This window comes from Alosa sapidissima, chromosome 15, assembly GCF_018492685.1.
Source record: "Alosa sapidissima isolate fAloSap1 chromosome 15, fAloSap1.pri, whole genome shotgun sequence".
In the NCBI taxonomy this organism is placed as follows: domain Eukaryota; kingdom Metazoa; phylum Chordata; class Actinopteri; order Clupeiformes; family Clupeidae; genus Alosa; species Alosa sapidissima.
Genome location: NC_055971.1, coordinates 25,685,366 through 25,750,765, shown reverse-complemented (window position 1 = coordinate 25,750,765; position 65,400 = coordinate 25,685,366). Strand labels below are relative to the sequence as shown.

The window sequence follows — 65,400 nt, the reverse complement described above, 5'->3', positions numbered from 1 at the left end:
CAGTACATCACATCATCACCTGCCCAAGCAGATTACTCAGATTACAAAGGCTTACTTCATTCCCCATTTACCAGTGCGGACTGCAGCACACAGCGGAACATCAGCTTTCAACACTTTCTCTTCCTTTCTCTCTCACTCCTACTCTCTCTTCCTTTGTTCCGGTCTCTCTTCATCCTCCTTTCTCATCCTCACCCTCTCTATCAGTTTTCTTCTCTACACTGTCATGTAGTTTTTGGCTGTCTCATCCTCTCTGTACCCCCCCCCCCCCCCCAACACCCCTCGTCTGTCTGCCTGCCTTCTATCTAGCCCAACAGGTCCCTCCCCCTCTCTTTCTTCTCTCCTCTCTCCATCTCCCTCTCTTTTTATCTTGATTGCTCCATCCTCTCTCTCTCTCTCTCTCTCTTTCTCTCTCTCTCTCTCTGACCACCCCCCAGCAGACTCATGGTCTCACTCAAGCTGTTTAGATCATCAATGTCTCTTTCACACTGTTTGGCTGTCAATCGATTTGGCTAATCAATAAATATTCACACACACACTAGCAATTAGAATTATGCAAATATCATTTTAAATTCATTCTAAATATAATAAACATTATATTAATGTTATTTGTGTGAGTGTGTGTGTGTGTGTGGGGGGGGGGGGGGGGGGGGAATCATATAGGCGTGTGTGAATGTGTGTCTGGTCAGAGTGAGATAGAGAAATTACCGCAGTTACCTCAGTGAAAAGGTGCTGTGTCCATTTGTTTACTGTACGTGTGTGTGTGTGTAAAGGTGTATGTGTGTAAATGTTTGTGAGTGAATTTGGGAGAGTTAGTGTGTGAGTATACATGTGTGTCAGTTAGTGTGTATACGGGTCATTGACAAATAAGGCTTTTAAAAATGTGTTTTTAAAAATTGACAGAAAGGCATTTTTTGAAGTTGGAAGATTTAAACAAGTCTTACTGTAATGGCAGTGTTAACATTTACAGGGGTTTTTTAATACATTTTAGACTGTATTTGCAATTTCACCACCCAAAAAATGTCAAGTTCTCGCAACTGGCTGGGGCACCGTACGCCGGCAACCCGGGTTTGATTTGGTCCTTTCCGGATCCCACCCCGACTCTCTCTCCCACTCACTTCCTGTCATTCTCCACTATCCTGTCATTAAAGGCACAAAAAGCCCAAAAAAATATACTTTATAAAATGTAAATGAATACTTACAAATTAAACAAATATTGTTTAATAGAATAATTAGGTACAACACATTTTTCAATATTTTCTTCACTTTAATCTACTATTTCTTGGTTTAGTGAGTGAGTGTTTATGTGTGTGTGTGGATGTGTCTGAGAATGGGAGATGGCTGCAGGCTCTTGCCGATGGGGGCCTACACTGGATTAGGGTCTGGAGCAACAGGTGTCAGGTGTGTGTGTGTGTGCATGTGTGTGTGCAAGTGAGTGAGTGTGCGTGTGTGGATGTGCGTGAGAATGGGAGAAAGTCAGTCTGCAGATTCTTGCTGATGGGGGCCTTCCCTGGATTAGAGTCTGAGAGGTTTCAGGTGTGTGTGTGTGTGTGTGGCCTAGACACTAATCTGTTGGCTCTCTGTTCTGCACCTCTCTGTACTCTGGACGCGACGAGTCACAACTGGGTCAGTGGTCTCAACCTGTTTGTAAACAATGTGGGGAAATGGACACAGTTTAAAAGACAAAGCCTTTAAGGACATCCTTTAAGGACATCCTCTGGTTTACTGCAATATACCTGCCGCATTCACTGAGTTAATTTATAATCAACTAACTACTATAATTATATTCAGGTCAATTCATAATATACAGTATGCAGTATAATTGTTTCATTTAAAATATTCATAATAATACAAATAAGCAGCACAGTTCATTCTAAATAGTTAGTTTCCAACATTTTATAGAACAGGTTTCACACAATCTTAAGCTTTCCTCCATTTCCCTCATAATGAAAGTAACACATAACAAGCAGTAAGCGCAAAGATCCTTGATTATTCCGCTCTAACCCTCTCTGGTAAGCGTTTGTGACCATTTCCCGGTGAGTATCATGTCATTACATCATAGCCGATGTTGCCATGGATGCACTAACATCGTCAGTCTGTTGTGGGCCTGTTCTACTGGCTGCAGCAGCTCTGGGTTAGATATGAGGCAAAAAAACATATCACAATTATGATGAAAAGTAAAATGGCCAGCATGAGCCATTTATGTGATGATGATGATAATGATCAATCTAGGTAAGTTTCACACCTGCAGCGAGTCTGCCACTCCTGTCGGCCCTCCCCAACAGAAGTGCTTATGGTAATGAGTTATGTAGGTCTGCCATAACTAGCACATAACAGAATGTAACAGAGTTGAGGCCACCTTACGTAAAGACTATATTAGGGTCAGTGTGGTATCAGGCACCCGGGGGGGCTAACTGAGAGGAGAGTGTGTCGGAAAGTGCTAAATATCTGGGTGATCCAGATGATCTCATCAGAGAGAGAGAGAGAAAGAGAGAGAGGGAGAGATGGCTCAGCATGCCAAGTGTCGGGTGACTGGATTGGATCACAGGTGGCACACTTCCCGCCTCTTTTGTGCCGCACCCAAAAGTGTCGCCTCAGCAGATCCTGGAGCCTGGGCTGGCACACACACACACACACCTTGGGCACAATCTCATGCCCCCTGTCCGCTCACAAGGTAATTAACCTGCCCCTCCAGCACAACTGACCTACTGACTGCCAGCTACCCTCTCTCCTCCCTCCTCACCTTCTCTCTTTCTTTTCTCCTTCTCTCTCACTCTATCCTGTGCACTATGTCTCTATCTAACGCTCAGCATCACACCATTTCTCACTCCATCCTCTTATGTCTCTTCATCCCTTTGTCTCCTTGACAACTGTTACACTCTGTCCATCTTCCCCTCTCAACAGCAGCTTCTCCATCATCATCTTCATCCAACACCGCGGGTGTGAGTTTGACACACGTATCTTGCCGACAGTGCATGTACACTCTTGCCAGAGCTTGCCAAGTCAGACACACAAAGTGGACAGAGTCAAGCCGAAGTTAATTAATAAAAGATACGTAGATAGATAGTATCAGAATTTAACACTGGTTGCAGGTGATTGGTTTATTCAAATTCACTTGGAGAGGTCTCACTCAGGGAAGTCCCCACCTTGATGTAGTTTCCCGCTATACCGCTGCCTTGATGTAGCTTCCCGCTACCTACAGTATATCGCTGCCTTGATGTAGCTTCCCACTACCTACAGTATATCGCTGCCTTGATGTAGCTTCCCACTACCTACAGTATATCGCTGCCAAGCTCGGGCCTTCTATCTCTCTCTGGGCTTCCCTCACATTCTGTCTGCGTTTCTTTTTATCATTCACTCATGGGCTCCATGGCTCTAGACTTACATTTTTACACTGCAAGCAAGACATAAGCAAGAGTGGAACGTAAATTAAAGGAAAATTCCGGTATTTAGCACTTTGAGTCCCTTTTCTGGTTTGTTTTGGATGAACTAGAGTGGTGGACACCGAAATTTTGACGATTGGTCCTGTCTCGACTTTTCTGACTCGTTTTGAATCGCCTTTGACTACTTCAGAGTGGCTGCCTACAGGCATGCTCAAACATGTCCTAAAACAACCCTTAACGTTCATTTTCAAAACAAAATTGAATTAATAGATTGACATTAATTATTCTCAAATAAACATGCATTACATTTAACATACAAAAAATATTAATAATTCATGTTTTTATTAATATATGGTAATAATATTTGGATTAGAAATAGCCATGGTGATAGTTCCCACTTCCAAATTCTGTAGAGATGAGAACAAAATCATTGATTAGTTTGGATTTGTTTTAGTTGCCTGAACAGTTCTCAACTCATCATAAGCTGAGATCCCATCTGAACTGCACCATGTGTTAATGATCTAGTTTACAGCAGGAATAACAAGCATCAGTGCAGTCCTTATCTGGATTCTGAGAATCAGCCTTGCATTTGACACACACACACACACACACAGAGAAAACAGAAACACACCTTAAACAAGTGACCTCACACACCTTTTGTTTAGAGGGCCAATTCAGTGTCAGCGATACATCTGAATTCCCTTGTAGCCGTATCATCAGTAGCTCTGGTCATGTTTATTGTTTTGTTTACAGGGTAAACAAACATGGAGGGCCAACAAACCAGCCGGTCCACACAGAATACCCCCACACCTGACCAACTACAAGGCAAAACACAACAAAGATGGCCAGACCTATCCCAAAGTATACACACACTCAGTGAAACACACAGATGTGTACTTACTTACACATATTAAAGTCCACAAAACACACATACAAAAACATACATTTTAAATATACATAAATATCAGTGGTGTTAAACACATGCACGCATCAGGTATAATGAGAGATTTGCACACAGACACATATTCACACACACACACACACAGACAGATACACACACACATCACATCCAGCTGATAACATGACACAGATATCCGCCACTCACTCTCAATTAGACAGATGAAGTGGACAGCGCAGCATAATTTACTGAGCTGGGCTGTTTGGGGGCTAATTAGATTACTCAGCTCATCCTCTTGACACACACACACACACACACACACACACATACACACTCATAACCAGGCCACCTATATTCACACACACACACACACACACACACAAATTCATAACCAGGCCAGCCATATTTGCATACACACACAACTGGGCCACTCATGTTAACTCTCAAGACATAGACATACAAGAATAAGTTGCATTGCGCAACTTCAACCCAGTGCATCATGCGTCTTTTGCTAAGTTACAGGGCTTTTTGTTGCTATAGTTTTCCTGTAATGATTTGTGCACACACACATACACACACACACACAAAACCCTCATGCAGGCCAGTCCCACCACAGACATACACACATACAGTACATACATGCAGAAACATACGAACAATACTGTGTTCCTGTAATGTTTTGTGGAGTTCTTGTTGTGACTGTGGAAGATGATGATGCCCCACATCCACCCACCCTTCCCTCCCTTCCCAGCCCCTCCCTTCTCTTCGACAGCCATCGCTTAAATAAACCAGCTCACCCCCGCCGAAGCTCATATTCGTGTGTCAGCATTCTCCCCGCCACACCTCTCCTTCTCTCCTCCTCTCTCTCTCTTTCTCAGCCATATCTCTCCATCTCGACTCTCTTCCGTGTTTGGAGTAAAGAGACACACAGGTGTGGCGTTACCGGCAGGTGTGTTGCTTCAGAATGGACCTCAAAGGCTTCTGTCTGACAGAGAACTTCCACTTTCTCAGCCAGCACAACCAGTGAGTTGCTTCTAAGAACTAAACATTTTACAACACAAAAATACAGACATGCATTTTATATGAAGGATAGATTGCGACACTATAAATAGGCCTAATCAGATACTTGTGTTTGTTTGGGATGTCTTGTTAGGGTTCAGTGTAGTGTGAACATCTTCCTCTGTTTCTTGGTTGCTGGTTTTTGTCAACCTCTGTGGCATTAGTATAACCATGACCTGATTTTTAGGTTTTGAATATGAAAAATGTCATATAAAAATGTAATTGACTCTAGACATTGAAAAGTCTCACTGAAAAACAAAGCCTATAGGGAACATGTTTTCAATGCCAAGTTCCAAAGCAAACCAGCAAATCAACTTAAAGTCAATAGCCTAGACCTACTTAACAAATCCAGGAATGGTTATCAATAGTCTTTAATTGCCACAGGATAACAGAAAGAGTAGACTGGGGGCCCGGTTCCAAAGTGAAAGCAACAAAACTGTAGGCAGGCTAGTTTGAAGATAGATCTGCGTAGCCTACCATCTGCCTGTTGATCGTCCCGTTTGTGTAAGAGTCAGGTGTAATTTAAACGTAGGCTAGCCTATCTGCACAGCAACTTGAGAACCGTGTGTCCCATCTTGACCACCTTCTAGTTTCTTGGATTCCACGACGACCGACGGGCCTCCGTCGCCGCTCGAACCTTGCATCAAACCGGACCCATCGAGCCCGGCTTTCCCCCCGGACAGTAACTCCCCCTTCAGCCCTGCCGGTACATCGGAAAGCAGCGGTTACAGCTTCTTCTCGCAGACCCAGTCCCTCAACCCCGACTCGCCCGGCTCTAGTAGCAGCAGCAGCAGCAGCCGAGGCAGCTGCACGCCGCCCGGATCCAGCTCCCATCACTACCATACGGAGCGCAGTGGCGGGCTGTCGGTTGGCGGAGATGTGGTTCGCCTCGCTGGGGAATACGCGTCCACGCTTGGCTCTGCACACAAGCGGCTCTGTCTAGTCTGCGGAGACTTTGCATCTGGATATCACTATGGGGTCGCGTCCTGCGAAGCGTGCAAGGCGTTCTTCAAGAGAACCATTCAAGGTAGGCTATCAAAAAGTTTGTAGCCTATTAACATTGTGTGTGTGTGTGTGTGTGTGTGTGTGAGAGAGAGAGAACCGGAGAAAGAGAGTGAATGTAGGGCATGTGACAACTATGCCGATTTTAATTAATTAAATAATCAATAATCTAGTAAGGGGGGTTCCTAAGCCAAATCAGACATTCGATATTTTTATGTCAGTTCATCTTGTTATGTGATTGATTTTCGTGTGAAGACTCAATATGCTCCTTAACGGCCTGTAATTGTATGGTTGTTGCCCCGATTTGGATGTTACTAGACTGTCTGTGTTCACTTTTGGTCTGATGTAGCCTAGCTATTGTAGTCCTTAACATTTGCCACAAGTTTGTTGGATGGGTTCTTGACCAGGGCGCTTGAATGGTGATTATGAAAGGAATACAGAGAGATTACTGTCATATTCATTGGACTAATTAGATGCCAATTAGCTCCTATTCAGTTACTTGCAGCATTGGAGCCTAAAGTGTTCCAGTTCATTTGGGTAACCGTTTGTATTTCGCAATGGAACACATTTAGGCTACTAACCTTGCTAGAAACACACAGCTTAGTGCCTTTACGGCTTTTAAAAAATGGTCATTCTGCTTAACACATTAAGGAGAGCTGTGAAGCATGACCAGATTTGATCTAATTCACCAACACACAGCACTGTCTGAACAACTATCAATATATTGATGAAGAGTCACTGCCGGGTAATGGATTCCCTAATCCTAGTGTGTGTATGTGTGTGTTGTTTTTAGGGGGAGGCTCATTGATTGAGGTACTTACGCTCTTAGAAAAGAATCAAGGGGAGCCTAGTGTCGCCTCTCTCTCTGTGTGTGTTATGTGGAGTGGAGTGGAGCAGTCAATAGTCTATTAGAGGCTTTTTGTCTTGCCAGCCTCAAACTTGTAGCCTCTGTCCTGTCCAGTGTCTCGTTAAGCCAGCATGGGCCAGTGCCAATCAATAGGCCGACTCATAGTCTGGAGCTGCTATGGATTGCTGTGTGAAGGCCCAGGGTGTCAGGCGAGGAAAGCGGCATAGAAGCACAACATGATTATAACAGCAGATGACAAAAAAGGGGAAAAAGACATAAAAAGGGAACACGCCTGGGAGCACAGATGTTATGGAGTGGTCCAAAACCTTTTCTCATGTTTAGGTATCAGACCTTATATGTGGACCTCAGTGTGGTCATTTTAGTGAACTGTGTGTGAACTGTGTGTGTGTGTGTGTGTGTGTGTATTTTCCCAGGTAACATTGAGTACACCTGCCCTGTGACAAACGAGTGTGAGATCACCAAGCGCCGGCGGAAGTCCTGCCAGGCGTGTCGCTTCCAGAAGTGTCTGCGTGCAGGCATGATGAAGGAGGGTATGTGACATCTCTCAACACACTCCCCACAACTGCATACCTACAGTACACACATGACATAGGGCCTACATCTCCCAACACACTCCCCACAACTGCACACCTACACACATGACATAGGGCCTACATCTCCAAACACACTCCCCACAACTGCACACCATACAGACATGACATAGGGCCTACATCTCCTAACACACTCACCACAACTGCACACCTACCGACATGACATAGGGCGTACATCACCCAACACCCTCACCACAACTGCACAGTCTACCGACATGACTTAGGGCCTCAGTGTTTCCCACAGAATTGAATTCCATTTGTGGTGATTGGTTTGCAGAATTAACTTTTAACAATTAGCACAGTGTGGTTATGATGCTAACCAGATTTAAGCACATTTTAGTACAACCTGGAAAATCATTGTGTGGTGGTCAATGTTGATATTGTGATGGGCCGCCACAAATAAGTCAATGTATGGGAAACACTGGGCCTAGTACATATGTACAGGAGACTGGCCAGGGCAGGGGACTTTGGTGCTGGTCACTGATAACTCAAATGTGGCTCAGAAGTGTCTGTGATGAGGTATGGAGGGTATATCTTCTCTGAGGAGTCCATGAACCCACAGTTCAGAGACTCAGCTTCCCTTAAGTTAAAGTAACAGTGTTAGATTTCTACTTCTCCCAAACTTTTCTGTCCTCTGACAATGATGTGACCTCTGACAATGATGGTGTAAAAAACTCTCAACACGATGTGTTTGCACCTTATACTTATATTTCACTAATGATAAATCTGTTTTGACTTGAAGTGAGTGTGACTTGTGGTGTTTGCTCTGTGTCAGGTGTCCGTATGGACCGAGTGAGGGGAGGCCGACAGAAGTACAAGCGCAGAGTGGACTGTGGCCTGACGCTCTATACCAAAACCCCTTTCTTACATCCGGCCAAACCCATCGGTAAGAGACCAGACCTCAGATATCAACTTTCCCAAACTAATGGAATAACTTATTAATTTCTATAGTTATTAGTAAAATGTTTTTTTAATGGTGGTTAGTAGTAGAAAATGTGTTTACTCTTTTATTTGGGATGCTGATTTTTATCCACCATCTCAAAGAAAAAATTCTCCGTCCTGTCCTAGGCAACAAAGTGATCTCCCAGCTGCTGGTGTCTGAGCCGGCGCCTCTGTGTGCTATCCCCGACTCATCCTCCGGGGGCAGTGCTGAGCTCAAGACCCTGCTCACCCTCTGTGACCTCCTCAACAGAGAGCTGCTCGTCATGATCGGCTGGGCCAAGAACATCCCAGGTACACCACCTCTGCTCAAGACTGGGCTCAAAACCAAAACCAAATTCCCTTTAGAAGAATAAAATATCTATCGATCTATCTATCTATCTATCTATGTATATATCTGTTAATCAAACCCAGACCCAACCCCAAGCCTCACCTTATGTTTGTTTATCATGTAAACACCTTCTGATTGGCTACCAACCCTTCCCTCGACAGGCTTCTCTGCACTCTCATTGGTGGACCAGATGGCGCTGCTGCAAGGCGGCTGGATGGAGGCGCTGGTGCTGTCGGTGGTGTCGCGTTCGCTCGGCTCCGCCGACGAGCTGGTGTTTGCCGATAACCTGCGTCTAGCCGAGGGCCAGTGCCGGGCGGCCGGGCTGGCTGACCTCTACACCACGCTGCGTCACCTGACGCGCAAGTACCAGCAGATGGGCCTGAGCCCTGAGGAGCTGGTCACCCTCAAAGCCATGACCCTCGCCAACGCAGGTGAGACACACACACACACACACACACACACACACACACACACATGCAGGTACTTATACACACACACAGACAGACAGACATATAGACAAACACACACCCATATGCACATACACACATGCATGTGCTGTTAGACAAACAGACACACACACAAATATGCATTTATGCACACACACACACACACACACTGATAGCAATAATTTTACGGTTAAAATTAATAATAATTTAATTTCTAGACTAGTTTCAGTTAGCCATGTGGCCCTTCTTGGCATTAAACAAAGACATCCTCCCCTCCCCCAATGAAATGCTAATGTACTGGTTCCAAGGACTATCAGATCCACAAGACAAAGGATGTTTCCTGGCTATACTGAATCCATGTGTCATGAAATGTAAATATATTCATGTTTGGTATCATTGTAATAGTCTCAGTACAAGGATTGTAATGATTTGATTGTGAGAATGTTTGGAACATTCTATAAGTGATATTTCTGATATATAAGATATCTCTCCTCATGTTCTTCAGATAGGTGTGAAGTAGGTGTGAGTAGGTGTGTCTGATGCCAAGTGGAGAACCGACCATGTTGGCTTGTTTTGGCGCCAAATTTCTTCCTTTGTTTAACCCGTACAAAAGTGATTAACTTGCATTGTAAGACTAAGGATTAGAAGGATGGAGAACTGGGGAAGAGAGAGAGAGAGGGAGAGAGAGAGGGAGAGAGAGAGGGAGAGAGAGAGAGGGAGAGAGAGAGAGGGTGATCCAACAGAGTCCATGGCCTTTGTGCCATGGCCTAGGCTACGTAGACCATAGACCATTTTTTGTACCCTCTCTGCTTGTAACAGAATAAACCTGATTCCTGAGTTTTCCTGAAGTTTGCCAGTCTAAGATTAATATTAAGTAATTATTCACCACAATTACTTTCAACACACACACACACACACACCATCTACCTTTACACATTCACACACGCACGCACGCACACGCACACGCACACGCACACACACACGCACACACACACACACACACACACACACACATACACACACACAAATACACACCCATAATTTTACACATTATGCTTTTGTCGCGTGTAGATGCATCACAAGGTCATAGACACATGGCTAGCAAACACACTGTTGCAAAGTGTTGCAGGTGCATTGCAGAGCCATTCAGTAATGACTGGGAAGTTGGTGCAGAGTAGGATCACAACAGCAGTATCGTGCCTACAGTAGAATCAGAACAGCCTGAAAGATCTAGCCTGCTCTTACGGGTCTAAAGGACACAGATGCCTCACACCCCCTTAGTTTAAACTGGGTTGCCGTCCGTGGCATGTAGGGGGCAGAGGGCAGACACTTGCTCGAAGCAGACTTAGCACCCGTGTTGTGGCCAAGGACAACTTAAGGGCAAGCAGTCCCATCCAAAAGAAAACAGAATGAGCGCCAAAAATGGCCCAATTAAGTCCCAGCCTCAGGGCTGTCCATCAGAGCCTGTTGAAAGGCTTTCTCAGAGCACAAGGAAGGCAAAATGGTTTTGATTGACCGTAGTGAAGTGCATTGTTCTTGTGATCGCTAGTCATCAGGACAGGGGGAGATGGGCCTCTCCGGTCAAGCCCTCTTTGAGTCACTCCCTGTATCTCTCTCTCTCTCTCTCTCTTCCCCCTCTCTCTCATCATGGGACGGGCCGAGAGAGTAGCGATCAATACATGAGCTGTGAGGAGGCCTCTCTGCTCTAGGGCACAGCAGAGATCAATAAATCATTTCTGCCCGTCTTTCCCAAGCCCCTGTCTCTCTCTCACAAGCCCATTTCTCCTGGAGGTTACGCACAGTGTGTCCCACTACTACACACACACACACACACACACGCACACACACACACACACACACACACACACAGGCCACATGCTTACCAGGGTGGAATGACCATAATAGAAAACAAAAAGCAGAATGTTTTGACTGGAGGTGCCCTTGCAGTGCCTATTAACGCATGTTTGGGGAACAAATGGGGTGGACAATGGGACTTGACACTGAGAGCAACAAGAGGGAGGGGACCTGCATATGCCTGAGTGTGTGTGTGTGTGTGTGTGTGTGTATGCCTGAGTGTGTGTGTGTGTGTGTGTGTGCAGTGGAGTGGGTGAGAATCACACCCACCCTAGCTTGCCTAGAGGCCCCTCTTGACCTTGGTAACTAATGTGGAGTATGCATGTGTGTGTGTTTGTGTGTGTGTGGGTACAGTCAGTGGCTCTTTCCTTCTTCAGCCATACCTTAGTATGTATGTTCTGTGTTTTGATTTTACTCAGTGTGTGTGCCTATATGAATAGATAATTAAATGTGTGTGTGTGTGTGTGTGTCCGACAGACGCGGCGAACCTGGAGGGTGCGGAGGCGGTGCAGCGTTTCCGTGACGCTCTCCACGAGGCCTTGCAGGAGCACGAGAGCGGTCAGCACCCCGTGGAGCCTCACCGCGCCGGCCGGCTGCTCATGACGCTGCCTTTGCTCCGGCAGACAGCGGCGCGCGCCGTCGACACCTTCTCCCGGCTGCACCGCGAGCGCCGCGTGCCCATGCACAAGCTCTTCCTGGAGATGCTCGACAACAAGATATGAGACGATAACACGAAGCCACAGCTGCTGACGCCGACGCCATGTGATGGCGCGGATCAAGCGGATTGTTGAGATGTGGCTAAAGATGAGAGCCCCAGCTTGCCATGAACTGTGCTGTAGGGTTGCCCAGAGTGACGCAATCAGCAATCTTTTTCTAGGGGAAGGGGGGGGGGGTTGGACTTTGGGTGACTAAGAAGGAGTATTATGTTTTTCTAATTTTATTTAAGTAAAAAAATCAAAGTGAAACATCAACCAAAAAAAAAACTTTAAACATGCACTAACCTGACATTTTTAAGGTGAATCTATAAAGCATTTAATACTGAAGAGCTATTTTTCTATCACTGAATAATTTATTCAGAGTATTTATATCAGTGTTCCCATGGGCACTTGGAGCAGGAAGTGAACACATCGACACACTGCACTGTTTACGTTCAGACAGCCAGCACTGGCTAACGAGAGTCAGATCCAATACTGACCACATCCCACATCACTCAAACACAACTCCACTTAGTGACCACATAATAGGTATGGCCTAACTGTTGAGACATGGTTTTGGTTTGGTTTCAATGGTTTGAGACTCAACTCCTGAAGGACTTTAATGAGGGTTGACAGATTCACACACACAGTATGCTGTAGCTGCAGATAGCAACTGTTTCTAGACTCAGCTCCTAGAACAGTACCAATGGGGGTTCTCAAATTACCACACACTCTGCTGTAGATGTTGAAATATCATTTGTATCACTTGTTAACCATAGACTGTATAAATAACTACTTTGAAGAATGAGTTTTTTCTGCAAGTCATTTCAGAATTATAGATCTAGAATATATCTACAGATCTAGAATTTACATGAACTAGCCATTCAGTTCATTATTACATCACCAAATGGAACCTTCAGAACATTCTAATGACATGTTTGTGATGATGTGTACTGATGACCTGCCTGACACAAATAAACTACTGTCCAGGAGCAGTTCTAACAGAACTTGTCTGTTTCGGGTGACCCTGGCCAGATCCATGTCTGGCCTAGCTGCTGTTTAGATAATTATTCATATTCTGACTCACTGTGCTGTTAGCTGCCATTTGTTTTTGTCAGATAAGTATTATTCAGACATGCAGACCATAGGTGGCTATTTTAGGGGTCTTAACTAACTGTTGCCTACAGGGGTTTTCAAGAGGCATAACTAGGCTACAGCCTATAAAAAATAGCTAAAAAAAACTGCAACCTTCTGTGTCATCACACAACTTACCCTTTACGAGTTAAATATAACTAATTCAATTATAGAATAAACTAGCAATAACAACATGCAAATAATGAGCCAATATGATTAGACCAAATGAAATTGCTAGACTATTAGAAAGCACCTGATATGACCTGGACATTGAGGTCAGTGATTTAATGTTAGGCCTATCTCTTGTGCATCAATCTAGCTGTATAACTAATTTTATACCTGTTATACCACAATTGCTGATGACAGTAACTCAGACGCTATTTACTGGGGGATATATTTTGGTGATAACACCTACATAACTACAATGTTTAGTGGTGTCCCGAACACCATTCAAAATAATTAATAAAATAAATAAATAGGCTACAGTTCAAACAATCGTTTTTTGTTTGTTCATGTAGGCCTATTCTAACATATCTTTAAACTGGACTGAACTGCCCACTTCTTGGTACGAGATCCACTGTCAGCTGCTCATTAGGGGCCAGAATCTTTTTACGTGACCCAGTATTGAACTGCTGTGTCCCAGACTGTCCTGAAAAAGGAATGTGGCCGGGACAACTAGCTTTTATTAGATCAACTAGCTGAACTTACACAGGTGACCACTACTGCATCATTTCATGGAGTGCTGAAATGTACATTTGACTTGTGTATGTATTTTTGACCATTTCCGAACTGTGAAATATGTTTTGTGGTTGTAAACTTATTGCAGTATTATCATAACTATTCCACCTGTGTGCGCATGGTTAAACTCCTGAAGTGCAAAATAGTTTAGGCTACAGCACCAATGTTTCTATCCATATAAAAAGAATCAATTCTAACCACTGAATTTAAAGTGTAGATTGATACATTGACACAACGTTAAAATATACACATTTTTGTTACAGAGGAGCTTGCCCCCATAATCCCCTAGGGGGTCTTCTGCCCCAGTGCAGCTAAGGACCCCTAAAGGTCTGATCCTAGAATCGGCCCTGGCACGGACACAGATACTGTAGTTCAGCTCGGAGGTGTCTGTTTGTGGAACAAATCAGTATCACACTGTTCTCCTGTCTGGGTCGCCAATGACGAAGATGATTGACACATTGACACAGTGTTCTGTATCCATGACTGGATGTTCTCAAGAGGTGTTTGGTTGAGGCAAGCAAAGCTGTGATCATCTTCCTTTAAGCGGATCAGGCAGAGCTACAGGCCGTCACTCGCAGTAGTTTGCTTACGGCCACAGGCTTTTGACTTCTAATAAACACACATTCTGTATGTACAAAGCTCCTGCATCTCTGGCTGGACTTCACTGCCAGCTATCTCAACTTCTTTGAGTAAAATGCTTTTATAAAATGACATTGTGTGTTGTGTACTGTGATTGCTGGAAGAGTGTAGAGAGTGTTCTAAATGCAAAACCTCTGACACAAACAAACCTTTATAGTTTTTATTACTAAATTCTTTAGGAAGACGTTAGACCAGTAACATTGTACAATTTAAAACAACATTCTGCATACACACACACTGAACAGACCTGTTTCCATGTCTTCATGATATTCTTTCTGCAGGTTTTTCTGATGTGTCCAGTAGTCTTGACTGAAGAGTTCAGTTTTCTATGATGAACTGATTCTCTTTAAAACCAGCAGGACAACACATGAGGGAGCACACAACAACAATGAACAAGGTGTCTCTCTCTCTCTCTCTCTCTCACACAGTGCTTGAGGGACCCTGTCTATCTTAGTCTGTCAAAATACTGACAGCATAACATGAAAAAAAAAAGCAACACAGTGTTTCTAAATAACAATGATGACATTACACATCTGTCCCATACTTTGCGATTGAAATGAGCACTCAAGTTCATCCAGGGGTTGCATAAAAATCAGTCAGATCGTAAAGCATTCAGTGAAGTGAACAACTTCCGACTCTGAGGGCTATGAGGAATGCACTTGAAAGAACAATAACAATATGCCCATCCCATAAATCAACAACACCAACACAAACAAGAGACAAGAGATGCCAGTGTGAGACCAACACAGCTGTGTGTGAACAGCGCCAGTGCTCTGAGTAGTAACAGTGCCACGGACACCCTGAAGCACAGTGTGGGGTTAGAGCAGGAGCAGACCAGTTGGATGAGAAAACTGTGTAGAGAACCTTCTGAAGCACTTAGATATAAAGGGAGAACACACACACACACACACACACACACACACACACACACACACACACACACACTTCTGTTGGCCATCTGATCTTGATTGGCAGTGTTAGTATCCCATCCTCAGCAAGGCACTCAAACACACAGCAAAGGCAACTCAACCTACACCACCCTCCCACCCCCAAACACAAACACACACACACACACACACACACACACACACACACACACACACACACACACACACACACACACACACACACACACACACACACACAGACTTGAAATGGCCCTTTTCTGCCATAGCTATGGTATCTAGCCTGGACATACAGTACAATCTGGACCCTGGCTGTACTCTGAACACGTCAAAACTGGCTCTGGACATATGCAGCCAATAAGTGGATTCTGTTCTGCAGAGGAAGAACAGAAGAATATGATCATATGTTAGCATAGCCAAGCGGGGCACACTTACAATCAAGTCTAACGGAGCTTCCTGTAGTGAATATCACAAAATGGCCAAAGCAAAACTCGTCAACCTGGAAGTCTGGACTGACAGTTAAATTCTGGTCCAATCGTGTAAGACTGTTCCCTCTCAACACTGATATGTCCCACCCACTCTGGAACTGGGTTTCAAAAGGGGCATGAACCACTTCTGTGGTCAACTCTAATCTGGGCCCAATTATGGTTCTGGACTCTGGTACTCTACAGGGTAGGAGGAGTTCCCTGGTGCCCCCCCCCCCCCCCGAGCCAAATCGGCCCGGTTCTGCGAGAGCCACTGACAACCGTAACCCTCGGCTTAAGTCCATCTGTTTCTACTTGACCCGAGCCCCATACCCTAGCCGTCAGCCATCTGAAGCGGTGGAATGAATTTCTTTCAGTTTCTCTTTGCGCAAACACATCACTTCTCATGGAAATCGAGTCCACTCTGTACGAGACGGGCCGACGGAGTCGAGATGGAGGAATGCTTGCGTTACGTCTGGAGCTCAACAGTGCAGCACTGAGGGCCAGGGTGAAACAGGGTGAATTAGTCGTATAAAATATCTGATTCAACGTGGTTCAATTCATACATTATACGTTAGAAAAAAATAAACAAAACCAATATCACTTATAATAGAAACAGTAACTCATAAAACTCCCCCCCACACCCCCATGGTAAAGCTATGGTTGGGAAGCCCTTGACACAACTGCAAACACTTCATGGAAGACATTTAGAGATTGCAGTCATTAAAAAAGATCCTGTAATCTTAAAGATTTACTTCAGCTACATTTTTGTTTGCAAACACACGCACACACACACATACACACACATACACACACACACGCTCAAAGCATGCATCCAGCCAATCAAAAGCTTGTCTCGTTCATGTGTGGTTTGGGGCTGGTTGCTGGGGGCGACGCTAGGCTGTCGGAGGAGGGGCTGGTGCTGTCGGTGGGTGTGGCCTCTGCACTGGGGCCGGCGGCAGTGGCGGATGGTCGACGCGGGGGAGAGACGGGCGTCTGGGAGCGCGTCGGGCTGAGGGCCGGGCCAGCTCCCGCTCCAGACGACACGGCAGACGGAGACCTCCTCATGGAGGAAGAGGAGGACGAGGAGGACGACGAAAGGCCTGCTGCTGCCGCCGGGGCAGCCTGAGACGGAGAGGAGGGGTGGGGGTGAGGAGGATGAGAGGGGGACGAAGAGGGGAAGCCGGGCGGCGAGCGGAGCCCCAGCCGCGCCTCTAGCTCGCTGGACACGGCCAGGCTGCGTCTCCCAGCGGCCGCCGCCGCGTCCGCGCCCGCCCCCATGCCCATGCCCATGCCCTCGGCGCCCTTGGCTCTCTCCTGGCAGCGCTCGGCGAAGCTGCCGCGGCGCAGGGCCTCGGGGGGGCCGCGGGGAGGAAGGGGGCTGCCCCCACCCACGCTACTGCCCCCACCCACGCTACTGCCCCCACCCACGCTACTGCCCCCACCCACGCCGCCGCCGCCGCTCAGGGACGCCTGCGCCTGCCCAGGGGGGGGGCGGGAGAAGGGCACCAGGGGCGCCTGGCGGGGCAGGCTGCCGGTCAGACCAGCCGCCGCACCGCGGAGGACGACTCCACGATCACTGGACGTCTGGGACACCAGGCTGAAGGACAGGACAGAGAGAGGAGGGGGGAGAAAGAGAGGGAGGAGGGGGGAGAAAGAGAGAGAGGAGGGGAGAGAAAAAGTGTGGAAGAGAGAGAGAGCGTGGGAGAGAGAGAGAGTGTGTGGGAGAGTGTGAGAGGAAAAGAGAGAGAGAGAGAGAGAGTGTGGGAGAGAGAGAGAAAGAGAGAGGAAGAGAGAGAGAGTGGGAGGGAGAGAGAGGGAGTTAAAGGAGTTAGATGATAGAAGAAACAAGATAAGCAGATTATCCTTCTGCTAAGACAGGATAGACATAGATATATGATGAGTGTATGCGCCAGAGAGGTTTCTGGATTCATGTCAGTGAGATGGGTCAATGAGTTTGTGAGAGTGAGTGTGTGTGTGATTGTGAGAGTGTGTGAGTGTGAGTGTGAGTGTGAGTGACAGCTGTACCTGCAGGTGGATGAGCGTGGCGTGCTGGAGTGTGTGAGTGAGGCAGCTGGACTCATGTCTGGCGTCCGGGTCAATGCCAGATCACACTGATCCAGCAGCTCCAGCAGCTCCTCCTCTGTAGGCCCGCCCAGCGCTGCCAATCAATACACAACACCAATCAGATTCCAGCAACCAACCAATCACATTCCAGAAACTAACCAATCACATTCCAGAAACTATCATATCCGTTAAACTACTTCCTAATTGTCCTTTATTCTTATACAGCTTTTATACTTCAGACAGATGCACAGTCGCTATCATGCCCCATTTGTTGTGGACACTGGGCCACTTACAATACGAGTTAAAGAAATATAGCATGAACTACTAACATACATGTACACAAAGCGTATGATTTTAGCCAGTGTTTTGGGTCTTGAGGTGTATGAAACGTACAAGAAAAGTAACAAGTGACTGGTATTTCACAGACACTTTTATCCAAAGGAACACAACCTCGTAGCGGTGGGTTTGGGAATGGGCCGACAGTTGATGCTACCGCTGCTATCACCGGTGACACTACAGCCCATTACTGCCCATTACTGTCACTAGTGCAAACTAGGGGTGAAAGCCTCAGTGTTTTTGGTTCACACCGGCGCTGCCCGTCAGGCTCCTGACCTTTGATGTCGACCTTCCCGGCGATCTCCATGGCGGTGGTCAGGTCCCACATCTGGATGCTGCCGTTGCCGTGGCCACTGAAGAGGTAGCGGCGAGGCCGCGAGCCGATGCGGCTGGAGCCCTCGCACTCGTGCACCATGAAGGCTGTGATGGACGTGCCGTCCACCGAGCGCACCTCACACACCCTGACGGGACACAGACCAGGAGCAAAGGTCACGCAGGAAATGATATCAGACGAACATTCAGCTTGGCCTACTGCAAATAAAGGCTATATGCTGAAAAAGGTAGTTCCACCGCGCCAGAGACTTTCTAATGAGGAGACACTCAAAAAATCCTCCATAGAAATGCATGGCCAATATGGCCGTTGTCTACACATATGTATACATTGAGCCAATTATGTGCTGTGTTGTGCAGACATCGTGCCAATCATGTGTTGTGAACTCGCCGCTGGAGCACGGTTGGTGTCGTGAAGCCTTGCGCACGCGCATTTCTGCCGAATAGGATGCCCGATGAGTACCCAAAAAGCGTTGCATTATGGCCGCTGAGTGGAGGGACTTGCCTAAAAGGACTTTGACGCTTCTGAATTACAGTCTGGTGCTTCACGGGAGAGGACCAATCACATAGAGAGGGAGAAGTACCGGAACACACAGAGTTGGGTTTTAGCTGGGTTTTTGTTTTTATTATTATTATTATTATTATTGTGCACCACAATAAAAAAACCCAACTCTGTGTGCTCTGGTGATGCGTCTCCTTCTCTAAATGCTATACATATGCTCTCTGGAAGACATATTCATATTCAGACGCCTATGAGATCTCTAGTGATTTATTGCTTAGCTCTACATATGCTATAGGCTATATGTTCACTGGCAAAGACACACACATATCCATAAGTCAATGCAAGAGCTTGTGCTTTATTGCCTAAATTTAACCCATTTATTGCTTAAATTTAACCCATAATTTAACCCAAACAGATTCCATTTGATTGAACCTGTGGAACTGACCTCTTCCCGTTGGAGGAGAGTCGGACGTAGAGCTTGTCGGTGTCGGGGACCACTCTCTGGATGAACACTTGCTGGTCGTCTCTCTCGCCGTATGGACCTGCAGGGGGAGGAAGGAACATCTTCACTAAAAGCACTGCAGGACTACTCAGCAGACTGCAATCTATGCAGCGCGCTAATGCTAGGCAATGGGTACTACTTCACAGGAATGGATGAATCTTCCGATGAGTATTAGGCTATGGGTACTACTTCACAGGAATGGATGAATCTTCCGACAGCTGAGACTTCCAATAGCTACCCACCATGCTCCTTTAGGCTCTTCACAGCATCCTAGACTGTCTGCACCCAGTGACTTTAAGCATCTGACAGAGTAGAGATCCCCCGCCCAACGGCAATGCGAGTAGAGGGTCTGACCTCTGACCTTAGCAGCTACCATCACAACAGAGTGACGACAATTTCGTACAATTCACATTCTAAACAAAATCTGAATCCAACATGGAATTTTAGGACCGTCAGTAGTTGCGGAGCAGAATCTTGTTAGAATGTCTAAAGCTCCCCTGATGAAAGGTTGACCTTTAACCTTTAACATTTAACCCAGCCCTGCACCCCACTCCCTTTCTGTGACTGACCGATCTCAGTGCCGGCACCACAGCCGGCGTGTCCGTCGATGTCGTCCAGCGAGAGGATCTTAAAGGAGGAGAGGGGCGTGGAGCCCGGCTGTGTGGAGATCATCCCGCGGAAACGTGTCACCGTCCAGGTGCGCACGTGGTTGTTGTCCGCGCACACTGCAAATACGAATTTAGAGGACTTTAAAACACGTACTATAAAACACCACAACACAACAAACACAAATAGAAACATGGAGCATGCTGGGAAACACACTGCAAAACACACTCAGGGACTGAGCAGCTGCAGCACCAGCCAAATACCAGGAGCAGTGCCCTTCAAGGAGGTAGTAACACAAATGAAGCGTGTTATCTGGGGCATAAACACTCTCCAACTGGGAAGCACAACTCACACCACATCTCTTACTTTGCTTGCTTGGGAAAAACTACAACTTCCTTGTGTAGCCTGGTGTGAAAAAAATAGCTCCAAAAGAAGAGGATTCCCCAACCTTGGTCAAAAAGGGAACTGTCGGTACGGTAGGCTATTAAGGTGTGTGTTTATCTGTTTATCACATTCGTTTTGGTAATAACTTAGGGTAAAACGACTCTTTAAAGGGACACCAGGCAAGCCTGATGCTTTTTCTCTACGAAACCCCTCGCTCGGTCTGAAGCTCATTTCCTTTTCTTTGCGTCTTCCGTCAAGGGTTTTCACTGCTTCTTCGCCGGCTCTGCCATTATACACACTTTGGCAACAATCTCTAGCGTTTCGTTAGCCTGCCTCTGTGCTGTAAACTGATTCTGCTTCGGTCGGCGGGTAGGATACACCGAACTTGCAAGTGGGATATTCTTCCTACAGGCAGTAGGGGCGGGCGAGAGAGCCTTCATTCGCCCCGTAATGAGTCATTTAACCATATACCGACTTACGAAGATGATTAATTAACACAAAAACGTTGCCTGGTGTCCCTTTAAGGGCGGGTGAACCTGAGATGAGGTGTGTAAGGGCTGAGGTGTGTTCAAATTCGGCAAACAGTGGCAAACATTGGTGGTGAATATATTTTCTAGTCTCTCAATTTTAATCATTTGGTGTAAACATTCCAGCTCATGTCCAGGTCCACTGTATGTTCGTGGAGAAATACCTCCTCAAACTCTTTGCAAACGTTCGTCTAGAGTATGTTTGCGAATTTGAATGTACCTCAGGTGTGAACCTGAGTTGACTCATTTCTCAGAGATCTTAATGTTAATGACCAGGTGTCCCAACCTGGCTCACTCAATCTGGCCCCCTAATCATCCCCCATTGGTGAGCATTCTGGCACATAATGGCTGCCATGCATGCTACACATTGCCGGTGGTTAGTGAGGTTCCTCCTTCAGTGAGAAGCGATTTGAGTGTCTAAAAAAAGCGCTAAATAAATGTAACGTGTTGTTGATGCCCAGGTGTGTGTGTGACGTACCTGAGATGAGGTGTTTCTCGGAGAGCATGATCTTGGTGACAGGGCTGCGGTGGACGGAGAAGGTCTGGAAGAGCTGGGGGCCCGAGCCCACCGTCTCGGGGTGCTGGACGATCACTCGCACCGTGCCAGAGCTGGTGCCGTACGCTATCTCAATCCAGTTACCACTGTCACCTGAGTTACACACACACACACACACCATATACACACGCACGTGCGCCCCCACACATACAAATACATACACACGCACACGTTAGGATTTGTTTTGTTAGGATTCTGCTGAGCAGAACAGTCAAGGTGTGTCTCAAAATAGGAACAATAAAACATTATGGGCTGACAGTTTGATATCATTAATTTCAAAGACCACTCATAAAAAGAAAAAAAAAACATTAAAGAGCATTAATAAATTATTAATAGAGAAGGAATTCACTTAAAGTGTGTGTGTGTGTGTGTGTGTGTGTGTAAAGTAACGTAAGGAGTGAATCACATTTCATGATGCTTGTTTTAGGTGTGAGGTAAACACTAAGGGCGGTGATGGCGTCTTCACTCGGGTCTCGGTACAGCTCAGTCACCAGCAGGTCATTATCCTTCATCCGCAGGGGGAACTTCTGCACATCTGAGCGCGCACACACACACACACACAATATAGGACAGGCAAAACACACACACACACAGAAAATATATACATAAATACACATGCACACGCAGAGATGGTGATCGTGATAAGAGAGGAAGCGAGAGAGACACAGACACAAATATAATGTATATAGAGATACATACTTGCACAACCTATTTGCACACTGACATGTGCACTCATAGAATTCTCCTCCACCCACACTATGGCTGCAACGATTAATTGATTAGTTGTTGAATATTAAATTAATCGCCAACTATTTGGATAATTGACAAATTGGTGTCATTTTTAAAGGAAAATACATCAAAATTCTCTGATTGTAGCTTCTTAAACTTGAATATTTGCAGCTTTTAAGTGCAGAATAAGTGCACTAAATATCTTTGGTGTGTGGACGGAACAAGGCATTTGAAAACATAATCTTGGGCTTCGGGAAACAATGATGGACATTTTTTCGCCATTTTCTGCCTTTTTATCGATCAAGCAACTAACTGACTAATTGAAATAATCAGCAGATTACTTGAATATGAAAATAATCGTTAGTTGCAGCCCTAACCCACACACTTGGGATGGCTGTGTCAATTATACGGCCCAAATGTATACCGGACGGTCAGTGGAGGTGTTCAATTTTCCTATTTAACCTCATCGGCCTTGTGGTCAGACAAGAGAAAACAGCAAACTAAGACAAACTGACCCAAATCAATGGCAATCTGTGGATAACGGAGCAGAAAACAAAGTGACGGCAGGAAGTCTCTATGGACCTCTATGGGGCCGTTGACTATTAAGGCTTGCTAACTGATCACTTCCTCCATTTGACAAAAACAAAAAACACTGACCAGGGCTAACGCAGCCTAGGAAGCAACAAAACAACAGATAGAATCAAACAGATGAGCAAGCTCAATGCAGGGCTTAAAGCAAGGAAGAAATTGTTGTATATAATAATCCATTTTCACATCTTACATAGCCTAGCCTGAATTCAGGCACAGTGCCTGAGAACTTCAAGCCCTGTGAATGTAGACACATTCTAAAAGAGATTTCCACACCTCTATCTCTGCACTCATCCATTCATCCCTCATCCCAGACAGAATCCCAGAAAAAAAAACAGGTGAGGACCAGGGAGAGGCCTGCAGTGGCGTACCGATGTAGTAGATGGAGCCGTTGTTGCAGCCCAGGATGAGGAAGGACCCAGCCGTGTCGTAGCTGTTGATGGGAACCACATCCTGATTCTGGTGCACAGGAGGGGAAAAGAGGAGTCATCACACAAACAGAGATTACTCTACCTACAATACTTCTCTCTTTGCATGTTAGGATACAGTATTGTAACAGAGCTTGTAAAAAGAGCTTAATGTTCAGTCAATCTTCCCTGAATAAACAATGGTTGATAATGATGACTAAGATGATATATCTGACTGATTCATTCATGCAACCAATGGTGCTAAAATATTGATAATTTTCCTCAGCAAATTATCCCATATATTGACTATAATATGTTTGTTGTTTCCTTGTTACCTGCCAGTGTTTGGTAACGGCGTTCCACACGCCAACTTTGCCCGTGTGGCTGGTGGCGATAAGCTGGTTCCCCACGAAGAAGAGCGCCTCCACGGGCACGTTCAAGCTGAACACACCTGCATGGAAAACACAGCACAATCAACACTAATGTCATCAGAAACAAGGCTAGAGTCTCTCCACCAGAGACAACACTAGTCTCTAGAAACACTAGAATCTCTAGAAACAAGGCTAGAGTCTCTCCACCAGAAACATCACTAGTCTCTAGAAACACTAGAATCTCTAGAAACAAGGCTAGAGTCTCTCCACCAGAAACAACACTATTTTCTAGAAACAATCCTAGTCTCTAAATGACTCATTACAGGGCGAATGAAGACTCTCTCGCCCGCCCCTACTGCCTGTAGGAAGAATATCCCACTTGCAAGTTCAGTGTATCAAACCCGCCGACCTTCAGTCTCACAAAGTCTCAGACATCGCGAGAAGCAGGATCAGTTTACATCCTGCATCCACAGCACAGAGGCAGGCAAACGAAACGCTAGCGATTGTTGCAAACGTGTGTATAATGGCAGAGCTGGCGAAGAAGCAGCAAAAACCCTTGACGGAAGATTCAAAGAAAAGAAAAAGAGCTTCAGACCGAGTGAGGGCTCACACACGTATCGACACGTACAGGCGCTAGGGGGAGTTTCGTAGAGAAAAATCATCAGGCTTGCCTGGTGTCCCTTTAATATTATATTTATACATATATATTTATACTGTAATATTGGGGCAGCCGTGGCCTACTGGTTAGCACTTCGGACCTGTAACCGGAGGGTTGCCGGTTCGAACCCCGACCAGTAGGCACGGCTGAAGTGCCCTTGAGCAAGGCACCTAACCCCTCACTGCTCCCCGAGCGCTGCTGTTAATGCTTAAAACTAACTGTAGCAAGAAAATGGTTCTACATTATCCCCATATTCTCTCTAAAATATTTTGTATACCTATACAACGCCTCTATGAAGTACCTCTACACAGAGGACTCCATACAGAACCATTATGATATGAAAGAGCCCGTACACCATGGAAGAATTAATATATAATATATATATATATATGTCCCTTGGCATCAATATCCAACACATTTTAGCGCTAAGAGGCTACCCAGTCAGTCAAAAACGAACTAAAGGGGTCATGATACAATAGCACAGTAGTACAACCAATAATACAACAAAATGCAGTCAAGCTTGCAGCTTTTTACTTTCTTTCCTCTCAGAGGGATCTCCACCTCACCTATCTCGTTGCCGTTGCCATCGGGGCAGATGGCCCACAGGATGATCTCGGTGCCCGAGGCCACGGCCACCATCTTGTCGTTGTCGCCTAGCGAGCCTCCCATCACCTTGGCGTTGAGGGCCACGCGGTCAATCACCCAGTCCAGCCGCGGGCTAGTGAACACCTGCTGCCAGCCGGATGACTCTTTCATCCTGGAGAGAGAGAGAGAGAGAGAGAGAGAGAGAGAGAGAGAGAGAGAGAGAGAGAGAGAGAGAGAGAGAGAGAGAGAGAGAGAGAGAGAGGAGAGAGGAGAGAGAGGGGGAGGGAGAGAGAGAGAGAGGGAGAGAGAGAGGAGAGCACATAGATAAGACATCAGTGAATTTACCAGAGAAAGTCCTTGACTTTGACTGATCTGTCTAATGACTGTACTGTATTGGATACAGCTGCAGCAATACACGAGTTTTGGTCTAAAAGCAGTGAGCTAGCTACCTAAAAAGCATGCAAAACCTTGCAAACATCACTTAGATATCAAAGCTAACAGGCATCTTTTGGCAATATTGTCAGCAATGTCATTCTGCGAAACGACTTATTCATTCTTGTGTTCCTTGTGTTCCGTGCAGAAGAAACAGTGGTGTTGGCTCACGCACTGACTCACCTGTAGCACACGACAAACTGGGCGTACGCCACAGCAATCCAGTTGTGATGTCCACAGACGATACGCACCATCCCTGCATCCATCACTGAACCAGAGCCTGGCGGGGGGAGGGGGGGGGGGGGGATGGTAGAGGGACATAATTGTTAACTACTATTATTGCAGCTAGTTATGATTTGATTATTGTAATTACTTGAACAAAATCAGTAACACAACACATGTTACTTCCATTTTTGCATGAGTTGCAAGTGAAAGATTAGACTTCTCTATTCACACAAAATTAGTATTTGTTCAAATAATGTGATAAAATCTTAGTTATTCACATATCTTATTAGTGAACACTTCACCATATATTCAGTTCAGGAGCAACAACCTGGCCTTTTATTGTGACCAGGAACATATTTGCAATAATCAGCATTTAATCAGCTCCACATCTGTTTGATCAGCTCTTGATGTGTCACGGATTACTTGGGCTGGGTGAAGTGCTCACTAACAAAGACTATACATACAGTAGAATACAGAACTATATATATAGAACTGTATAGATCTGAGAAAAGTAAACCTTCAATAAATCTAATCTAAACCTTCAGTAAATCTAACATATCATGAAAAATGGGAGCTTAACAACAAAGGTGTTAACGCTTGCATTTTTGTTCAGTCTATGTACACATACACATGACAAACACAATATAGTTGAAAGTTAAAGATGACTGATATTTAGCTTTTATCCAAAGTGACACAGACTTGCATCAGCGGGTTCAGGAATCAAATGTGCATCAACCGATTGTCAGTAGGTGACGTTACCGCTGGTCCACCATGCCCACACGTCTCACCTATCACCCTCTCCTCCATGGCAGCTTTGCCCAGGATGCCAGCGTTGCCCAGGTTGGGTGGCATGGTGTTACTCCGGCGGACGGGTGCCCGCTCCACGGGGCCAGATCGGCCGCCCATGAACTGAGGGCCTGCCACACTGTGCCGGTTACGCCTCTTCACAGGATACACTTCCACACACATACACACACATACATACAGATACACACAGACACAAAAACAAACAAACACAGGCACATACATATACAGATACACACACACATACACAAGAAAAGAAAATTATCATCAACACCACAGACAACAACCTCTTGATAGGTGTAAACCTACACAGACACACACAATAACTTTGCATAACAATAGAGAAAACTGATAATCAACCTCATCAAACATTTAAATTAGGACAATAACTGTAAAGAACCACATGATGTGTACATACAAACAAACACACACACAAACAAACACACACACACACACACACACACACACACACAATCTTATCATTAAAGACAGACTACTGTGTAGCCCTCAACACAATCACAGGGGCCCTCATGTGGCTGGCTGGCACCCCACCCGTGTAGTTCCTATGAGCACTTCTGCTTACCTGGAGGAGGAAGGTAGCCATTGAAGAGCACAGTCCCACACGAGGAACGATCCAGCTCATCGCACAGCTGCAGCTTACGCACTACGGAACACACACACACACACACACACACACACACACACACACACACACACACACACACACACACACACTTTAACTCTGTCCAGAAGCTTAACTGCCTAATAGATTATTTTTTTCTATGTTATGCCTAGTCTGGCATAATTAAATGTAACAACAATCAGTCAGTAGCATGGTCTACAGTAAACCTCTCTCCCAGACACCTTCAGTCTTAAGAGATATGCTAAAGACAGACCGTAGTAGCACACATGGTTTAACACATACTGACAGCAGGAGGCATATCCTCTTATGTCCTTACCAAGGGGAGTGATTCCATAGAACTCTGCTTCATGCATTAATAAGTGCACATTCACAGACCTGTGAAGGAAAGACAAAGACAAAAAATTAGAAAAATGTTAATGTAAAGTGTTTATCTGTGACTGAAATTCTATGCACAATTTATAGACTTAAGTCATACCTGGGGTGCAGCTCTTTGGTTCGGAGGAAGTTGAGAATCGGAGCAAAAAGTGAGGGGTCCCGGTCTATGAATATCTGTAGATAAATAACGAGTGTGAGAGAGTAAACAACAGAATGAAAAGTCCCAATATGCAGTAGCCTGGTAATTACAAAAACTTTGCAGGCAGAAATGGAAGACAACGTACCGCTCCAGTTTCGTCTTTCAAAGTTGATATCCGACCACTTAGGAGACTAATCAGTTTTCAAAGGAGAGGGGGCATGTTAGAAATTAAATGACAGTTCACGGGCTGCAAAAGACTTAAAATGTTAATCACATTTCTGACAGCTATAAAAATCACCAACCTTGAGAAAAAGGAGTCGGGAACCCATGTCAGCGTCTGCTTTGAAGTACTGAACCTAAATGGGTCCGTGTAGAAGAGTGCACAATTTAGCAAGGGAGTGCAAATGTTGATGACATCAAGACCCAAACGTCTGTTTGTTTTCTCAGCAGAAGCCAGGAAACGGTAACAAAATTCGCTTTGTGTCGGGGTCCTGGTCGCCCTGTCGGAACTTTCTCATATTGACCAACGGAAAATACATCATTGTCCCTTAACGTAACTTATGTGCCATGATAAAGTTCCCATAATGGTAGCTGCTAAGTGTTATTGTAAAGCACTACTACCCACCTACATAAATTAACTAACGTTAATCAGGATAGATCATTAGTTAATTGCACATTTCTACTCTTGAAGTGCCATCCCAGAACATCCCATGCGAGAACAAACAACAGTTATCTGTTCTCTTAGCTGATGATGTTTTGACCTAACTTTTAGTTAACCAGAGGAGCATTCAGGTAACGTTAACGTTAGATGAAGTTGCTGGCTGTAACTAGATAGCTAACGTTGATGCTAGCCAAGTAGAATGACCTATTCCTTTAATCTTTGTTGTCTTAACGTCACATTTGGTCTACTGGTCTGGATATCAGTGAACGGTAGTGTACTACGATGAGATGCACTTACAACGAATAGAGCATCGCTTTTTAACTAGCATGGCTAACGTTGTGCTCACTGACAGGGCGTTAGCCACTAAACGTCATCCACTATAGTTAGCTAGCTAGCATCAGCCGGCTGGCTTTCGCTCTCATATGTATCCGTCAGGAAAACAGAACCTATTCTTACCTCTTCCCACCGACATTCAAATGAATAATATCCCCAATCCTTGACATGATGTATATTCGTGTCAAGGACTGTACATGATCGGCTGGTGTCGTACACAAGATTTTTTAAACTGTTCCCCAAGTCGTATTCATCCCAACAAAAGCATTAAAGTGGCCCCGCTGACGGGACTAACTTCCGGTACCGCATATGAAGTTACAATTCAAATTAAAGGTCATCCGAACATTTCAGATTGCGACATGAGAATTCGATTCAAAACAATTGTATGCACACTTTCAATTACTCAGATAATATGAATAATATACACATAATAATATACATAGAGTTGTTCAATATAGTCAACGTTGGGCTCTGAATCTCTACCATCACAGTATCATCCTTTGTTCTTAACCTGGCTCCACTTTCAGAGGTAGGCTACTGAATACCATCTGATTAGTAAGAATGTCATGTAAGTTAATAAGATAGCAAGTTAGTCCGTATAAAACTCCACCAGACTCAAGTTTTCGGTAGACTTATTATTGAGGCCTTTGCTGAGAACTGAACTGCACGAGCTCCACCCAGCGGTGGAAATGTAGGCTAGAAAGTGCAGCCTGCAGAAGAGTGCACATGACACATTCACTCATACCATGGCAGTTTCCATTACTTTTATAAATGACTGTCTGAAATATTAACTTATTACTCCTTCCAATCATTCCATAGATTACACAATACACTGTATCATCATCATCATCATTTATTTCATAATAACAAATTTGAACACATACTGTATTTCATATATTTGCCCTATGTTCATTTGAATGTGCATTTATTTGTTTCTGTCATCAAATATTGACGTCAAATACTGGATTGATTCCAGTATTCCACAATGTCTCGCCCATACTGCTACTGGCTGTGGAAGAGAACAAAATATTAGAAAGAAATGTACAGAAATTACACAGAGAAAGAGCAATACTACATTCCTTCACCATTATAGACCCTTTCAACAATAAAAACAAAAACAATGCTTGAACGTTCTATTTGGGCCCCAATCTACTTCCTCTGCATTAAGATAACATATGGACTGTTAAAATGGAAGCCTTGTGGGGCCAACTATGATGCTGATAATGGAACTCTCTTGAAAGGGTCCATATTCTTACCTTTCTTAGTCATAAGGTGTCGCACAAACAGTCCTACACCAATCAAACCAAACAGGCCAAGTACAGAGGCAGTGCCCACTGCTGTGTACATTAGCAGAGCAGCACCCAATGGTCTCTCTATCACTGAAATAAAGTGAAACAAACTCCTTAAAGGTGTAGGTTTTTGAACGTTCTAAGTTCCGCAACAATTGAAGGTTCTAAAATTCTATGTTGAATTCAATGAACCCAGATATTCTTTAGAATGTTCATTTCTCAACATTCCGTGCTCCTTTAAGGGTTAACACAATGCATATTCTGCATGCTGGTTAAAAAACAAGAGCAGTCAGATGGCTGTATACCCTCTTTACTGCCATATTAAGGAAAGTAAAATGGTTGTGGATTTATTAGAGTTTGGAGTCTTTCTATGAGAGCATATTAGCATATATAACATATAGCATATTGTGCATATACATCATCACACCAAAGAACACTGACATCCAGCACTTGCTGTATTTCCTTTTATCTCAGCTAGTGTTGGCACACCTCTGTTACCACTCAGTGTCTGTACCTGTGCAGTTGGGGGCTGGGTGTGTCCACTGGCCTGTGGCATCACATTCTGTGCTCTGAGCTCCCTGGAGCAGGAAGCCTTCATCACACCTGAATTCACAGGTGGAGTTGAAGCTGTTGGGAGAAATGGGGTGGCTGCAGTTCATGCTTCCTCCACTGGGGGCATCAGACACTGCTGGACACTCCACAGCTGGAGAATGAGACAGAGACATGAGAGGCTAGACATAGCGATTGGCTTCCAGACTGGTGAGAAGTAAATGCTGTGGTGGAATCTGTGCAGTTATGGGCAATGAAGTTGGTGAGTTTCTAGACAGACAGAAGAGAGAACAGAAGCTTATGTTGAGTGTTTCTTTACCCTGGCAAACAGGAAGTGCATGGCTCCACCGGCCTCGGGTGGAGCAGTGCGTGGAGCTGCTTCCCTTGAGGATGAAGCCGCTATCACACTCTGACCAGCAGGTGGAGTTGTAGCTGAACTTCTCCAAGGGGTCCTGACACCGTAGCTTGCCATTAAGAGGGGCATTTAGTTGGCCACAGCGTACCACTGAAGAATATCAAAAGACAATGAATGCCACAAACTGTGTATTCTTTTTACAAAGGCACTGTCACTTTTAGCAATGGAGAACAATACAATTATTTAATGATCTTGAATTTTGGGACTTAAAACAAGTACTCTTTTTTTGTTTATGTACCTGTTTTCATGTTTGTATTTATGTTATGTCAGGACTATGCCATTCATCAGAACTCATCATACACCTCAGTGTCTTACACTATCCAGCTATCTGAAGTGTATACCTCAGTCTCACCAGCATCCCGCTGACAGAAGGGTCTCACCTTCACACACAGGTGCTGCTGCTGACCAGGCTCCAGACGCCAGGCAGGTGAGGTTGGCTGGTCCCGTCAGAGTATGACCCGCCTTACAGGAGAAATTGCAGGTAGAATTGTAGGATGAGGCACCCAGTGGGTTTTCACAGGTGAAGTAAACTTCAGAAGGCACCAGCAGAGGATCACAGGTGACCACTGGAGAAAAGGTAAGCATGGTTAACAACACACACACACACACACACACACACACACACACAAACACACACACACACACACACACACACACACACACACACACACACACACAGACACACACACACACACACACACACACACACGCTCATTCACACATAATCAAAGCCACATATACATACAGTATCCATGACAACAGTGATGCAGACTAGTTCTTGGGTCATTACTGAAGTTGAAGTTCTCCTGTGGTACTGATTCAGGAGACCAAATCATCTATGTATGAGCAGGACAGTCAGCCATTGGCTGTTTTAAAACTCTGGGTGGGGTACTCCAAAAGAACAAAATGATTCTGGGTGGTTCAGGATTTTGGACATAGACATTTACATCGATTGTCTGGCGTTTTAATTTATTTGCCTCGGGTGTACTTTGGAGTGGGTAAGACTGTTTTTTGTGGCAGGCTAACACATACTGATGACTTGCGCTAGCCTAGCAACTGCGAACTCTGCAACTAGAAGGACTGGATGAAACGTGTTGAAAACGCTCTCCACTGATAAATATCACACTTTCTAACTTGGAAATGAGGTCCTATGTCCAAAATCCTGAACCACCCCTTTAACATATTTTCCAGTTTGTAACAAGTGATTATTTTGCACAACATTGATTAGCCTACTAATGTATCCTAACAATGTATGTCTTCGGCCTCGGCATTGATTTGATAGCTGAAAATATATGTTTCCCATTTGTTCAACACAGTTAAACTACCGTTAATAGAGTTTGGAGTTTTTTTATGAGCTATGTTAAATGTTTTGAAAAAGGGTGTAAAAAACATGTGGAACCAAGTGTTAACACATGATCAAGAGATAAGAAAGAAGGTGAAGATGAAGATCGAGTGGATCTCAGTTTCATTAAAGGCACACTATGAAAGATTTTCACCCTTACAAAGCCAATTTGATGGTAAATGAACTTGTAATAGGCGAATCGTTCACCGAGCATAGGTATACAGCATAGTAGCGAGTCCATACCGAGAAAACCAGCCATGCAACTTCCAAGAGCGGCGCCCCGCCAAATCTCGTGAGAATCGTGAAACATTACCTTGTCAGTAGATATTGCTCTTTGGAGATAGTTTTTGCCTGTTGTTAATCCTTCACCTCCACAACAAAAGCATTTGCATTGTGTACAGGGGGATAAGTCGCGAGAAGTTTGCTATTTACAATAGCAGAGTAACATAGAAATACATCCCGACTCTAGAGGGAGCTCTACACTCACCAAAAATAACTAAACCTGCATAGTATACCTTTAAGTGTATTGTAGCAATAGAGAAAATAACTGTAAGGATGGTTTGAAGGTTCTTACCCTGGCAAACGGGAAGGGCATGGCTCCACCGGCCTCGGGTGGAGCAGTGGGTGGAGCTGCTTCCCTTGAGGATGAAGCCGCTATCACACTCTGACCAGCAGGTGGAGTTGTAGCTGAACTTCTCCAAGGGGTCCTGACACCTTAATGTGCCGTTTGATGGGGCTTTTAAATGTTCGCACCTTACAGCTGCAACACGTGGGAGAACAACTGACTCCAACAACATCCATGAACAATATATTTTCATGATAATTACACGCATATTGTGCATATACATCATCACACCAAAGAACACTGACATCCAGCACTTGCTGTATTTCCTTTTATCTCAGCTAGTGTTGGCACACCTCTGTTACCACTCAGTGTCTGTACCTGTGCAGTTGGGGGCTGGGTGTGTCCACTGGCCTGTGGCGTCACATTCTGTGCTCTGAGCTCCCTGGAGCAGAAAGCCTTCATCACACCTGAATTCACAGGTGGAGTTGAAGCTGTTGGGAGAAATGGGGTGGCTGCAGTTCATGCTTCCTCCACTGGGGGCATCAGACACTGCTGGACACTCCACAGCTGGAGAATGAGACAGAGACATGAGAGGCTAGACATAGCGATTGGCTTCCAGACTGGTGAGAAGTAAATGCTGTGGTGGAATCTGTGCAGTTATGGGCAATGAAGTTGGTGAGTTTCTAGACAGACAGAAGAGAGAACAGAAGCTTATGTTGAGTGTTTCTTTACCCTGGCAAACAGGAAGGGCATGGCTCCACCGGCCTCGGGTGGAGCAGTGGGTGGAGCTGCTTCCCTTGAGGATGAAGCCGCTATCACACTCTGACCAGCAGGTGGAGTTGTAGCTGAACTTCTCCAAGGGGTCCTGACACCGTAGCTTGCCATTAAGAGGGTCATTTAGTTGGCCACAGCGTACCACTGAAGTATATCAAAAGACAATGAATGCCACAAACTGTGTTTTCTTTTTACAAAGACACTGTCACTTTTAGCAATGGAGTACAATATAATTATTTACAGAAAGCAGTGTGATCATGAAGGTTGTTTGAAGGGCATAACTGGGCATTAAGGCCTTTATAGAACACATGAATGTATTTCATGATCTTGAATTTTGGGACTTAAAACAAGTACTCTTTTTTTGTTTATGCACCTGTTTTCATGTTTGTATTCATGTTCTGTCAGGCCTATGCCATTCATCAGAACTCATCATACACCTCAGTGTCTTACACAATCCAGCCACCTGAAGTGTATACAGTCTCACCAACATCCTGCTGACAGAAGGGTCTCACCTTCACACACAGGTGCTGCTGCTGACCAGGCTCCAGACGCCAGGCAGGTGAGGTTGGCTGGTCCCGTCAGAGTATGACCCGCCTTACAGGAGAAATTGCAGGTAGAGTTGTAGGATGAGGCACCCAGTGGGTTTTCACAGGTGAAGTAAACTTCAGAAGGCACCAGCAGAGGATCACAGGTGACCACTGGAGAAAAGGTAAGCATGGTTAACAACACAAACACACACACACACACACACACACACACACACACACACACACACACACAAACAAACACACACGCACACACACACACACACACACACACACACACACACACACACACAAACACACACACACACACACAAACACACACACACACACACACACACACACACACATTCACACATAAACAAACTGACATACAGTATGCATGACAACAGTGATGCAGACTAGTTCTTGGGTAATTTCTGAAGTTGAAGTTCTCCTGTGACACTGATTCAGGAGACCAAATCAGCTAATGAATGAGAAGGACAGTCGGCCATAGGCTGTTTTAAAACTCTGGGTGGGGTACTCCAAAAGAACAAAATGATTTTGTGCGATTGCTCTAACGAAGGCGTGTCCCTAGTCTGTAACTGTATGGCGCCAGAGCATGGGGCAAGCAACTGGAATCCATGCATTTCCACTGAATTATTTTTGGAATTTGATCCCTTATCATACCTGTTCATTCGTACTCGTCGCTCGACTTTTCGTGGCTAAATTCAAGATTGCGGTGAACGGTAAACTTCCTGAGGGTACTGTCTGTATAAATCGTCTTGTAAATAAACTAGTGCTTTTTCAAAGTTCTCAATGTCTCGTTTTAAATGTCAGGGCCCTCGGAAGTCTACCAATGAAGTGTGGAGCTACTTTAAGCCTCGTAAATGGTGTAAAACAGTGATTCATTTGCATGGCTAGCCTGATGCCCGAGGCACCCCCATTGAAAACCTTTTGGTAGCATCGGCTAACTAGCGCCAGATTTCGGAGTGCAGGGGACAAGCCGAGATGAGCTATGAGACAAAAGTTCACACTTGGCATCATGTTTCAACACACTTTAGGTCAATATCACGGCAAACTTCTCCTTTAAGTAAGCGATGGCTCAAGATAAGATTATTGTGCAAGCCAAGTTATTGTTTCTTGTTTCTTCACTTGAGATCATCTTACCTCTGCACTCCCTTTCTCTCTAAAACATTTAACTATTTAGCATATTTTCCAGTATGTAACAAGCGATTATTTTGCACTATAGTGAGTAGCCTACTAATTTATCCTAACAATGTATGTCTTGGGCCTCGGCCTTGATTTGATAGCTAAAAATATATGATTCCCATTTGTTCAACACAGTTAAACTACCGGTAATAGAGTTTGGAGTCTTTTTAGGAGAGCTATGTTAAATGTTTTGAAAAAGGGTGTAAAAAAACATGAGGAACCAAGTGTTAACACATTATCTAGAGATAAGAAAGAAGGTGAAGATGAAGATCGAGTGGATCTCAGTTTCATTAAAGGCACACTATGAAAGATTTTCACCTTTACAAAGCCAATTTGATGGTAAATGAACTTGTAATAGGCGAATCGTTCACCGAGCATAGGTATACAGCATAGTAGCGAGTCCATACCGAAAAAACCAGCCATGCAACTTCCAAGAGCGGCGCCCCGCCAAATCTCGTGAGAATCGTGAAACATTACCTTGTCAGTAGATATTGCTCTTTGGAGATAGTTTTTTATGGAGCTAAATTTGTCTCAATAATATTTGTATATGCGCAGAGGGGGATCCACAAATATTTCTTGATTTGCATGTGTGTTTTGATATCTACAAATAAAAAAATCATATTTGTAACTCGTATATTGATTTTTACAAATATAGATGTGCATTTGTAAATAAAATGCCATTTGTAAAACCGAAAATTTAATTTGTGAAATGTGATTCTGCATTTGTGGATCACCAGCACACGCATTCTTCACTTTCCAAAGTTACGTGTTTTTGAGACGTTCTTCACATGAAAGTCACACAAATCCACACGTAAATAGGCCTACTTTAATTCACTGGCACACAGAAATCACAATCCAGTAGATGGCGACATCCACAAATATTTCTCGACTTGCATTTGTGTTTTGACATCCACAAATAAAAAAATCATATTTGTAACTTGTAAATTGGTTTTCACAATTGTAGATGTGTATTTGTAAATTAAATGGCATTTGTAAAACTGAAAATTGCCTTTGTGAAATCTAATTTTGCATTTGTGGATCACCAGCACACAGTTTTCGTTTTATTCGCATATACAAATATTATTGAGACAAATTTAGCTCCATAGTTTTTGCCTGTTGTTAATCCTTCACCTCCACAACAAAAGCATTTGCATTGTGTACAGGGGGTATAAGTTTGCTATTTACAATAGCAGAGTAACATATAAACACATCACGACTCTAGAGGGAGCTCTACACTCACCAAAAATAACTAAACCTGCATAGTATACCTTTAAGTGTATTGTAGCAATAGAGAAAATAACTGTAAGGATGGTTTGAAGGTTCTTACCCTGGCAAACAGGAAGGGCATGGCTCCACCGGCCTCGGGTGGAGCAGTGGGTGGAGCTGCTTCCCTTGAGGATGAAGCCGCTATCACACTCGGACCAGCAGGTGGAGTTGTAGCTGAACTTCTCCAAGGGGTCCTGACACCTTAATGTGCCGTTTGATGGGGCTTTTAAATGTTCGCACCTTACAGCTGCAACACATGGGAGAACAACTGACTCCAACAACATCCATGAACAATATATTTTCATGATAATTACACGCATATTGTGCATATACATCATCACACCAAAGAACACTGACATCCAGCACTTGCTGTATTTCCTTTTATCTCAGCTAATGTTGGCACACCTCTGTTACCACTCAGTGTCTGTACCTGTGCAGTTGGGGGCTGGGTGTGTCCACTGGCCTGTGGCGTCACATTCTGTGCTCTGAGCTCCCTGGAGCAGAAAGCCTTCATCACACCTGAATTCACAGGTGGAGTTGAAGCTGTTGGGAGAAATGGGGTGGCTGCAGTTCATGCTTCCTCCACTGGGGGCATCAGACACTGCTGGACACTCCACAGCTGGAGAATGAGACAGAGACATGAGAGGCTAGACATAGAGACTGGTTTCCAGACTGGTGAGAAGTAAATGCTGTGGTGGAATCTGTGCAGTTATGGGCAATGAAGTTGGTGAGTTTCTAGACAGACAGAAGAGAGAACAGAAGCTTATGTTGAGTGTTTCTTTACCCTGGCAAACAGGAAGGGCATGGCTCCACCGGCCTCGGGTGGAGCAGTGGGTGGAGCTGCTTCCCTTGAGGATGAAGCCGCTATCACACTCTGACCAGCAGGTGGAGTTGTAGCTGAACTTCTCCAAAGGGTCCTGACACTGTAGCTTGCCATTAAGAGGGGCATTTAGTTGGCCACAGCGTACCACTGAAGAATATCAAAAGACAATGAATGCCACAAACTGTGTATTCTTTTTACAAAGGCACTGCCACTTTTGGCAATGGAGTACAATATAATTATTTGTTTATTATTTATTTTATTTTATTTATTTGCAGTGTGATCATGAAGGTTGTTTGAAGAGCATAACTGGACATTAAGGCCTTTATATAGAAAACGTGAATGTATTTCATGATCTTGAATTTTGGAAAAAGAAGTTCTCTGTTTTTGTTCATGCACCTGTTTTCATGTTTGTATTTATGTTATGTCAGGCCTATGCCATTCATCAGAACTCATCATACACCTCAGTGTCTTACACTATCCAGCTATCTGAAGTGTACACAGTCTCACCAGCATCCTGCTGACAGAAGGGTCTCACCTTCACACACAGGTGCTGCTGCTGACCAGGCTCCAGACGCCAGGCAGGTGAGGTTGGCTGGTCCCGTCAGAGTATGACCCGCCTTACAGGAGAAATTGCAGGTAGAGTTGTAGGATGAGGCACCCAGTGGGTTTTCACAGGTGAAGTGAACTTCAGAAGGCACCAGCAGAGGATCACAGGTGACCACTAGAGAAAGGGTAAGCATGGTTAACAACAAACACACACACACAAACACAGACGCTCATTCACACATAATCAAAACCACATATACATACAGTATGCATGACAACAGTGATGCAGACTAGTTCTTGGGTCATTACTGAAGTTGAAGTTCTCCTGTGGTACTGATTCAGGAGACCAAATCAGCTAATGAATGAGAAGGACAGTCGGCCATAGGCTGTTTTAAATCTCTGGGTGGGGTACTCCAAAAGAACAAAATGATTCTGTGAGATTGCTCTAACGAAGGCGTGTCCCTAGTCTGTAACTCTATGGCGCCAGAGGTCTGTGAGTTTGCAAGGGTTGCACAACTGCTCCAAACTGGCAGGTCCCACTTCTCTAAAGCAAATTGTCATTGTTCACTCTGCAGACACACTGCAAAAAATGAGTAGCAAAACAAAGTCACTTTTGGTAAATGATAGCGAGAAAGCATTTTGGTAAAGGGAGGGAGTAAAGAAATTTATACTAATGTCTAAAACATTATGCAAATTCACCCTGAAAATGTTCTCATCCAGCCAGTACTCTTTCATTCATCTCAGTGATCTTTTCATATTTTTCACACTGACTGATCAGCAACCAAAAATAAAAACAACTGGTGCAACAAAACATAAGGCCCAGCAGTATCTCTGTTGTGTTCTATTCTAAATGGAAAAATATACATTTACTGTGTCTTCAATAATGTGTGTTTTTGTGTGATTCTGTACCTGTGCAGTTGGGGGCTGGGTGTGTCCACTGGCCTGTGGCATCACATTCTGTTCTCTGAGCTCCCTGGAGCAGGAAGCCTTCATCACACCTGAATTCACAGGTGGAGTTGCATCTGTGGGGAGGAATGGGGTGACTGCAGTTCATGCTTCCTCCACTAGGGACATCAGACACTGCTGGACACTCCACAGCTGCAGGTCAAGCAGGTCAATTAGTCGATCACTCCATAATAGTACAAGGTGTGGACAGCATTGCGTAATGCCTTTACACTATGAAGAAACTGACTGCAAACTTGTTTTCTAATAATTTACAAGAGTGTTGTTGTTGGTAAGTGTAAAGGCGAGTGAAACTCTGTTTGGCCGAGTTGGGAGCCAAGCTAGGGCCTTAGGTGCTACATACAGTATTTCATCAAACATTTATTGAATTGTGTATGGAAATTCAATGTGAGCATGCCTTATATTTTAATATTAAAGCTGAAATCCGGCTATTTTTCACCTACATTTCTCAATGTCACTGAGCTACAGCACTACACTCTTGGGCCATGAACATGGGGGCCCATGAACATGCCCCCAGACTGTAGCACCGTAGCTGCCTGGAGGCTTTTTCTTTTTTTTCTCGTACCGACAGTAGGGCCTACTCAGTGACCTCGGAGATCTATGTGAAAAATCACAGGATTTCTCCTTTAACATCTAACATCTAACATCTAAACGGTTACATTACCCTCTGACACTGATGAGAAAATGTGTGAGATAGTCGATGTGAGGCATGTGGGTTTTTAACTACACACACACACTTACCTCTCTCACAGCGAGGGCCTTCAAAGCCAAGGTAACACCTGCACTTAAAGTCTCCAATGGTCTCCACACACGTCCCATTCTGACAGGACTTCTTAGAGCATGAGGCTTTTGGAGTTAAAACAGAAACACACACACAAAGGTCCAACACTCAACCCCACAAATCACTCAGTGCTACTCTCCGATACAGGATGCACTTCAAAGTAAATAGTCTGATTGTAAATACTAAATACATTTAAAAAAATGTATTCATATTGCACCTGCATCTCAGTATGCCATTGATAAAGCAGTTTGTTTTTGTTTCATCTCATAAGAATAAATATTCTTGCAATTCATATAAAATAAATGAAATAATTAAGAATCTTGTTTTACTCTTACTATAACCTGCATTTATATGCCACTGAGTGACTAAGCATTTCTAGTTTTTATCACATCAGAACTTGCAATTCGTGTTAAATTAATTATGAATTATTCTAACCTGTGTAGCAGATAGTTCCCTTTTTGTTCTTGCAGTTTTCATCATTCCATTTTGCCGTGTCCTTGTGTCTCTTGATGTAGATCTCCACACAGTCCTGCCCGTCGCCCAAGTCATTGGGCTCCCCCATGGCCCAGTTCTCCGCCTCGGGTGTCAGGACCTTATTGGTGCCCACCCAGGTCCACTTCTCCTGCCGCTTCCGGATGCCGATCCAGTAGTAGCCTTTGTCAGGCTTAGGCAGCGTCTTGTTGAGGTAGGCGATTTCATCCTTGTTCTGGATTGCCACCATGTCGGTGAAGTGCTTCTTGCAGTAGAGTCGAGCCGAATCCCAGTCCAAGGGGTCTGTGGTGTAATTATAAGTCCAGGCCTGAACGCCCATTCGACTTGGAAGCAAATCTGAACAAGGGGCAGACATATTATAAGCATAGCCTTTTGAATCCTACTTTCACACAAAATAATAACATACTGGGTAATACACTTGAAATGGCTGCAAGCACCTTGACTTACAACAAAGTACCTTGATACACAGCAACGTTTCGTTTTGTCCCTTGTCATTTTGTTATGTATACCATAAAGAAGCAAAATCCCATGTTGTTGAGTGCATCAGAATCTTTGTTTTTGTGTGATGTATAATAGTGCAAAACCAATGTCATTGTGGATAACTCACCATTACTTATTGCAATGAAAGTAATCCCCAATGCCACAGTCACCATGGATGAGTGCTGATGAAATATCCAAGAGCGCATCTGCAATGCCAATACAGGCCAACAAATATGTACATCAAGACAGAACTCACCAGTCACTCTTTTGCCAGTGCCTCTCAACATACAGATGCAGAGGATGGTTCACATCCAACAAATTAAATTCACAATTCATAGTAACACACTTTAAAGACGTTTATATTGAGTGCAAGTCCACGTGAGAGGCATGATGTAATATGACAGTGAGTAATATGACCACGAGTAGAAGAATCTTACCTTTTCACAGACATATGTTTTGGTAGACTGAGCATTCAACAGACCCATTCACACACTCTAAAGCTGACCTGACTATTGAATCATTGTTCCTATTAAAGGACATTTTGCAACCTTCCTTTCTCTTTTAATGCAACATTCACAGGAAACTCTGTACACTTGCCACAAAGATAGTGGGGTGTGTTATCCTTGCTTCACTCACAAGTCAATTATGCAGACACACAGGCCACACTTCCTGTGGTTAGAAATGAAGCATCACAGCGTATCTCCCAGTGAACACCCAACAAAAGCCAGTGAGAGTGGCGTAGCTGTATTAGTGGCTGCTGCCACCAGTCTAACTAGCAGGTAGAGTGCTAAGCCATTTCAAATCGGATCTCAACAGAATATGCATGATGCAATACATTTTGCAACATTCCTTTATCTTTTAATGCAACATCCACAGGAAACTCTGCACACACATAAGTGTATATATAAGTATAAGTATATATACTCTTTTGATCCCATGAGGGAAATTTGGTTTCTGCATTTATCCCAATCCGTGAATTAGTGAAACACACTCAGCACACAGTGAACACACAGTGAGGTGAAGCACACACTAATCCCGGTGCAGTGAGCTGTCTGCAAGAATAGCGGCGCTCGGGGAGCAGTGAGGGGTAGGCCATGGCTGCCCTTGCCACAAAGATAGTGGGGTGTGTTATCATCAGGAGTGAATTATACAGACACATACACTGCAAAAAAGTAAAATTCAGGAACATGCCCATTCCAGCGGTCATTGTTGTGTGGGCTGTGCTGGTTTATCTACGTCTGGTTAATCAACAAAGACATTCGTGTTCATGTGAACGCCAGAACACACATCCTAAATATTGACGAAACTACCCAGATTGATTTATAAAGTTATTTGATGGGCAGACTCTCTCAAAGCAATCAGCAGATATCATGAACATCGTCAGATAGCTTTGCGAGATATTTTCTAACATTAGTGTTCAAAACTCAACAGTACATCAGATGTGTATCAAACTAACATATTCCAACATATTTCGAAATTTTAATATGCTTATTTGCGAAAATATATGAACAAAATGACCGACTCACTGAGCACGGTATCCTGGGTAATTTCATCTCCCACTTCGTTTTTAAGCCTGCATCGGTCCTGGCTATATTTTGAGGGTTGATTTTAAGGGGGAAATAGCATTACCCCTTACTCCCTAAAGTAATGGGACACCCTAGCCCTACACGTGCACGCGCAAAAACGAGGGTTAGGGCAAAAATCTAGGGGTAGGGGAAGTATTGGGACGGGCCCTAAGACTTCATCTTTAAGTCTTAAATATCAAAGTTATCTTCCTTTAACATTGATGATGTTGCAATACTAAGAACAACTGAATGCCTACTCTCAGTACATGTACCTGTATAACATAATTACATTGAAATTGCATGAATATTTCATGTAAGCCTAATCAATGTCATTGGAATTACTTTATCACAACATGAGTCAATTTTGTAAACCGAAAGAGAAATGCTGGACTAATTCTAGACAATTCATTCATGTGCAACCGATGTACCTGATAAAAATCAAGTAAATCCAGCGAATTCTTTTTTTTCAGTGTAGGTGACACACATGCACAAACAAACAGAAGGGATGCAGAGGGACCTGTAGCACCTCCCAGAGGGGAGTGGGGTGAACAGTCTGTGGTTGGGGTGAGAACAGTCTTTGATGCTGCGCGCCTTACGCAAGCATCGTTTCCCCTGGATGGCCTCGATGGAGGGAAGTGAGGAACCTGAGGAAGGTGATACGTTGGGCAGTTTTCACCACCCTCTGCAGTGCTTTTCGGTCTTAGGCAGAGCAGTTGCCATACCAAACTGTGACACAGTTGGTGAGGATGCTCTCGATGGTGCAGCGGTAGATGTTCACCAGGATCTGAGGAGAGGAGACATGCCCTTTATGAAACTCACCACAGATTCTCATATTTTGGCATAAACAATAAAAGAATAATGCTAGACTAATTGTCGATGTCTTTGAAAGGGATCCCCAGCCTTTACTGGTTTGGCTGCTGTGGAGAGTGGTGTTAATACTCCATTTGAAGAGAGAAATGTAAGCCTAACGGTAGAGATGGATGTCAGCTATGGTGAGCCCAGCAACGAGATGTGGATTGTGAAGGTGCATGCACATATGGGCTATAGAATTCAGTTTCAGAAATGTCATATACAGGTTACTGGTACAACCCCAAATCAGAAAAAGTTGGGACGACATGTTAAATACAAATAACAACAGAATGTGATAATATACAAATGTCGTAAACCCATATTTAGCAGCAGAAAGGACATAGACAACATAACATATCAAATGTTGAAAATGAAAATGTTGACTATTTCATGGAAAATATATATTAATTTTGAATTTGAGGCCAGCAACAAATTTCAAAGAAAGTTGGGACGAGGCATGTTTACCATGGTGCTGCTTCACCTGTTTTACCATGGTGCTGCTTCACTGAACAACGTTCTGTAAATGTTTAGGAACTGAGGAGACCATAGTTTTGAGAATAGAATGTTATGTACTGTAGGATGCCCGATATAGGATTTCAGTTGCTCAACAGTATGGGCTATACTTAATCATGTTTTTCATGCACCTAATTTGACAGGTCTGTACTGTAGACAGGCAATTTTAGCACCTGGACTCTTCCTCTATGGACAAATACTGTTTAAATATGAAGAAAATTAATTTTGGTATTTTTTTCCTGAAATATTCAAGGTCTTTACTGGAAAAGACATTACCTGGATGGCACTATATGTTACTCAAAAGTTAACAGGTTTAACACAATTCAGATTGTGCCTTGCCAGATGTGCAAGATTCATCCAGCCCACCAGCACTGGCTGTATTCTAAGATTGTAGAGTGTGCTGTTGCTATTGTGCTGTTGCTATTGTGCTGGTGTACATACGTACACAGATTTGGCAGCTAGGTAACACAGCATAGCAGCTAACACTGGACACAGAAGTCAGTTAACACAGGTCAGGGACAAAGAGGGGAAGAAACAAATGCTGTTTGAAATGGCACCATCTGGTGGACTAAACCAGTATCACACCCTCAGAGTTCTGACAGGAAAACCCACTGAACAAGAGGATGGACATCCCACGTGGACAACTTGTCCAGTCTTGTTAAAACCAAGTTAATAACTTCATAAAGTTATTCCAGTTATTCCTCCAACTCAAGAACAGAACTCAGGCTCCAACAAGGATGCATCTTCATTGATGGCTGTCCAGGAATTCAGACCTTCCAGGGCATCAGGAAATCATTCTCTACAGTACGTCATACTTCATGACATCATTAGTCTTAAAAAGTGGTGTCCCTCTGAGAGTTATTTTTACCACTCATTTAGTCCAGCACATGCAGGCGAAGCATGATGTGACTATATTTTAAAGTCCAAATGACAAAGATGGTATTCCAAGGACAACATTCCATGTTCCACCACATCCCCGCTGCACCTAATTTGCTGTAAGTTAAAACATGCACTGGCATAAAACAATTCCTGAAGTCAGGATTGCCTTAGGAGAGTAGGCCTACACGGATAGACCATACAGTGTCCTCCAAAATCATTGGCATCCCTGGTAAAGATTAGTGAAACGTGTTTTAGGAAATTCAACTTGTAGTGAATTAGCTTACTCTTACACTTAAAGAACACAACCTTTAATCAAAGTCAAATTATTACGAGGAAAAGGCATCCCTCAAGACATAATTGTCCTCTAAAAAATTGTCACAATTATTGCCACCCGTAGGAAGTCTTATTAACAATATTACACTATTCATAACTGAGTCATCTCCCCCATACGGCCACAGTCCAAGCCAGTCCATTGGTGAAGATATTGGACCCTATGACCCTACTCCCACTGCTTCTCTGCTCAGACCCCTGCATCCGGGGCAGCCGTGGCCCACTGGTTAGCACTCTGGACTAGGGGCAGCCGTGGCCCACTGGTTAGCACTCTGGACTAGGGGCAGCCGTGGCCCACTGGTTAGCACTCTGGACTAGGGGCAGCCGTGGCCCACTGGTTAGCACTCTGGTCTTGTAACCGGAGGGTTGCCGGTGCGAGCCCCGACCAGTGGGCTGCGGCTGAAGTGCCCTTGAGCAAGGCACCTAACCCCTCACTGCGCCGCCGTTGAAGCAGGCCGCTCACTGCGCCGGGATTAGTGTGTGCTTCACCTCACTGTGTGTTCACTGTGTGCTGTTTGTGTTTCACTAATTCACCGATTGGGTTAAATGCAGAGACCAAATTTCCCTCACGGGATCAAAAAAGTATATATACTTATACTTAACTATCAAAATGTTATGTTATGTGTGTAGAGTTAGGCTATGTAAAAACAAATATAATCTATGCTCTGCCAAGGTAGTATGGTGTTAAATCAGAGGATGATGAGGGCCGTGTTAGCTTCCTTTATGAGGTCTGGCTGCTTTGACGACATAAAAACAATACATTATACACATACAGTATGATAAAGCAATACCATATGAAAAGGCAATTCCTTCTGTGTGATGTGCATGGATATGTTCAAGTTCAAGTTCAAGTAGTTTATAGTCATGTACTCATAAAAGGAATTATAAGTAATGACATTCTTGTGCTCAAGAGCCAGCTCAAATTAGAAAGGTATATTGTGTGTTTGGGGGGGAAGGAGGGGGTTGTGTATATGTGAAAATTATCAGGCTAATGTACCTATAAATGTATCTACGGTATGGATGGGCTATTGAAAAGTCAAATATATTATGCCTGGGCTCCTCTTTCCTGCCACACTTGGCCCTGTTTGAGCTTTATTACACAATCTTGGTCCGTATTGCACTGTTCTAACATTCATGGACTCCCCCATGCTGCAAAACTAGCCACTGGCCTTGTTTGCTTTCTATTACACGATCTTGGTCAACCCAATATTGACCTGTTTTCATGTTTTAACATGATCTCCCCTTCATTATCACAGGCACTTGCGCAACACAATGGTGTGTTGCACCATGCACTATCAGCTCGCTGGATTCCCCCATATCACTGGATCACCAGGGAGAGATGTAGGACTTGCTGCAGGAGCTAGGGAGCTTGGGAGGTGGGCCTTATTTCACTATAAAGAGGGTGGCAACCCAATCACAACCTCAGAATGACCAGAAGCTGTTCAGCATTCACATCTCAGAACCGTCTAATCAGAACTGTGCATCAGCTCACCATAACAGCCAGTCTGGTCAGGAAGAGTCGACTCGTCATGGCCAAGCCAGCGTACCGAAAGGCAGAACTGTGGCAGATGGGTAAGATATGTTTTTTCAGATCACTGCTCTTTCACCATCTTTCTCTTTTTCTTTATGTATTCATATATATTTTATACACCAGCAGAACATGCTCATGTTCCTCGTTTCTCCAAAAAACTGTTTTATCCTGAGACACTGCTTTTTTAGTTTTAACTGATAATTGTGTCCTCTGAAACGTGCCATTTTCCAGCTTTTTTCCTCAAAAGTCTTTCCTTCTGTCTCAGTGACAGTCTACTTTCCATACAGGTGCTGTAAAACATATCATGGAGTTGTAATTTATGGTGCCTTTCAGGCATAAGTGTAATTGAGGCAATTAGTCAGTTATATCTGCTGAATGTGTGAGGCCCAGTACAAACAGATTGAGACCACACATGCTCTGTTAACTGCAGTCTATCCAATAAGTCTAGGTAGGTGCTGTAAAACATATGGGGATTTCATTTATGGTGGTTTTTGGGTAGAAGTGTATCTCAGGCAACGAGTCAATTAATGCTGCATTCCGACAACTCAGTCATCAGAGGCCAGACAGTTATAACTTGAAATAGTTTATACCTGAAAATGGTGGCTTCCAGATATAAGTGTAATTCAGGCAATTAGTCCGTTATATCTCCTGAATACTGTGAGGCCCAACAGACTGAGAGCACATGCTGTGTTAAACGCAGGTGATTTTATTTTACATAATTGTACTATTTATGGATTTCTCATTTAATGTGTCTCTATGCTTATTAAGGTACATGTTACTATACATTCAATACTATGTGTAAATAGCATGTCATTACATGAATTGTAAGCTTTATTAACTGTTAATTATTAACATTAATCAACAATATAATTACATAACACACATTCTGAATAGGATATAGAATAGTTAAACACTTTGCTTAGGACAAGACCATGTGTCAAATATCCACTAATCCATCATTTATGCATTTGTTGTGACATGTGGGACAATAAAGTTAATGTAGCCTGTGTGTATACAAACATTTGAGAAATGTTAGATGGTTTGAATGGATCACAGCAGGTTCCAGTATCAGCCGCTGTCAAGTTTAACATGAACTTAGAATGTCTCTTTGCCACTCAGCGTTCTATCAAGAAAGTGATGTAAATGTAGTCCCACTTTCATTCCATTGTGGTTAATTGCAATAAAGCCTATAAAAAAATGCACTTCTTGAACAATGAAATAATGTTTAAACTACATTAACAATACAGAAACTTGAGGAACATTGTCAACACTATTTAAAAAGTATTTTTGTAAGTCTATTTGATTAGTAAAAGCCTCATTCTAACAAAAATCAATTTGTTGCAATTACAAAATCACTTTGCATTTCAACTGGGGATCTATTCCAACTTACAGTGTTGTTTTTGCCTGTATTCCATGTAGATTTAGTGTATCTATTGATCAGCCTGCACAGTTTCTTTCTTCCAGTCATGACAATAACAACTGCAAACCTTCCTGTACACACAGGTCTGCTCATCTTGTCCCTGGTGTCTCACTCTGAGGGATCTACAATCATTGAAGTTGAAAACGGAGGAGGTTGGGGTGGCTGGCAAGAAGTTAAGATGTGTCCTAAGGACTTTTATGCTTATGGATTCAGCCTGAGGGTGAGGCTCAATCCACTTTAACTTCTGTTAGACACGCCAGTAATCCATATGTGATTGGATCTGGGAAAACCCATCCATGAAATTTCACCAACTTATGATTCTGATACCATCCTAGCAACATCCAGGATTTTGCGAGGATGGTATCCAGGATGTTGCTAGAATGGTATCAGAATCTTAAGTTGGGGAACTTTCACCAGAGAGGGTTGAAACGGACCAGAAATCAAGGATGTTTGATTTCACCAGTATTTTTATCTTTGTAAGTGTAAAGAAAAAGTACATAATTACCGTTTGTACTGGCATTGTTTATGTTGCATTCATCACATGTCAGAAATCCCAAACTTGATTACCGAATATGGCACAAAATGGTCACAAAGGGAGATTTCGGTAATCGACTTGTACGGACTTTCTCCTTGCAAAATGGCGGCGACTGGAACTAAACCAACTGGAAAACTGACAAACTACTGTCCCTTAGGTGGAGAGGTCTGTGGGAAAGCATGATGACACAGCGCTCAATGGAATCCGTCTGTTCTGCAAACACATAACTTATCAGATCGAAGATATAATGGTGGAATCACCAGGACAGTAAGGCCATCCTATAATATACTTATCATATCTTCCTACCATCCTATATTATATAATCATATTTTTTTACATAATGGCTCTTTATCAATATAATCAATTCAATTATTGTTCAAATAAAATCCTTAAAAAAGGCAAAATTTTGTGTGTGTGTCTGTCTGTCTGTATGACTAGCTGGGGGGATTGGACTTCAAAGCAAGCTTGTGAATCTGGATATCTGGATTCCTTCCAACTGCGTGTGGAGGCCTCTCAGGGCAAAGGAGATGACACAGCTGCCAACAACATAAACGTCCACTGCAGCAGTGGAGATATTCTCCATGGTGACGGCACAGGCTGGGGGAGCTGGGGCAGATGGAGCTCAAGATGCCCAAACGGGGTATGTGGTATGCAAGTCAAGGTGGAAGGGCCGCAAGGAAGGGGTGATGACACTGCCCTCAATGATGCTCGAATGATCTGTTGTTAGGAAGGCTAGAACTTCCTCTGCCGGCAAATAAATGCCTTGCAGATGCATTATATAAAGATAAAAAAGGTTGTTAGTAAAAAAACCCTGTTAGAACTAAAAATGGTGAAGAAGCTTGCTATGCAGTTCAGCAAAAAGGAAAAGGACTTCCTTTTTGCATGTCCTATTATCAAGGAGTTGCACATGTTAAATCTGTCTTTTAATTATCCTACCTTGTGTCTTTTTATGGGGGAGGGGGTATTAATTAATTATCTTATGTAGTTTACTTTTTTAACTATTGTCCTTTTCTGCTTTTATTTGCTAATGCTAATGTTTATGTAAAGCACATTGAATTACCCCTGTATATGATGTGTGCTATATCAATAAATATACTTGTACTGTACAAGAAGTATACTGTACTTCTCCATTTTCCTGTATATTTCTGTCCAGCATCATTTAAAGATCACATATAATGGATGAACTGAGTATTTCACCTTTTTTTCTGATGGTAACATAGCATATAGGTATGGAACTTTGGTCCGTCAAAAATATGCTCAGATGCCATTTTACAAGCCCATTTACAACCCTATATAATTAGGCTGGGGAATAAAATGGCCTATTTGAGCAGATATCTAGCACCAACTCTTGCTTATCTGGCACCCGCATGAATAATTAAGTGAGCTTTGGCTGCCCTGCAGTCACAGACCATTTACAATAGACCTCGGAAGTTAGCCTACAAAAAGCTGCCATCTTTGCCCATGTAAGAAGATCCGATATCTTGCGATTTTTCCTATTGGAAAATAACATGGGGATTTTGAATAATCGCACCTCTCACAGGGACGAAGAAGTCTGACGTTTGGCCCTCTATACATTTGTCATCTGCCTTCGAGTGGGTTTTGTGATTTTCGGTACATTAACACAGCGAACTTTGATTTTCGCTACTCGAGATCTTTGTAGGCGAACTTCAGAGGGCTCCAGCAACTGGAATCTCAACCCGAAGTGGTAACGTAATGTGTGAAGGGGGCGGTGATCGATGGTTTACACAGTCTGTGTTTACATCATAGTCTGTCTTTGTTCAGATTCACCCTTTTTTTAGTGGTTATTTTAAAGTCCGAGATTTGCACATGTACAGTAGGAGGAAACAGTATACATATTATTTTTATTGAGCGGGGGGGGGGGGGGGGGGGGGGGTTGCAGTGATCCAACCAATGATCATACACAAGATCTGAAATTGTTTTCTATATGATCTATAAATGGTTGCCATACTTTCCAGAATTTCCTTTCTGAGCCTCCTAAGGCTATCCTTATTCTCTGTAACTTAAGATGGGCCATAACATCTACCACCCAACGGCCATATGATGGAGGGATAACAGACTTCCAGTTCAGTAAAATGATTCATCTCGCTAACATACTTGTAAATGCAATGACAACTGACTGTGAAGTTGTAAATTCAGACCCCAGAGGTGCAATCCCAAAAATCCCAATCAAAGGGTCAGGGTCTACATTTCTGTTAAAGACCTGTGTGTACGCATAGAAAATCTCAGACCAAAATGTACCTAATTTAGAGCAGGACCAAAACATGTGAAATAATGTTCCTGGGGCCTCATTTATAAAAGTGTTGCGTAGAAACCATACTTCATTTGATCTTAGATCATTTCTGAAATGATCGTACGTGTGATTCAGAGAAAACGAACATACGCACAAAAAAACGTGCGTACGCCACCCTTCCAGATGTGCCCATTATAAATCACAAATGAACGTCAACTTGTGCTCAGCAGGATGGTTTTAGGTATCCGCCTTGTAAACACCCCTCGTCAATATCATTAGCATATGTTTTAATGAAATCAATGGCCTAAAAGCTGTAGCCTATGTAAAATTATATATTAAAAACATTAGTATAGGCCTAGCCTATGCCATCTGATGTTAACTAGCCTATATGCGTCAGTTCGAATAGCTTAACTAATTATGTTTTTTTCCAGCAAAGCTTTCTGGAAAGAGATCGTATGCATCCATGTCCATTGTCCTCGGCTCGCTTTCATTCCTTTTGCTTGCAGTAATGTGAATAATCAACATTTAGTATGTTTAGGCCTACTTTGTAGAAAAAAAAATTGGGTAGGCCTACCTTATGAAGGAAAGACCTCTAGGCCTACAGCATAATCCTATACGTTATGGTACAGTAGGCTACTGTACGTTTCCAATATGATCCAGGGTAATATGCTGATTTAGCCTACAAAACAGAGGACTAAATTATAAGCGTGATATGTCATGTAGGCTTAACGTTTCTTTTAGGATAGGCTATGTTTTTGCTGAAAAAGTAGCCTAGTTCGCCGGTCATTATTAATTAAGTCTGCATATCTTTGCTATCGTTTTCTTTCAATAATGTCAAATGGCTTAAACATTGTCCTTTATTGTTTGCTTTATGCCTACCTTTATATTTTAGCCGACATTATCCAACTCACGTATTGTCATCTAATCTTGGGCACTGCGGCTGCCAGTCAAAAAAAGCAAACAGGTGCGCGCTCTGCACCTCTTTACGCAACTCCAACGCAACACTAAATATGAAGATGCCCTGCTTTCAGAGGATAACTTCCGTCCCTTGGTTGTGTAGGCTATATATGATATAAAATATCTATAGCCTACTGTATAGCTTACATTCAAATATTACCTTTCTGTTACGGAGCTGGGAATAGGCGTATGAGCGCAAATTAGGATGTAGTGGAGGCTAAACGCGAGTAAACGCAGTTTATCCACCTCTGCAATTTCAGAAAAAGAGTTTAGGCCTACCCACCTCTTAGTTTATCCACCTCTCAAAAGAGTTTATTCACTTTTAACATTCAAAACGGTATTATCCAATACTATCCTATATTCCCAATACTGTACATTAACCTCCACCATTATCAAACATGTTCTGAATGCCTTTTTTAAAAATCCGATACCGCATGGCGCAGTCCACCTCACCGAGATTGCAGAATTCATAGTTCACCCACCTCTTATTTTACCACTACATCCCTGGCACAAATGTAGCCTACTTTTCCTCTCCTAAACGAGGGGGCAATTGGACATTTTATGGTCAATATTAGATTGGTGAGAACACCAAATATACTAGATCACCTGTAAGAATGTTTCAATCATTCTGTAACAGACTGGTATCATAATGAATGTATTATCCCCTCGGGGCTTTCCGTAGGGAAATGATATATTCCTGCTCTCGCGGTAGAGAGCGCTATTCTGGATACTGTGTTACAGATGATGACTAAGTGCAGTAAACTGTTCTCAACAACTTCTGACTAACGAATTATTATAATATAGTAATAAGTGCTAAAGCTCGGTTACATTGGTGACAGCGGTTTTACGTTTGTGACGTTCGAGTTTTGTTTACTGTAGTCGTTTTCTTTTGTTAGTGTGTAGTGAATGTCTTGTTAACGTTAGGCTAGCTAGTTTGGCCATTGTTGCCTAGCTTCACCGGTTCCTAGGCTAATAGAATACGAAGGCAAGGAGAGAAACTTTTTCAACATGTGGTGCAAAGAGGAGGAAGATTCGTTGCTGTTTAACACTCGGCGGGACAAAGATTATCAGGCCGCCAGGGTGAAGATTGACCTTCCACCTGCGTTTTCTGGGGAGGATGACAAACAAAGTTTTCTCTGCTGGGCACGTCAATTTGAAGTGGCAGTCCGCGCTCTCGTGGAGGGGGACGAGGGAAGAGAGTATCATTATGAACTGGTGAGAATTCTACCAACTCGTTTGAGCAAAGCAGCATTCCTGTTGTGGGATAGCCTTCCTGCTACAGTCCAGGCTGATAATAAGACTGTTAAAGAGAGACTTAAAGAAGCCTTTGGTCGCAAACAGTTTTTGGACCGTTTCAAAGCAAACCTCTCTACCCGCCCTCGCGCTCCACATGAGAGCCTTGTTGTTTATGCTGCTGATATCAACAGACTTGTGCTAGAGGCATTCCCTGACTATGGGAAAAATGCTACGAAAGAGGAGAAGTTTCGCCGCTTCCTTGCTGGTCTGGATCCTGAGCTGAGAGTAAAGTGTCACGAACAAGGGGCAACAGACATGGAGGAGGCATTGGTGATCGCTGAGAGGTGTGAAAATGCTAGAGAGGCTGTTAAATTGGACTATGCGAGTACTAGTGGCACGGCTGGCTTTACCGCCGCTGTTGGGGGTCCTGTAGCCTCTGTTCACTCACTGACTGATTATGGGAGTTTACACAAAACAGTACATAGCCTTGCCGAGGAGTTGAGGAATATGCGAGTAGAGATGAAAATGATGGCCGAGGAAAATCTTCGACTGCGGACGAGTGCAGGTGGATGGCGCAGCTCTCCTCCATCAGGGAGGAGCCCATGCTATTGCACCTGTGGAGGTTCTGGATGCCAGTCGCGGACCTCCCGTGAGCCACAGCGAGGCCGTTCGCCGGATAGGAGATTCCCGTCACCTGGGGGAGACCGGAGGCCGTTCATGGCGTCCCGCAGCCACGGGAGTCCTGGTCCTGCCTGGTCACCGGGGAGGCGCAGCCCCAGCCCAGGCCATCGCACCCACTATGAGGAGGAGACACCCAGGAGACGGGGAGTGCGTTTTTTCTCGCCTCACAACGAGCGCCAGCTCAGCCGACAGGGAAACGGGATGTAGCTGATGTTGCGGCCCAAACGCCAGCTGCTCTCTCTTTGGGCCCACAGACTGACACAGGTGACAATGACTCAGTTATGAATGTGTCTGGGAACAACACTGAAAGCGAGATGCCTGTTTCTTATGTCAAAGGTGTGATTGAGGGCACAGTGGTTCCTGTGCTACTAGATTCAGGATCAAGCGTATCTCTTATTAGTGCTGAGTTCCGCATGTCTGTCCCTGCACTCCGTATCCGCCCCTTAAGGAAAAACTATGTAACTGCCCGTGCAGTGAATGGACAAATGTTAGACACGTTGGGCACAATTTCTGTTGTTTTATGTCTAGGCACAGACTCATGGCAACACACTTTCCATGTGTTGAGGGAAACTACGCAAGCAGTGTTATTGGGCTGGGACTTTTTGCTGAAGAACCATGCCCTTTTGGACGTTGCCCATGCCAGATTACAACTATGGGACACTACCATCCCTCTACTCAGGGGAAGAGACCTAACCCCTGTGTGCTGTAATGTGTCTATTGCCAACACCATGGCCTTCCCCCCTCTCAGTGAGATCATTGTACCTGTTAATGTCCATCCACCTACCTTATCTGGTGCCTATTCATGTGACTTTGTTGGCTATCTAGAACCTAATATCCCTGACACTTCGAATCTAGTAGTGGCTCACACAGTCACCTCAGTGAAGAATGGACTGACATGTGCTCGGGTTCTAAACCCTACTAAAAATGATGTTGTTTTACGGCAGGGCACTCATTTAGGGGAATTCTACTCTGTGAGTGAGGCTGACTTAAATTCATTGCCACACAAGGTGGCTGCAGTGACGGCTGATACACCCCCTCTGTCTTCCTGTGTTTTGCCGTCTGTGTCATTGGACGAGTCCCCCATCTCAGAAGCACAGAAGGCAGCACTCTCAGAGTTGCTGCAGCAGCACAAGGACGTTTTCAGCACCACAAATAGGAACACTGGTAAATGCACACAGGTGAAACACCGCATTCACACAGGAAACCATCCTCCACTCAAGCAACGTGCATACCGAACATCCCCTGGAAAAAAAGCTGAGATTGAGAAACAGGTGGGAGAGCTGCTCGCAGATGGTGTCATTGAAGAGAGCTGCAGCCCCTGGGCCTCTCCAGTTGTTTTAGTAAAGAAAAAGAATGGTCAATGGAGATTTTGCGTTGACTACAGGCGCCTCAACAGTGTGACCGTGAAAGACTGTCATCCTCTGCCACGGGTAGATGACACACTGGATGCACTGGCAGGTGCTGTGTGGTTCAGCACATTAGACTTTTCGAATGGATTTTGGCAAATTGAAGTTGCGGAAGAGGATCGAGAAAAAACTGCGTTTACCACCGGGCGAGGCCTCTATCAGTGGCGATCTATGCCCATGGGTCTTTCAAACTCGCCCGCAACATTTCAAAGAATGATGGAGCTTGTCCTCAGGGGTCTGCCTTGGAACATCTGTATGGTGTACCTGGACGATGTCCTTCTTTACAGTGCCACTTTTGAGGAACATCTTTCCAGCCTCGGCGAGGTATTTTCAAGAATTAAGACCGCCGGATTAAAATTAAACCCCTCAAAGTGTCACCTTGCCCGGAATCATGTGCTGTTTTTGGGACACACAATTTCTCAACATGGTCTACAGCCTGATCCAAAGAACACTGATAAAGTCAGAAAATGGCCAACTCCTCAGTCTCCATCTGAAATCAGAGCCTTTGTGGGCTTATGCTCATATTACAGGCGCTTTGTACACAATTTTGCCAAACATGCCACCCCTCTGAATCGTCTGATGGGTAAAAATGTACCTTTTGAGTGGACTGTGGACTGTGAAACATCATTTAACTATCTGAAAAATATGCTGTCCTCTGCTCCCATTGTGGCCCTACCGGACTTCAATGTGCCCTTTAAAGTGTTCACAGACGCCTCAAAGGAGGCTGTTGGTGCCGTTTTAGCCCAAGTTAAAGAAGGGGTGGAGCATGTGGTGGCGTACGCTAGCCAAACATTAAATCAGACACAGCGTCGCTGGTCCACATTTGACCGTGAACTGTGGGCAGTTGTGTGGGCTGTGCGTGAGTTCAGGCATTACATTGGCCTTACGTCCTTTACCATTGTCACAGACCACCGCCCTCTGTTGGGGCTCGGACGCATGGCTCTCGATAATGACCCAACAGGCAGGCGAGGTAGATGGATTTTGGAGCTGGACCCACTCAATTGGGACATTGTGTACAAAGACGGTCAACGTCATATGAATGCAGACGCTCTCTCCCGGCGGCCGGAGAGGGACAGCCTGGCTGACAGCATAGCAAGCTACTCAGACAACATGGTGGGAGTAAACGCTATACACCCAATGCCTCCAGACCCAACTAATCTGCAACCTGACACAGGGGTCTGCCTGTCATCACAGGCACTCACAGCGGATGCGCCAAGGGCGGTAGGAACAGGCATCCTACCATCGCTGTCCACCCTGGGACATGATGTGGCAGACATTAAAGCGCAACAGGAGGCAGATGTGGTCATTGGAGTTGTTCTCGGCTGGATGGAGATATCCCGGAGGCCGTCTCGACCACGACTGAGGGGCGCCTCTTACAGTTTGAGGAAGCTGTGGACAGAATTTGATCGACTAATTATGCAAGATGGACTATTATGTCGGTCTGTTGTCTCGTCCCTCACCGGTGACAGACTAAATCAAATTGTGGTCCCCTCTGCTCTCATACCTGATATCCTGCAGCGACTACATGGTGGCCCGGCCTCTGCCCATTTCTCAGCTGAGCGTGTGTGGGAGCATGCACGCCAGATCTGTTTCTGGCCCTCCATGTTCAAAGACATCAAGAACTGGTGTGAACAGTGCAAAGCGTGTCAGACACGCCGGTCCCCAGTGCCACCACATCGTGCACCAATGGGGGGCTCTTGTGCAACTCGTCCATTTGAGAGAGTGGCGGCTGACATTGTTGAGTTGCCATTGACAACCAAAGGGAACCGGTACGTGCTGGTAGTTGAAGATTATTTCACAAAATTTGTTAATTTATATCCTCTGCAAAACCAGACAGCACAAACAGTAGCGCGATGCCTCTTTGAGGATTATGTGTTAGTGCACGGTGTACCGGAGCGCTTGCACAGTGATCAGCGGCGTCAGTTTGAAGCAGAGGTGATACAGAACCTCTGTCAGCTGCTGGGAATCACAAAAACACGCACCACTCCCTACAATCCAAAATCAGATGGAATGGTTGAGCGTTTTAACAGGACCTTAATTGACCAGCTGGCTAAAACTTTACTGGAGTGTGGGGGTGAATGGGATGAATATGTGAAGCAAGTGTCCTTCGCTTACAATACCTCAGTGCATGCCAGCACACGTTTCACTCCCTACTTCCTTGCCCACGGACGTGAGGCGAGGGTTCCGGTTGACATTCTGATACCTACTCGTGCCTTGGCGTCGCTGGCACCTGGATCTCACAGTGAGTTTGTCTCCTCATTGCGAGACAAACTGGAGTCTGCCTTCAGCAGAGCCAGAATGAGTAATGAGGATGCTCATGAGCGGCAGAAGCTTTATCATGACGAGAGAGCCCGACACAAACCTTACAAGGCGGGTGCAATGGTGTGGCTTAACAACCCAGTTGAAAGCCGCATGAAATTAGCCCCACACTGGAAAGGGCCCTATCAGGTCTTGCAGGTATTGGACTCAGGCGATGTACCGGGCCTCACCTACCGTATCATCAACCCCTTGGACTGTGATGAGCGACAGCAGGTGGTGCATTATGACAGATTGAGGCCTTATACACTGCCAGTTCACCTGCCTGAACAGCCGCGAAAGTCCAGTCCTCCTTTGCCCCCGGTCCCTTGTTCTTCTGGGATTGTGTTTTCGGGCCCGGATCACGATGGACTGTCTGATGCAGCTGAGGGGCCGTGTTCGGCAGAGCACACTGCACCGCCAGGCCCTACCAGGAGTCGGCAAGGGAGAGCACTAAAGGCCCCTGGACATTTCAGTGATTTTGTTGTCTACTGAGTGTGTGTGAATTGCAGTTCTGGTCGACGGTGTTTTACTTTCCGTTGAGATTGTAAAAAAAAAAAAAAAAAAGAGAAAAAAAAAAACATGGGGACATATCTTGTTGTTTTGGTTCAGTGTGTGTGGAATACAATACCATGTCTGGATGCATACTGTACCTACTGCATATCTGACCTATATGTTGATTAGTATGCTGTTTACATTTTCAGGGATTACCTGGAATATTTTCTGCATGGGTGTTTTCTATGTGGAGTTGCTTTATACCTACACTGTTAGTGGTTGTTCTTTTGTAAACGAGGACGTTTACTCTTGGAGGGGGGGACGTATGTAACAGACTGGTATCATAATGAATGTATTATCCCCTCGGGGCTTTCCGTAGGGAAATGATATATTCCTGCTCTCGCGGTAGAGAGCGCTATTCTGGATACTGTGTTACAGATGATGACTAAGTGCAGTAAACTGTTCTCAACAACTTCTGACTAACGAATTATTATAATATAGTAATAAGTGCTAAAGCTCGGTTACAATTCTATCGTAGGTCTTGGTGTTTTTTTAGATATTATGAAATAAGTAAGCTATACGTTTTTTCACTTTCTTAAGTGGGCTATAGTTCTCATTAGCAGTTTTATGTCAAACCATGAAACATTTAGCTGCCTCCAAAAACGTCTTTAAAAATCTTCTGATATTGATCATGCATATGGCAAAGAAAGACATGAGATCGTTGGTTTTGGAATTTTGAAAATGCATTCGCACTTAGACCTCAGATTACTTGCAGTACCCCGGCATTACCACAAGGAAATGGTCGTACGTCAAGTTTGAACCTGACGTGGAGATAAGCACTTTTCCACGTCAAAGACGGTTTTTATAAATCTGAGCGTTGGCATGGATTTGAGCGTACGCACAGTCTAATATCAAATCTGTGCGTAAGAACGCTTTATAAATGAGGCCCCAGGGGCCAGATGGCACCTTAGGCATGTTGGATCAGTATTAGGGTATATCTTGGCAAGTCTTGCCCTTGATAAGTGGAGCCTATGGACAATCTTAAACTGCATTACAGCGTGTCTAATACATATTGAAGAGGAGTGTACCCTTTCCACTGCATAATGCCAATTCACGTCCAAGATCTCTCTCCCTAATTCATCTTGCCATTGCTCCTTAATATGGCTAAGTGAAGGGGTGGAGATACTTTGGAATATTTGATATAACCTAGAAACTGATCCTCTCCAGGATGGGTTATAATGGAGGCACTCGTCAATCCAGTCTTTATCTGGCTGGGCAGGGAATGAAGGGAAGTTTTTTCTAATGTAATCTCTCACCTGCAAATACCTAAAGAAATGTGCCTGTGGGATTGCATACTGTTGAACTGCCAGTTGGAAAGTTAAAAAAGAACCATTTACAAACAAATCCTTAACATAGGCCAAACCCTTCCCACTCCATAGAAGGAAGGCTGGGTCCATCATAGATGGCGGGAAAAAAGGATATGCTGCTATTGGACTGGATGACAAGGTAGACAAGGTAGCTTTATGTTTGAAATGTAATCTAAACTGAGACCATATTTTAAGTGTTGCACTCACTACTGGATTATTGGTTAAATACTTTTTACTAAGAGGCGCTGGAGCACACACCAATGCTGATATTATAGCTTGGGTCATTGTGGGAGGTAAAGCTTCATTTAAACACTCTTCATACACTTCTAATAGGATTGGGGCCACTTTTGCTGAAAAATTTCTTATAAAACTCAATGGGAAAACCATCGGGTCCTGTGGCTTTACCTGATTTTAGACGCATTATTACCCTAACAATTTCCTCCAAGCTAATAGGTTGGTCCAAAGCTACTTTATCTGACTCCTCTATGCCCTTCATCTCCAGTCTATCTAACATCTGGGTTATTGTGCTATCACTAGCCATTTCACAAGTATACAGATTCTTATATAATTGCATGAATCGCTTATTTATTTGTCCCAGATCACAAGTAACTGTACCATCTTCCAATGCTATTTCTGTAATTTGACTTGCAGAGACAGATTTCCTAAGCTGATGACTTAATAGCTTGCTAGTAGCTAGTATAAATATATAAATATATATAAATAAATAAATAACAGGCTCTAGGCGGAGGTAGAAGCACATTTTTTTTTCTAAAACCGCATGATTTATGCTGTTCTGTCGAAGCATAGTGTCGGTTTCAGTGAATATGATCAAAAAAATCTTGCCGACTTCAGCTGTAATTCATTAGCTCTGATATGTAAACGATAGTGCTGTCAAACGATTCAAATTTTTAATCACGATTAATCGCTGAATTCCTATAGTTAATCACGATTAATCGCATATTTTATCATATGATTAAAATTCTATTATTTTGCATTTTACATATTGTAAAGTCGGCGCAAAAGACAGTGTTAGCGTTCTCCCGCGCAGGGCATCCTGGGATACGAGAGCGAACATTTGGTGGGTCAACCCAGTCTCATGTCTGAAGGTGTCACTGTCACGTTAATTAATCTATTGGGACGTGTTGTGTAACACGTTTCCTTGTTAAAAAACGTGTTGAGCAGGACGTAATTATCGTGTTACTATCACGTTGTATTTCGCTTTCAGCCAGAACCACGTCATCTGTCAAAAAAGCCCGACCCAAAATGGCTAGAATGTTATTTGATGCTTTTGACGTGCAGTTTCATACTCTTAAGCCTGCTTTGAGTTGTGGGTTAGAAGGAGCCACCTTCTAGCTAGCAGTTTTAGAAGGCTGAACCCCAGAATCCAGAAACAAGAACCGAGCAGGGACGGAGAAAAAAGAAGAATCCAAATGGGAAATGAGGTAAGCCTTGCTACTCCCGCTAGCATGATCATTTAGGCTTAAGAGTATGAAACTGCACGTCAAAAGCATCAAATAACATTCTCGCCATTTTGGGTCGGGCTTTTTTTGACAGATGACGTGGTTCTGTTGGCTCATTGAATGTGAAATACAACGTGATAGTAACACGATAATTACGTCCTGCTCAACACGTTTTTTAACACGTTTTTTTAACAAGGAAACGTGTTACACAACACGTCCCAATAGATTAATTAACGTGACAGTGACACGTTCAGACGTGAGACTGGGTTGGTTTTGAACGATTAATTCTAGAATAGCGTATTAATAATGGGCTAGAGCGTTCTCCTATTTGGGTTGCCAAATTAGCAAAGGCCAACTGTCAACAGCTGTCAGTTGTAGTCATGAACGCCTAAGAGAGCCAGGCAAATTTCCAAAATTAAAACAAGAAACAAATTAAGTGGACATCGGAGGAGCTTCCTGAGATGGTGACGTCTTAGTCAAACGAAGAATATCAAGTCTGACGCAGAGCTGGCCATATTTCTCCACAACAGGTATAGCCTAGGCTAAACTTCGTCTGCATCGCTAACTTCAGCTAAATATGTTACGTTGGTTAGAGAGGTATTTTTTGTTTTCACTGTTTCCGTAATGTGTAGCTGTCATGGTTGGAGAAACGTTAAAGCAGCTGCAGGTCAACTAACGTTAGCTAAGTCTTCATTACATCTGGCAACCCAGAAGAGGCTCGCGTCTGGTAGTCTTGAGAACGTTCACCAGTGTTTTGATTTTGGCCTGCAGAACGTTCGGTAACAATCCTACAAATCGCACCTTTAACTTTAGGCTACTACAAACTGCTTTACACTCTTCTTAGAGAACGTTTACAATGTCAATGTCAAAACAGCTTGTCACATAGAGATACATAGTATCTCCATTGCAGCAGATCTAACTACGTTATGCTAGTCCAGGGGTCTCAAACACCCGGCCCGCGTACGGCCCAATTCCGGCCCGCGACGTATGTCAAAATAATAATGTAATCCGGCCCTTGAGACTATTTTTAATTGCGACAAACAACGATACTGATTAAAATAGACGATAGTTCCAAGTACGGTGACAAATCTCATTTGTACTCTGCTCCACTATGTGCTAGACATCCAGAGCTTCATTCAAACCCAAAATCGCTGCGCAAAGTTTTCAAGAAATACTTGTATTACACGCGAGAAACACAAAGACGTGCATTTGTAATGACGCGGAAGCGATGCAGGCCATAGTGTTGCAGAAATTGAAGCAGAAATTAAGCAGAAATAGGCCTGCACCAAATGTTGAAAAACGTTTACGTGTGATGAAGTCTTATGTAGGCTATGCTATTCACCTATTCTAAATCTGAAGAAGAATATCCTTTTGGTTGCAGTGGTAATCGTGATGATAGTGTCCGTAATGGACGTGGTACAGACAGCAGGGCAAGTAGAAATAGGGCTCTAAACTACAAAGTCACCCGCAATATGATGCGAACTTCTGATTACCCGCGATAGGAACTGATTTGATCAGAATACTTTATTGTAGGCCTTGTTGTTTAGAAACCATATACATCTTAGGTGTTTTCCTGTTAATTTGTTATGTGGGTAATATGAAAAAAGGAATTAAACCTGCTCAAATATGTTCATCCAGTATTTAGAAAGGTGCAATTTGAGGTGCTTGCCATCCAGTGACAAATTAGATAGGTAAATTTACCCCCTTCATAAACTTTTGTTTTACTCAAAGATTTTTACATTTACAGTAGGACTTTATCTCTGACCACTTTCAAGCCATGGCCTTTTGAAATTTTGATATAAAAATCCAATGGTGTTGCTTCCTTAACCCTGACGCCTATAGTTTGCCATAGTTTACTTCTAAAATGTATTGGATGAGTAACTTATACCTGACAAATAAATTGTTAAGCTTTGACCCGCATAGTTTTCTAGCATTTCTTTAGATATCCCCCAGGTTTAAGATGTGCCATGGGGAACGGCTAGGATTAGTCTCTGGTGCCGTCGGGGCTAATCAGTGAAAGTGTAGGCATGTTACCAGGAGAACTGACTATTGTATTGTATTGTATTGTGATGGGTCACTGATTTATTTGTAGTCTGGAATTAGACAGCTAACCTTAGCACACCCTGAACCCTCTGTAGCTTCGGTAAGATGTTCTGTCCAGGTGAGCATAGCGAAAAACATCTGACTAAACCTATATGATCGCCACTTCGCTGCACAGCGGTCATATAGGTTTAGTCAGATGTCAAAGTCAAAGTCAGCTTTATTGTCAATTTCTTCACATGTTCCAGACATACAAAGAGATCGAAATTACGTTTCTCACTATCCCACGGTGAAGACAAGACATATTTTACCAATTTAAGTCCACAGACAAACATAACATTCAAGTAAACAAAAAAAGTAAGTAAATAAGAGGGCACATATAATAATGAAAAAAATAAGAGCAGCAAAATTTGGTTGAAAATTGTGCATAGACAGTCAATAAAATACTAGTGCAAAGTCAGGCCAATAAAAGGCTTGTGTAGTTCTGTTTGACCTAAGTAAGAAAGAAAGTGACATAGTGGTGCAAGTTATGTAAGAGCAGCAGATGTGTTGTGTTTTCAGGACAACAACAACAAGTTGTAAAGTGTACAAGTGTGCAAGTGTGCAAGTGGAGTAGTGCACGCGGCCATTGTGGGTCCAATGTCCAGGATGTTATGTAGCTGAGGGTGGAGGGGGGAGAGGAGGGAGAGAGTTCAGCATCCTTACAGCTTGGTGTATGAAGCTGTTGGTGAGTCTGGTAGTGCGGGAGCACAGGCTTCTGTACCTCTTCCCAGAGGGCAGTAGATCGAACAGATTGTGAGCGGGGTGACTTGCATCACTCACAATTTTGGTCGCCTTGCGGGTGAGGTGGGTGGTGTAAATGTCCTTCAGGGAGGGGAGTGAAGCACCAATAATCCTTCCAGCTGTGTTCACTATGCGCTGCAGGGCTTTCCTGTTGTATTCAGTGCAGCTTCCGCCCCACACAGCGATACAGCTGGAGAGGATGCTCTCAATGGTGCCTCGGTAGAATGTGGTCATGATGGCTGGTGGAGCACTTGCTCGCCTGAGTTTCCGCAGGAAGTACAGGCGGCGCTGAGCTCTCTTCGCCAGTGATGCAGTGTTGGTGGTCCAGGAGAGGTCTTCGCTGATGTGCACCCCCAGGAATTTGGTGCTGCTCGCTCTCTCCACCACAGCACCGTTGATGGTCAGTGGCAGGTGTTGGGTGTGACCTCTCCGGAAGTCAACAACAATCTCTTTGGTCTTGCTGACGTTCAGCAGGAGGTTGTTGTCCCTGCACCACGTGGTCAGATGGTCGACCTCCAACCTGTATTGGGTCTCGTCGCCCTTGGTGATGAGACCCACCAGAGTTGTGTCGTCAGCAAATTTCACTATGTGATTGTTGCTGTAGGTTGCAGTGCAGTCATGCGTCAGCAGGGTGAAGAGCAGCGGACTGAGCACGCAGCCTTGGGGGGCCCCTGTGCTCAGTGTGATGCTGCTTGAGGTATTGTTGCCAACACGTACTACTTGAGGCCTCTGACAGAGGAAGTCCAGTAGCCAGTTGCAGAGGTAGGTGCTGAGTCCCAGTTTGTCAAGTTTGCTGATGAGTTGTTGTGGTATTATGGTGTTGAATGCAGAACTGAAGTCTATAAACAGCAATCTCACATATGAGTCTCTTTTTTCCAGGTGGGTGAGGGCTGGGTGGAGGGCAGAGCAGATTGCATCCTCTGTAGACCGCTTGGCTCGGTATGCAAACTGGAAGGGGTCCAGGGTGGGGGGGAGAATGGATTTGATATGTGACATGACAAGCCGCTCAAAGCACTTCATGATGATGGGTGTCAGTGCCACAGGGCGGTAGTCATTGAAGCAGGATGGAGCAGTTTTCTTCGGCACGGGTATGATGGTGGCAGCTTTGAAACATGATGGGACGATGGCTTGCTTCAGGGAAGTGTTAAAGATGTCTGTGAAGACATCCTTAAGCTCCCCTGCGCAGTCCTTCAGCGCACGACCTGGAATGTTGTCTGGACCTGTTGCCTTACGGGTGTTGATAGCAGCAAGTGTCCTCTTCACGCTGTCGGCAGAGAGGCACAGGGGCTGCTCATGTAGAGGGGGATGGGTCTTCTGTGGGCAGGTGCTGTTTTGTGCTTCAAAGCGAGCAAAGAAGCGGTTCAGGTTGTTGAGCAGAGGGATGTTGCTCTCACAGCTCTGTGGCGCGGGCTTGTAGTCCGTGAGGGCCTGAATGCCCTGCCATAGGCTTTGTGCGTTCCTGCTGTCTTTGAAGTGGGTGGTTATCTTGTGAGTGTATTCCTTTTTTGCTTCCTTGATGCCATGGGACAGGTTGGCTCTCGCTGTTCTCATGCCAGCTTCATCCCCAGCTCTGTAGGCTTTGTCTCTGGCCCTCAGCAGCCTGAGGACATCCCCTGTCAGCCATGGCTTCCAGTTTGCCCGAGTGATGATGTCTTTTGTGTGGGTCACATCATTCAGATGTATACCTGAACCGTTGCACCCAAGATGATAAAATGCTTATGGTATATTATTCTCAAGAGCCTGCATCAACCTAGCTCATACCCACTCATTTGTGATTTGCTGAACACATCTGCAACAGAAGAAGGTTGCTACATTAACTCCAGCTGCAAAGTAAGCCATCCACACCAGCTAACACGATAATCCAGTTACTGTACAACAGCAGTATGACAATTACGGGAAGATAATCACTCAGATTTTCGTTATTAGACCACTCGAAAATAGGCTATCACTGGAGGTATTTTAATATTATGTTTTGTTTCACTAATGCTGAGGCCTTCCTATGGTTTTTATCAGCCTATTAATTTTTGAAACATCAATTGTAAACACTAAGGTGAAATGTGTTGCCACCAGAACAGATGTTTATCAGC

The 65,400-nt window shown here is 44.2% G+C and overlaps 5 protein-coding genes across 11 annotated transcripts in view; 3 read left to right on the top strand and 2 right to left on the bottom strand.

Annotated features, from left to right (window-relative positions):
- Positions 1 to 229, top strand: part of LOC121683475 (latent-transforming growth factor beta-binding protein 4) — a 73,405-nt gene extending 73,176 nt beyond the window's left edge. The window contains exon 28 of the mRNA XM_042063106.1: positions 205 to 229. Within this exon, the coding sequence (XP_041919040.1) occupies positions 205 to 229 (25 nt within the window). The remainder of the gene's footprint in view (positions 1 to 204) is intronic.
- A 4,991-nt stretch (positions 230 to 5,220) lies between these two features.
- Positions 5,221 to 15,065, top strand: esrrd (estrogen-related receptor delta). 2 transcript variants are annotated; one of them, XM_042063403.1, is made up of 7 exons: positions 5,221 to 5,301; positions 5,928 to 6,364; positions 7,621 to 7,737; positions 8,573 to 8,683; positions 8,866 to 9,030; positions 9,229 to 9,541; positions 14,998 to 15,065. In XM_042063403.1, exons 1-7 carry the CDS (start codon positions 5,243 to 5,245, stop codon positions 15,041 to 15,043), a joined length of 1,248 nt encoding a protein of 415 aa, XP_041919337.1. In that variant the 5' UTR covers positions 5,221 to 5,242; the 3' UTR covers positions 15,044 to 15,065. The 2 variants fall into 2 exon arrangements, with proteins under 2 accessions (XP_041919337.1, XP_041919336.1); XM_042063402.1 differs by lacking the exon at positions 14,998 to 15,065 and adding an exon at positions 11,845 to 12,864 and having other exon boundaries at positions 9,229 to 9,498.
- A 584-nt stretch (positions 15,066 to 15,649) lies between these two features.
- shkbp1 (SH3KBP1 binding protein 1) lies at positions 15,650 to 28,996 on the bottom strand. The gene is made up of 18 exons (XM_042063405.1): positions 28,826 to 28,996; positions 28,011 to 28,064; positions 27,854 to 27,899; positions 27,670 to 27,743; positions 27,511 to 27,569; positions 27,135 to 27,215; positions 26,536 to 26,703; positions 25,706 to 25,802; positions 25,072 to 25,262; positions 23,812 to 23,927; positions 23,441 to 23,528; positions 22,159 to 22,287; positions 21,675 to 21,845; positions 20,249 to 20,404; positions 19,623 to 19,719; positions 18,622 to 18,806; positions 17,971 to 18,103; positions 15,650 to 17,542 (listed from the first exon to the last, which is right to left on the bottom strand). The coding sequence occupies exons 1-18, from the start codon at positions 28,870 to 28,872 to the stop codon at positions 16,786 to 16,788; spliced, it is 2,649 nt and encodes an 882-aa protein (XP_041919339.1). The 5' UTR covers positions 28,873 to 28,996; the 3' UTR covers positions 15,650 to 16,785.
- Positions 28,997 to 29,538: 542 nt separating this feature from the next.
- On the bottom strand, positions 29,539 to 41,261 carry LOC121683666 (E-selectin-like). 6 transcript variants are annotated; one of them, XM_042063396.1, is made up of 18 exons: positions 41,158 to 41,261; positions 40,848 to 40,926; positions 40,184 to 40,576; positions 39,709 to 39,813; positions 38,914 to 39,102; positions 37,994 to 38,179; positions 37,420 to 37,605; positions 37,066 to 37,254; positions 36,697 to 36,882; positions 34,149 to 34,334; positions 33,595 to 33,780; positions 33,241 to 33,429; positions 32,872 to 33,057; positions 31,336 to 31,521; positions 30,860 to 31,045; positions 30,506 to 30,694; positions 29,959 to 30,081; positions 29,539 to 29,711 (listed from the first exon to the last, which is right to left on the bottom strand). In XM_042063396.1, exons 1-18 carry the CDS (start codon positions 41,203 to 41,205, stop codon positions 29,644 to 29,646), a joined length of 3,060 nt encoding a protein of 1,019 aa, XP_041919330.1. In that variant the 5' UTR covers positions 41,206 to 41,261; the 3' UTR covers positions 29,539 to 29,643. The 6 variants fall into 6 exon arrangements, with proteins under 6 accessions (XP_041919330.1, XP_041919335.1, XP_041919332.1 ...); XM_042063401.1 differs by lacking the exon at positions 33,241 to 33,429 and having other exon boundaries at positions 32,872 to 33,011; positions 33,735 to 33,780; XM_042063398.1 differs by lacking the exon at positions 34,149 to 34,334 and having other exon boundaries at positions 33,595 to 33,689; positions 36,792 to 36,882.
- A 5,003-nt stretch (positions 41,262 to 46,264) lies between these two features.
- Positions 46,265 to 49,464, top strand: LOC121683669 (vitelline membrane outer layer protein 1-like). Its single transcript, XM_042063404.1, has 4 exons — positions 46,265 to 46,428; positions 47,891 to 48,027; positions 48,500 to 48,609; positions 48,781 to 49,464. Exons 1-4 carry the CDS (start codon positions 46,284 to 46,286, stop codon positions 49,067 to 49,069), a joined length of 681 nt encoding a protein of 226 aa, XP_041919338.1. The 5' UTR covers positions 46,265 to 46,283; the 3' UTR covers positions 49,070 to 49,464.
- Positions 49,465 to 65,400: the final 15,936 nt, after the last annotated feature.

Bases quoted from the DNA above. Each gene is read 5' to 3' on its own strand.
- esrrd (XM_042063402.1), top strand. From the start codon at position 5,243: ATGGACCTCAAAGGCTTCTGTCTGACAGAGAACTTCCACTTTCTCAGC. The intron at 7,738-8,572 runs GTATGTGACATC...GCTCTGTGTCAG, and splicing joins TGCAGGCATGATGAAGGAGG to GTGTCCGTATGGACCGAGTG. The intron at 8,684-8,865 runs GTAAGAGACCAG...GTCCTGTCCTAG, and splicing joins ACATCCGGCCAAACCCATCG to GCAACAAAGTGATCTCCCAG.
- shkbp1 (XM_042063405.1), bottom strand. From the start codon at position 28,872: ATGTCAAGGATTGGGGATATTATTCATTTGAATGTCGGTGGGAAGAG. The intron at 27,744-27,853 runs GTACGTTGTCTT...ATTTATCTACAG, and splicing joins TGAAAGACGAAACTGGAGCG to ATATTCATAGACCGGGACCC. The intron at 17,543-17,970 runs GTACAGCTGTCA...CCTGTCCTTCAG, and splicing joins CCACGCTCATCCACCTGCAG to CCTGGTGTCCCAGACGTCCA.
- LOC121683666 (XM_042063396.1), bottom strand. From the start codon at position 41,205: ATGGGTCTGTTGAATGCTCAGTCTACCAAAACATATGTCTGTGAAAAG. The intron at 31,046-31,335 runs GTGAGACCCTTC...GATATTCTTCAG, and splicing joins AGCAGCACCTGTGTGTGAAG to TGGTACGCTGTGGCCAACTA. The intron at 30,695-30,859 runs GTAAAGAAACAC...CTCATTCTCCAG, and splicing joins TGCACTTCCTGTTTGCCAGG to CTGTGGAGTGTCCAGCAGTG.
- LOC121683669 (XM_042063404.1), top strand. From the start codon at position 46,284: ATGACCAGAAGCTGTTCAGCATTCACATCTCAGAACCGTCTAATCAGA. The intron at 46,429-47,890 runs GTAAGATATGTT...CTGTACACACAG, and splicing joins GGCAGAACTGTGGCAGATGG to GTCTGCTCATCTTGTCCCTG. The intron at 48,028-48,499 runs GTGAGGCTCAAT...ACTGTCCCTTAG, and splicing joins CTTATGGATTCAGCCTGAGG to GTGGAGAGGTCTGTGGGAAA.